At 45.1% G+C, this 60,948-nt stretch overlaps 2 protein-coding genes across 5 annotated transcripts in view; both read left to right on the top strand.

The window, feature by feature from the left end:
* Positions 1–232: 232 nt before the first annotated feature.
* Ttll4 (tubulin tyrosine ligase like 4) lies at positions 233–40,256 on the top strand. 4 transcript variants are annotated; one of them, XM_042679159.1, is made up of 21 exons: positions 233–384; positions 1,826–1,884; positions 7,276–7,350; positions 20,756–22,340; positions 23,154–23,260; positions 23,536–23,599; positions 26,712–26,836; positions 27,356–27,466; positions 27,853–27,929; positions 28,672–28,863; positions 28,950–29,032; positions 29,247–29,375; positions 29,748–29,870; positions 30,145–30,243; positions 30,947–31,081; positions 32,420–32,575; positions 33,766–33,868; positions 35,569–35,779; positions 35,906–35,976; positions 36,730–36,815; positions 37,530–40,256. In XM_042679159.1, exons 4-21 carry the CDS (start codon positions 20,857–20,859, stop codon positions 37,678–37,680), a joined length of 3,507 nt encoding a protein of 1,168 aa, XP_042535093.1. In that variant the 5' UTR covers positions 233–384; positions 1,826–1,884; positions 7,276–7,350; positions 20,756–20,856; the 3' UTR covers positions 37,681–40,256. The 4 variants fall into 4 exon arrangements, with proteins under 4 accessions (XP_042535093.1, XP_042535092.1, XP_042535095.1 ...); XM_042679158.1 differs by lacking the exon at positions 1,826–1,884; XM_042679161.1 differs by lacking the exon at positions 1,826–1,884 and having other exon boundaries at positions 36,730–36,829; positions 37,530–37,615.
* Positions 40,257–57,342: 17,086 nt separating this feature from the next.
* LOC122107505 (sterol 26-hydroxylase, mitochondrial) overlaps positions 57,343–60,948 on the top strand; it is a 35,483-nt gene continuing 31,877 nt past the window's right edge. The window contains exon 1 of the mRNA XM_042679273.1: positions 57,343–57,664. Coding sequence (XP_042535207.1) covers positions 57,389–57,664 — 276 coding nt within the window. The 5' untranslated portion in view covers positions 57,343–57,388. The remainder of the gene's footprint in view (positions 57,665–60,948) is intronic.

Below are 60,948 nucleotides of genomic sequence, written 5' to 3'. Positions count from 1 at the left end.
AGTAAAGGAGAGGCCAAAATTGTTAAAGACAGGGTACTTAACTTTAGGACTACAACTCCCAGAATTCCGCTCGCCGGGTCCCGTTCGCTCGGAAGCACTGCGCATGCGCAACTCGGACAGCTACCCATCCCGAAGTCCCAGAAGCCCTAGGATTTTTCGCGCCGCCTCCTTCTCACCGCAGTCCGCCCCTTCTCCGCCCTCGGTCCGTCCGCTGGGGGCGCGCGCAGTGCGTGGCAGGCGGCTGGCGGCGTCGGCGGCTGAGTGCGCGGCTCGCGTGGCCGTGCGTGGTTGCTAGGGGCGCCTGAGGTCGCCCGCTTGTCCAGCAGGCCCAGCGAGAGAGCAACGCAGAACCGGCGTCGAGCCAGGGCAAAGTGGGTCCCCTAGGTGAGTGTAGATGTGGGTGGACTGTCCTCCGGCCCTTCCCTCCGCCTCAGCTCCCTGCGCGCCGGACCCCAGCCCTCCTGCCGCTCCCACCCCGGCCCCGCTTCCGGCTCGCCACCTCTCCCTCCTCTCGTGGGCAGAGGTGCAGCGGCCTCTCTCTGCGAGCCCGGCTCGGCCGCCACGCCCGGGGTGGACTTTGATGGCCCCAGCTGTGGTGCCCGACCCCCGCAGCATCCGCTTCGTCCTGGCTCCCGTGCTTCCTCTTTCCCGCCGCGCTGCGGTTTAAATTCTCACCGGTGGGAGACCAGGCTCTTCTGGGGCATCAAGGCCGGGTTGGATACCTACTTTTACACGCCCCACTCTGCTTTCACTGAATTATACTGTTTGTCTAAATTACACTTTTACGGTGGGTAGAGAAGTTTTTATTTTTTGTACGGGTACTGGAGTTTGAACTCAGGGTCTGGGTGCTGTCCCTTAGCTTTTCACTCCAGGGTAACACTGCTACTTGAGCCATGGCACCTCCTCTGGTTCACTGGAGATGAAAGTCTCACGGACTTTCCTGCCGGGCTGGCTTCTCACTTGCAATCCTCAGATCTCAGCCTCCTGAGTAGCTAGGATTACAGGATTACAGGCGTGAACCACCAGATTACAGGCGTGAGCCACCAGATCCCAGGTTAGGGGAGATTTTTAATCCATTTTAACCCATTTACCATACTATGGGGTATATGCTGTGACACAGAAGCTTAAAGCAGACTGGCTTGGAAAGTATCTTCGTTCCCCCGGGGTTTATGGAATCATCTCAGATGTTTCAATTCTGCGTTTCAATTCCAGTACCTGTTGAATCAGTTTGTCAACAATAATCTGGAGGATTCAGTTTCATTCCATCTTCCTTGTGTTTTTTCCTTGAAAGGACACTGCCTAAAAGCTAGGGTACACTTATTGAGTAGACAAAAGGTAGATTTACAACGTTGCCAATTGTTTCTGGGAATTAAGAGTGTCTTTTGAAAAGATAACATAAGGCCTGAAAAAAGAACAGACCTGAAACATTTAGAACAGACTTGAGCTGGGTGTGTTGGGAGTCTTTCTGAGACAAATGAGAGAAATTAATAGGGGTTAGATCACAAAGAGCCTTAGGTGCTAACCCTTGGAGTAGTGATTTTTCTTTTTCAAGTTGAGTCCCTCAGGACCTAAGATTTAACACTAATACACCTGCTTGCATTGCTTTAAATTTCCAGACTTGTAGCTTCTAAATGAGCTCTTCTAAAACTGCTCAGAAAGGGAAAGGAGACATATCTTTCATATATCCCAAATTTTATCCTTTACATATATATCCTACCTCACATGCCAAACTAGGACTATTTTGGGGATAATGATTACAGGAAAGCCCTCTTTAGTGAATAAGTTAGCTTCCAAACCCAGACAGCTTTTTGTCCTTTCTTAATAGAGCTGTTCCAGGGGAGCTTGTTTCTCTTTGGAATGTTCTGAATTCAGAAGAATATAACAGTTAAGTAAATGTTTTATTTGTTTTATTTTGGGTCGGGTCATGGGCCTGAACTCTAAGCCTGGGTGCTGCCCCTCAGCTCTTCAGCTCAGGGCTAGCGCTCTACCACTTGAGCCACAGCGCCACTTCTGGCTTTTTTTGTTTGTTTGTTTGTTTATGGGTGCTGAGGAATCAAACCCAGGGCCTCAAGCATGCAAGGCAAGCGCTTTACCACTGAGCCACCTTCCCAGCCCCTTAAGTAAATGTTTTATGGGTGTGGATTTAAAAAGCTGTGTTGGATGACTTAGTTTAGGTTTAGCCTGTTTAAGACAATAGAAACCTATTTTTACCAAATCAAGTGATGAAATGTTTATTCCTTTTTTTTTTTTTTGGTAGGTTGTGGGGCTTGAACTCTGTCTCTGAGCTCTTCAGCTCAAGGCAACCGCCCTACCTACCACTTGAGCCACAGGGCCACTTCTGGTTTTCTGGTGGTTTATTGGAGATAAGAATCTCAGGGAGGGCTGGGAAGGTGGCTCAGTGGTAGAGTGCTTGTCTTGCATGCCTCAGGCCCTGGGTTCGATTCCTCAGCACCACATAAGCAAAAAGAAAAAAGCTGGAAGTGACACTATGGCTCAAGTGGTAGAGCGCTAGCCTTAAGCTGAAGAGCTGAGGGACAGTGCCCCGGCCCAGAGTTCAGGCCCCACGACCGGACCAATAAAAAAAAAAAAGAATCTCATGGAGACTAGGCTGGCTTTGATCCCTGATCCTAAGATCTCAGCCTCCTGAGTAGTTAGGATTACAGGCTTGAGCCACTGATGCTCAGCTGAAATGTTTATTCTAATTACAGTTTATTCCTAACATTTCTTTTCTTTTCTTTTTTTTTTTTTTCAGGTAAGGCGTAGGTTTATTCAGTAGACCTGCTGGGACCAGGCCAGGTTGGCACTCCACTGAGCTGGCAAAGAGTTTTCCTAACATTTCTTGTTAAGAAGTTTTAGTATTTTCTACCTCCTCTTAAGCAAAAAGTAAACTTCTTGTTAACTTGTATTGAGAAATTGTTAAACCTGGGGATATAACTTGGTGGTAGAGCTTGTGCATAAGTTGTATGTGTGGCTGTGTTCCATGCTGAACACTGCAAAAACATTTTTTTAAGATGTCAACTTTATATAATGAATATATGGATTTTAAACTTTTCTTTTGGGAGTATATGAGTGTGAAGAGTGTACTAAAGGAAAACTATGACGAGACAATTAGCAGATTTCTGTCTGAGGTTACAGTAGTTAGTGCCAGTGTGTGGGTTGATTGGGAAGGGGTTTAGAACTGATCCAGGGATCCATTGAGAAAACTATTGTAGTGATGCAGTCTACAGATTGTGATCTTATGGTTGTCACAGTTAGAATGGAGAAGGTTTAGAGAGATGTAAAATCTTGTGACACAGTAGATACAGAGAGGACAAGGAGAGGTGTGGAATGATTTAGGTTTCTGACTAACACATGAGTGATGGATTGAGAACAATGATTAGAACGAGTGGCAGCTTTGAGGGAGAAGATAATAGCTGAGCTGAGGTCCTTGTGGCACATTCAGGTAGAAAGACTAGGAAGCCTGGTGCTCAAGATGGAGGCCTGGGTAATGATAGGGACTTGAGAACATTTGAAGTCAAGAGATAGAAGATTCATGGCAGCTGCTACTGTCGTATATGTACTGTGTGCCAGGGAGAGTGAGGAACACTCATATTGGAAGGACGGCCAGAGAAAAGCAGGTAGGGAAGAGGGCAGAGAATGCATGAGAGAATTTAAAAAATGGATATTTGAATGGTTCTCACTGGTAGAAAAACTGTATCTAGATGAAGCCTTAGCTTCAGAGTCTATTTGATACTCACAAGCTGGAGTTGAATTTAGCATTCCCACCACATTTTTTCTGTGACCTTGGAGTTGTCTGCTCCTAGTCTCCCTGGATTTTAGCCTGGGATTAGGTGCCCTGGTCAGCCAGTGAAAGGCAGAGAAAAGGGTTTTGCTTTAATACCCTGAACTTCTCACCCTCTCTTCTGGCAGAGCTGGGAACGAATACTGACAGTGTGTATTTTCTCTTGGGCCCTGAAATACAAAGGACCTTGTCCTTCAGAGCTCTCATAGATGTCCTGGACAGGCCGTACTGCTTGGGACAGGCTGTTCTCACACGTACTTGACCCAAGACTCCCATTATGCACTTCAAAAGCTCTTCGAGATTTTTCTTCTTATTTATTATATTTTTCGGAGTCAGGATTGTTATTTTGCTCAGGCTGGCCTCAAATTTGAGATCTTTCTATCTCTACCTCCCAAGTGCTGGCATCGTAGGCATAAATCATCATGCCTAATGACTTTTTATGGAGTGGGCCAATACTGATGTTTGAATTCAAGGCCTTACCTTTGGCTGGGCAAGTTCTCTACCACTTGAACCATGCCTTCAGCCCTTTATTCACTTCAGGTTATTTATTTTTGTTTTGTTTTTGTCAGTTGTGGGGCTTGAACTCTGGATCTGGGCGCTGTCCCTCAGCTATTCAGCTCAAGGCTAGTACTCTACCACTTGAGCCACAGCACCACTTCCGGTTTTCTGGTGGTTTATTGGAGATAAGAGTTTCACAGACTTTCCTGCCCGGGCTGGCTTTGAACCGCGATTCTCAGATCTCAGCCTCCTCAGTAGCTAGGATTATAGGCATGAGCCACCAGCTCCTGGCTGTAAATTATGTTTTTAAGATAGAAAATACTGCTGGGCCCCGCTGCTTCACACCTGTAATCCTAGCCTATTTAGAAGGCTGAAATCTGAGTAGAATTTAGTTCAAAGCAGTCCAAGAAGGAAACTCCGGAAATCTTATCTCCAATTAACCACCAGAAAGCCCTAAATGGAGCTATGACTCAAGTGGTCGAGCCCTAGCCTTGAACGCCCAGTTCCTGAGTTCATGCTCCACAACTGGCACAAAACAAAAGAAAGAAAATGCTATTGTTAGCGGGCACTGGTGGCTGACACCTGTAATCCTAACTATTCAGGAGGCTGAGATCTGAGGATCCTGGTTTAAAGCCAGCCCGGGTAGGAAAGTCCATGAGACTCTTATCTCCAATAAACCACCAGAAAACTGGAAGTGGTGCCGTAGCTCAAGTGGTAGAGCGCTCGCCTTGAGCTGAAGAGCTGAGGGACAGTGCTCAGGCCTAGAGTTCAACCCCATGACTGGCAAAAAAAGAAAAAAAAGAAAAAAAAATGCTATTGTTTCAAGAAGATTATTGAGAAGAATGGAAGATTAATAGAAGATAACTGGATTTTCGTATTTATTTCTGTATTCAACCTATTGCAATATATTTTTTGGTTTAAATTATGAAGAAAATCCAGCCTCACATATTTGGAAAAGGGAGTATTTTAGTAGCTGTATCAGATTTGTTCTCTTATAAAACAGAGGTTGGTTTTATACTTATATGAGTTGGAATGTGAAATATGAAATATCAATGAATATTTTTCATGTTTTATCAAATTGGAATTCATTGGTCTGTCATTTTGGCTGGATTTTAGAGCCTTGTGTATGGCATGTAACATACTGGACATGCTGTAGCATCATTTGATAGGTAGTTGTATAATTCTAGTTGATTGAGTTATGCAGAGCTTCCACATGTTCCTATATTTAGTATACTGTTATAAAAAAATTGCATTTGAAGCTGGGCTTAGTGGTGCATACTTATGATTGTAGCACTTGGTAGGTTGAGGCAGGAAGTAGTTTGAGGCTAGCCTTAGGCTACAAAGTAAGACCTCATCTTGAAAAACAATCATATTTATATTATCACCATATTACCTCAGCAAAACAGTCAAATATTGGGAAGTAGTTAGGCTGCTAGTGGCAAATTGAATTTTGCCAAAGTTCAGACTTTATTTTGCGAGCCCAGTTTTATAATTGGCAACAAGTACATACTGTCAGCTGCTTTCCTCGAAGCGACAGGCTTGCTTATTTTCATTTTCCAGAACATGTCTGCCAAATCACAAAGTGAGAACACTGTCGCTTAATTCATCCATTCTCTCAGCTAAACATGGTGTTCCATAGAAAAATGTGGCAGTTCAAATAATCACAAGTGTTCAGAGATGGTCATTGTATGCAGCTTAATATGTATTGTTCCCCTGTCCCCCATCAAAGTCAAGGTCTCACACATGCTAGACAAAGGCCCTCCATCCTCAGCTCCTACTTCTCATTTGCCATGCAGAATAGTTTAAAAAAAAAAAAAGCATACTCACCAGCTGAGGCTTACTATTTAGTTTACTGTGACATAAAGTGAGGCTGGTATTTTTTCCCCTGTGTGCCAAATAAGTATGCCACAATGAAGAGCTTAGGTTGCTATTGTCCTGATGCATGCTAAAGTACAGCAGTTTTCTTTTATAATTTTTTTAATTTATTTGTTTTTATTTATTTATTTTTGGTCAGCCGTGGGGCTTGAACTCTGGGCCTGGGCGCTGTCCCTCAGCTCTTCAGCTCAAGGCGAGCGCTCTACCACTTGAGCTACAGCGCCACTTCCGGTTTTCTGGTGGTTTATTGGAGGTAGGAGTCTCAAGGTCTCTCCTGCCCGGGCTGGCTTTGAACCGCGATCCTCAGATCTCAGCCTCCTGAGTAGCTAGGATTACAGGCGTGAGCCACCAGCGCCCAGCCAGCAGTTTTCTTCACCTGGCTTTTGTTATGCCACAAAGGGAAAGGTCAGCACAGTAACCAAAAAATGCAAATGATAATCTTCATTCTGTTATGAAAATAATTTTGGCCTAGCAGAACCTCTGAGAGAGTTTCCATGTGTGTGCTTGCTTTGCTTGCTCGCTCGCTCGCTTGTGCATTCTCTCTCTCTCTCTCTCTCTCTCTCTCTCTCTCTCTCTTTCTTTTCCGTCATGGGGCTTGAACTCTGGGCCTGGGCACTGTCCCTCAGCTCTTCAGCTCAAGGCTAGTGCTCTACCATTTGAGCCACCGTGCCACTTCCAGTTTTCTAGTGGGTTATTGGAGATAAGGGTCTCATGGAGTTTCCTGCCCAAGCTGGCTTTAAACTGGGATCCTCAGATCTTAGTCTCTTGAGTAGCAAGGGTTACAGGCGTGAGCCACCAGCGCCTGGCTCTATGTGTTTCTAGTTCCTTTGAGAAGCTGATGAAGACCAAAGCTTCAGAGGAGCTGGTCACTTGGTTCTATAAAGCCTTCCAACTGCTTTTACTTGTCAGCAGTTTGTAGATTTAACTGCCTTAGTTCTACCTTCTGTAAACTATGTCTTTTCCTCAGTTTTTCTCACTTGGTTTTACATTAATGACCTGTGCTCTGTCAGAGCTACTTGTGACTTCTTTTTTTACTGTGATACTGACTTTTAGTTTGACTAAAGCAAAGTTTTCCTTTTTTTAATATGGCTTTAAGAAGTAAATTGACCTTCTTTCTTTAGGGAGATACAGCTTGGGATTTATCTCCTAAGAGAAAGTGGGTATGATTCCTATACTACTCTTCTATTTGGTACCAGGTAAGTCACTTACATCTTTTCATATAACTGTTAAGAGTTACTTCATCAGAGATCTTGTGGATTGTAGACTCTAAACCACTTTGTGTGCGTGCGTGCGTGTGTGTTCTGGGATTTGAACTCTGCCAAAGTTCTAGACAAGCACATTACCCTGGTGAGCCACACTTCTACCCTTTTCACTTAGTTTGTTTTTCAGCTAGTGTCTGGGGCTGGCCTCAGACCAGATCCTTCTACTCTGCCTCCTGCCTAGCTGGTATTACAGGCATGTACCATCACATCCAGCCCTCTGAACCATTTCTGATGTCCTGAGTTCTCTTGGTACTTGAGGGAAACACTTAGATGGAAGAGGAAAAGGAAACTACAAATCCCTAGTTCCACATACCCTTCTATCATCTAGGAGAGCAATTTAATCAGTGGCTAATGAATAATTGCTTTCTGTAGAAATAGATACTTGTCCAAGTTGATCTGGGCCTGGCCCCTAGAGATGTGATGGTTTGAGACAACAGCAGGGGATTTTTTGACATAGGTCACTTAATTGTTCATGCTCACTTGATGAAACTTGAGGGAAAAGTAATCCACAGATATTGAGCAGGCTAAGTAAGCAATTTCTTTATTCTGCACATGTTCAGATTCTTGGGACTAGATGCTTCAAAGGGGAAAGTCTCAGCCAAGAGCTTCAGTGGAAATGCTGCTGTAACAGCTCTTCAGGGGCTAGGGACTGCCCTGGCCATCCGTACAAGTAGATATTTCAGACCATTTTGTTGATGTATACAAAATTGCAGTTTTTTACCCTCCATCTTTTTGTTTTAGTCAGTGATAATAGCAATGTAGAGAAAGGAGTTTTATTGTGAGACTTAGGGCAGACACAGGAAGAAAACACTTCAGCCAGTCAGTCTTTCCCCAGCAGACACTGCCTTAGGTTTAAATAGCAGGAGGAACTGGGGGCAGGAGGTGAGAGACGAGCATAAACAGTCCCAGTTACGGGTATTGGTGGCAGGTAGCAGTTACAGGCGATCTGGTATCTCACTGTCTGTGGGATTGGTTAGGTAGACCTTGTTACAGTAAGAGTCATTGACACCTGGAAGGTGGTCTGGTCTACCAAGATGGCTGTATACTGACTGTTGAAGAGAATGACTCAGGTCAAAAGATACAAGGTGGAGGCTGGGATGCCTAGTTTTTATCCTGCTTTTAGTTAATTTGTGGGCCCAAGTAAGGACCCACAGATAAAAGTCGGCCCATCAGCAAAGGCAGATTTTAATCAACCTGCTGCAATACTAGCACCGTTTATATAACAGAGATCAACATGGGAGCAAATAGATACCAAGCCTTAAAAATACTTGAGGACAGACCGTTGAGCCTTTCAGGCCAAGCAAAGAAATATGTGGGTTTTTACTTACTGATGCATATGACAGTCACCTGGAATACTTGTAAAATGTCTATTCCTGGCTGGGTGCTGGTAGTTCACACCAATGTCCCTACTCAGAATGCTAAGATCTGAGGATCCAGGTTCAAAGCCAGTCTAGGCAGGAAACTCTTTATCTCCAATTAACTACCAAAAAGCTGGAAGTAGAGGTGTGGCCTTGAGCAAAGAAAGCTCAGGGACAGTGCCCATGCCCTGAGAGTTAAAGCCCAGTAATGATACCAAAACAAAAAAAGAAAATCCAATGGAACAAAATTTGAAGGGCTTCCAGATTGGTCAACATGGAACATGTGCATATGTGTGTGGAGGTTGGCCTGGAGAGAAATGAAAGCTCTAAGAACCTTCCTACTCACCTTGACCTGTGTGTCTCTATCGTCTGGCTGTTCATCTCTGTCCTTTGTAATAAATGGTTAAATGTAAGTTAACTTTCTTTAGGGTCTTAGAGATGGTCTAATAGATTAATCAAAACAGGATAGGCTGGGTACCCATGGATCATACCTCTAAACCTAGTTACTTGGGAGACTAATGGGGAAGATTGTGGTTCCAGGCCAGCCCCAGGCAGAAAAGGCCATAAGATTCCATCTCAACAGAAAGCAGCTGGGCACAGCAGTGTGTGCCTGACATCTAAGCAACTTGAGAAGGGGAAAACAGATCAAGGTCCAGGCCTAAGCATGCCTGAACGGCCACTATCTCAAATAACCAGTGCAAAAAAAAAAAAAGGATTAGAGATATGGCTCTGCACACAGGAAAAAGGATACACACACGCACGCACACACGCACGCACACACGCACGCACACACATACACGCACACGCACACACGCACGCACACACGCATTGGGTTTACAGTTGATAAGGTCTGAAGCACACAGTCTAGACTCAATTTTAACATCTGAAAAGGGGAGCATCATATCCAAGGGTCTGTAGAATCAGAGCTGTCTTCGGGTGTATGGTGTCAGAATTGAATTGAATTGCAGGACAACCCAGCTGGTATCCATGGGAAATGCCGTAATGTGGTTCCACATGCACATTTTGATGACTAGAGATGAAGTACTCTTTGCTAGGTTGTGAAACCTGTCAGAGTAAAAACGAGAAAGGTCATCTTTGGCTGGTCACATCTGTTGAAAAGATATATTTGTTTTTTCAGCAAACATTGAATTATCTTGATGATATTTCTAAAGCTGGCAATACATTGTAAGGTCCTTGTTCATTCTGGAAGAGAAGATAGGAAATAATAAAGGCATAAGAAAATGTAGGTTTTATTTTATAGTATAATAAATACAGTCGTTGGCTGGGAATGTGGCTTAGTGATAGAGTGCTTGCCTAGCATGCAAGAAGCCCTGGGTTTGATTCCTTAGTACTACATAAATAGAAAAAGCTGGAAGTGGTGCTGTGGCTTAAGTGGTAGAACACTAGCCTTGAGCAAAAGTACTTAAGGGACAGTACCCAGGCCCTGAGTTCAAGCCCCAGGACTAGCAAAAAATAAATAAAATAAGTAAATAGATACAGTTGTTGACTATATGATTTATTGACATAAGTCAGTGATTAAAATTGTAGAAAAAGTATATTTGGACAGTATCTCATCTATGTTTCCAATCCTATAAGCTTGTATTAAAAGTTGGTCGTGGGCTAGAAATGTGGCTTAGTAGTAGAGTGCTTGCTTAGCATGTATGAAGCTCTGGGTTCAGTTCCTCAGTACTACATAAACAGAAAAGCTGGAAGTGGCACTGTGGCTCAAGTGGTAGGGTGCTAGCTTTGAGCAAAAGAAGCCCAGGGACAATGCCCAGGCCCTAAGCTTAAGCGTCAGGACTGGCAAAAACTGAGAAATAAAAAATTAGTCCTGGGGCTGGGAAGGTGGCTCAGTGGTAGAGTGCTTACCTTGGATGCATGAGGCCCTGGGTTCGATTCCTCAGCACCTCATAAGCAGAAAAAAGCCAGAAGTGGCTCTGTGGCTCAAGTGGTAGAGCACAAGTCTTGAGCTGAAGAGCTGAGAGTCAGCGCCCAGGCCCAGAGTTCAAGACCCACGACCAACCCCCCCCCCCAAAAAAAAAAAAAATTAGTCCTTTGCTTATCTTTCCATTGTTCCTTTAAGGAAGTACTAATATGTAATAATTAGGTAGTAGAGGAATGAAAGGGAATAAAACCAGATGATATAATAGGGAATGATGTGGGTGGGGCCTCTAATTAAATACTAAGCCTCAAGTGGCGATTCAGAGTGTTTCAAAGGGCACAAAGGCCAGAGGTGGGAACTTGCCTAAAGTGGGGATAGTGGCTCTTGATCCTGTCAGGAAGATAGGAGTCAGATCATGTAGGCTTAGAAGCATCAGATGGCTTTAAGGTAAGCTTCAAAAAGAGTACTGAGAGCGGGTAGAGAGCGGTAGGTAACTCACTCCTGTAATTCTAGTTACTTAGGAAGCTGAGATCAGAGGATTGAGAGGATTGAGATTCTAAGCCAGCCTGAGCAGAAAAGCCCATGAGACTTTTACTCCAGTTAACCAGCAGAGAGCTGGATGTGGTTATGGTTCAAGTAATAGAGTAGCAGCTTTGAGCAAAAAAATTTAAGAAAATACCCTGACACTTAGTTCAAACCCTAGTACCAGCATATAAATAAATATATATACACATATATTTATACATAAAAAATAGAGAACTGTGGCCACAGTATTTGTAATAGAGATTATAAAGAGGGTAAAGAGTTCAAGCAGGGAAATCAGCAAGTGAGAGATGATGATGGCTTGACTGAGGTAGAAACCAGGAAGAATAAATTCAAGGGCAGAAATTTGAAGTTGAGTAGACTTGTGGATGGACCAACTGAAAGTAAAGATCTGCCAAGTAAGTGTGAAATCCTCATGACTCCCAGACATACTGGGAAGTTCTATTTCTTGGACACTAGGACTTGAGGCCCTGCCCTTCTGCCTGGATTTGTGTTTGGGTTTTTTTTGTTGTTGGTATTGGCAGTTGTCCAGGGCCTTGCTAGGCAGGACCATAATACTCCTGTCTACATTTCCTGTGTGGCACAATCAACTTTATGTTGGTTGAGATGTGGGGAGGAGTTTCATGAACTTTTAGTTGGGGCTGGTCTGGAACCCAGATATCTCCCTAATCTTGAGTTTCCCAAGACTGGATATGAGCCACCAAACGTGGCTCTCCCCGCCCCCCTCCCCCCCAAGTCTTTGTGCAGTTGTAGCTTATTTCCTGCCCTGCCTTTAAACAAATGGTCCAGGGAGGACCAGGATTGATTCATTGATTAATTCTTGTCCCAGTTCTACCACATTCCCTAGAATGACTTTACTAAAACCTGATGTTGCCTCTATATAGCAAGAAAATTAAAAGTTAACATGTTCCTTTCTTGAATAACAGTGGTCAGAGAAACCTTTGAGCTCCCCACACTGCTCCCTTGTTTGCTTCTCTTTAGTCCCTGGGGCTTTAATTCAGATTTCAGTTTCTCAGTTGGGTAATGACAACACTTGCTTTCTTTGTTGAAGGCAAGACAAGAACTTGTGTTTTGTTGGGCTATAAGATTTTGTAGAGAATCAGGTTTGAATAGCATTCCTCTCCTAAATATTGAAGACCTTCTTGTCTTCCATTGTGTGTTGATGGATCCTAGAGAGAGTTCTAGTAAACTTCACTACTAACCTCTGGTGTTTGCCTTTTCCCTTAAAATTTCCTTTAGCCAAAGTTGGCAAACTCCTTGGCAATTTAGGTAGTATGCTCTGGATCACTCATTTATATTGAAAAATGCCACTATGAACAGTGTTGTGTAAATCTTCGCATAGCCATATGTTTACATTTCTTCAGTAGGAATGTAGTAATGGAATTAATAGGTCATTATAATATGGAACTTTTTTTTTTTTTTTGATGGGTCGTGGGGCTTGAACTCTGAGCCTAGGTGCTGTCCCTCAACTCTTCAGCACAAGGCTACCACTCTACCACTTGAGCCACAGCGCCACTTCTGGTTTTTTGAGCAGTTTATTGGAGATAAGAGTCTCATGGTCTTTCCTGCCTGGGCTGGCTTTGAACCATGATCCTCAGATCTCAGCCTCCTGAGTAGCTAGGATTGCAGGTGTGAGCCAACAGCGCCCAGCTAATATGAAACTTTTACAGAAACTTCTGAACTGTTTTTAAAAAAAAATTACATTTTACATTTCAAAAACAATTTTACATTTCTACCAGTAACTTAGGAAAGTTTTAGTTTCTCCACATCATGGCCAAGACTTAATATTGTTTATCTAGTTGAGTACAGCCGTGTGTAGTGATGGTGTGTGTGTGTGTGGGGGGGGGGGGTATTGGGGATTAAAATCAGGGCCTCACATGCTAGGCAAGTGCTTTACTATTGAGCTATAGCCCCAGTCTATTAATACCCTCCTTTAATTTTGATTTCCTTAGTGACTGACATTAATTTTTTCATGTGTTTATCATCCATTGTATTTATTTTTGGCAAAATATTTATTCAAATGTGTTACCTAATTAAAGAATTTGATCTGTTGTATTACTGAATTATGCAAGTTCTTTGTTTGGGATATATATTCTTTATTTGTAGTTAGAACTGTTTCCTCCTAGTTTGTATATTTTTTTCATCCTCTCTGTTTTTCTCAGGGCCTCATGTACTTGCTTGGCTTTTTTGCTGCTAGCTGGTGCCATACCTCCGGTTCCTCCAACAAATCTTTGCCTAGGTCAGGAAATATATACACACACACACATATATATAGGTATATATATGTGTGTGTATATGTGTGTGTGTGTGTGTATGTATATATATATATATACACACACACACACACACACACACACACACACACACATGTATATTCATCCGCAGCCTACGGCATATATTTTTCTTCTGTTTTCTCATAGAAGTTTTAATCACTTTTGCCCTCACATTTAGCTCTCTGATCCATTTCGAGTTAATTTAGGGTATATAATGGGGGTTCCAACTTCCTTATTTGTAAATGAACATTCAGCTGATACAACATCATTTGTTGCGAAGATAATCCTTTGCTCCATGAAATTGCTTAGGTAACTTTTTAATTAAAAATTAATGGAGGGGGGGCGCTGGGAAGGTAGCTCAGTAGTAGAGCGCTTGCCTTGCATGCCTGAGGCCCTGGGTTCGATTCCTCAGCACCACATAAGCAAAAAGAAAAAAGCTGGAAGTGGCGCTGTGGCTCAAGTGGTAGAGTGCTAGCCTTGAGCTGAAGAGCTGAGGAATGGCGCCCAGGCCTAGAGTTCAGGCCCCATGACCGAAAAAAAAAAAAAAATTAATGGGGCTGGGAATGTGGAAGATTGTTTGCCTAGCATGCATGAAGCCCTGGGTTCAATTCCTCAGTACCACATAGATAGAAAAAGCTGGAAGTGGCACTGTGGCTCAAGTGATAAGAGAGCTAGTCTTGAGCAAAAGAAGCTCAGGGACAGTGCTAAGTTCAAGCCCCAGGACTGCCCCCTCCCCAAAAAAAACCAAAAATGATTTCTTAGGATCCTCAGTGTACAACTTCTTGTCAGTAAGTGTGAAATTAGCTATCCCTGTGGTCTTTTGATGTTTCTATCGGATTTGGAGTGCTTCATTACTTTTTAGCGCACATGTTTCAGGCCCATCTCCTGCTTTTCTCACCCTGGCTCTCGAATTGGCCATTTTCAGGGAGCTCTGGCTCCTTATAATAATAGATTGTGTTTAGAAATCAATCTGGACAGTAGTTGTCACTTTTTATTTCTTTTTGTTTTGTTGTTGGTTTGTTTTTTTTTGGCCAGTCCTAGGGCTTGAACTCAGGGCCTGGGCACTGTCCTTAAGCCTCTCTTTTTTTTTTTTTTTTTGGGGTCCGGTTGTGGGGCCTGAACTCTGGGCCTGGGCGCTGTCCCTCAGCTCTTCAGCTCAAGGCTAGCGCTCTACCACTTGAGCCACAGCGCCACTTCCGGCTTTTTTCTTTTTGCATATGTGGTGCTGAGGAATCGAACCCAGGGCCTCAGGCATGCAAGGCAAGTACTCTACCACTGAGCCATCTTCCCAGCCCCCTTAAGCCTCTCTTGTTCAAGGCCAGCACTATACCTCTTGAACAACAGAGCCACTTCTGACCTTTGTTGTGTATGTGATACTGAGGAATTGAACCCAGGGCTTCATGCATGTTAGTCAAGTACTCTACACTAAGCCACATTCTCAGCCACTTTTTTTTTTGTCGGTCATGGGGCCTGAACTCTGGGCCTAGGCACTGTTCCACAGCTCTTTAGCTCAAGGCTAGTGCCATAACACCACTTTGGCTTTTTCTGCTTATGTGGTGCTGAGGAATCGAACCCAGGGCCTCATGCATGCAAGGCAAGCATTCTACCATGGAGCCATCTTCCCAGCCATCTCAGCCACTTTTTAATTCTTTTTATCCAGTGTTTTTGGAAGTACCAAACATGTAATTATAAATACTATAGGAGAGTAGAAAAAAAGTTCTACTTACCACTTTTTTCCCCCCAGTCCTGTAGCTTGAACTCAGGGCCTGGGCACTTTCTCTGAGCTTCTTTTTGTTGAAGGCTAGCACTCTACCACATGAGCCACAGCACCACTTCTGCCTTTTTCTGTTTATATGGTACTGAGGAATCGACCTCAGGGCTTCATGCATGCTAGGTAAGCATTCTACCACTAAGCCACATTCCCAGCCCTACCACGTCTTTCTTCTCCTGGTATGTCCCAAAACACTTTTTCAGTTGCCCTTGTGTCTGTCAAGTCACACCGAAAGCTAGAGAATTTGATTACTGGTAGTATAATAAGTTTCACAAAATCTCCCTGATAACAAGACAGTTCGGTCTCTTGTGGAAGAACATTGCTTGTATTGGTCAAAATTGTGCTTGCATAATTATGGCCTGCTTCTTAGTTTTTTCTCCATTCTTTGCAGCTTGTTGTGAAGGGTTCTGAGGGGAGAAGATGATGTATTGGGTACCTATAAAAATCAGAGTGGTTAGACATTATGCTAGAACTGTTCATTGTGGACCAGGTATTTGAGTGTGTGTGTGTGCGTGCGTGCGTGTGTTTTAAGACAAGATCACCCTATGTAGCCCAAGCTGATCTGGGACTTGGCTATAGTCTAAGTTGGCCTCAAACTCAAGGATGTCCAACTTCATTTGATACTTTGTTTTTATATGCTTTTTGTGAATTTTCTAATTTAGTCTCTCACAACAGCTCCTTTCTTCTCTTCTGTCTCTTCGGGAACATGACAACTGTGTGAGTTTCCTGTGATTCACTGCTGTCCAATGCTCTGCTTAGCTGGTGTTATCAGCAAGTGGTGGTTGCCAAAGCAGTTTGACTGGGAGAAAGAAGAGTGCCCTATAGTATAGACTCTTAAAAAACTCTTACAAACAAAACGTGTTTTTGTTGTAAAGATCAAACAGTGCAGACGTCAGTGCAGTGAACTATCAGGTATCCACTTTGCCTTTTCTTACCCAGTCCATCTCATCCCTCTCCCCAGGATGACCATTAGTAGTGGAGTTATATTTTTCCAGATTCTTCAGTTTTGCATAAACACACTCATAAGTCTCTTGAGAGCTATCCAGTGGGAATTTTCTTTCCAAGAATTTCCCCCTGAGCTGCTTTGCTCTCAGCTAGCCTTTACCTGCCTTTAAACTGGGCAGTTTCCCATTTGGGCTATGCTGAAGAACTTAGCCTCAGAAACAGACTTGTTTTCTTCTAAACTTGAACCTTGCAGGCTGTAGTTAAGTATTTGTACCCAGGTTGCCTTTAAATCCTCTTGTTTTCCAGGATCTTGTGTAAGAACAAGAAGGTCTTTGGCTCTGTGAAATGTTAGATTCTTCAAAATACTGTTTTTCATGTGAGGTCAGTTTATTGACTCCAAAAAATGTTTTTTTTTTTTGAAGCTCTTGATCAGAGGGTGAGCTGATATTTGATTGTTTGTATTTAGGCAGAGATAGTAAGTACAGATGCCTTCAACTATCTTTCTACACTGTATATGTGGCTATACAATGTATGTCAAGTAAGTGAAACAAATAGAATTTTAGCTAGAACTTTTAATGTACATGATCGCTAATTACTCTTCATGAGTTTAGATTTAACATGGATTTTGTTTTTTAAACTCAGAGCTTCTCACTTGCCAGGCAGGCATTCTTACCTCTGAGTCACAAACTCTGCCCTTTCTTGCTTTGTTTTTTGAATAAGGTCTTACATAATCCTCCTACCTATGACCCTCCCTGTTTACTTATATAACTGGGATTATAGGCTTGTGTACTATATACCCAGTTTTTGGTGGACATGAGGTCTTGCTAACATTTTGCCTAGACTAGCTTTGAAACATGACCCTTTGGATCTCCACTTCCTAAGAAGCTGTGTGTCACCAGGCCTGGCCTTTGTACTTAGGAATTTAAGGGATCTTGGGAAAAGTCTCTTACATGTTACATGTCTCAGAAATCAGTACTATCCCACAGAGTATGGGCTTGATGGCTATGCTGAAACTGCCTGTGAGTGTGTACTGTCTTTGTATGTCTGCCTGTATGCACTTTAACTTTCTGGCAGAACTTGCTGTTCGTAGCTTTTGAAACTATTTTATTTCTCAACTTCTTAGATTTTGGGACATACAGGAAAGTTGACCCATGGCAGTGGTCAGGGTCTGGGGCACAGGCTGCCTGGATGTTCTAGTTCATTCCCACTTGCATCCCAAGGGGTTTTGATTCCATTAGGAATTTCTGTCAGGAGGAAGAAGAAAGTTGCTTTTAGCAACTAGCATTTTCTTCTCTAAGCCAGACACTGCTTATGAACCATACATAGCTTGGAGCTTTCTTAGCTGCTTGGCCTTGCGTGTGTGTGTGTGTGTGTGTGTGTGTGTGTGTGTGTGTGTGTGTGTGTGTGTGTGTGTGTGTGTGTGTGTGTGTAAAACTGTCTAGACACTGAGACACTGCTTATGAACCATACTTAGGTTGGAGCTTTCTTAGCTGCTTGGCCTTGCATATAGGGGCGTGTGTGTGTGTGTGTGTGTGTGTGTGTGTGTGTGTGTGTAACTGTCTTGGAGCTTGAACTCAGGACCTAGGTGCTGTCCCCAAGCTTTTATGCTCAAGGCTAGTGCTCTACCACTTAAGCCACAGCTCCATTTCTATTTTTTTTTTTTTGTGGTTAATTGAAGATAAAAGTCTCATGGACTTTTGTGCCTGGGCTAGCATTGAATTGCAATCCTCATATCTCAGCCTCCTCAGTAGCTAGGATTACAGGCAAGAGCCACCAACACGTGGCATCAGACATCTTTCTTTCTTTTTAAAAATTTTATTTTTTTGCTGGTCCTGGGGCTTGAACTCAGGTCTTGGGTGCTGTTCTTGAGCCTCTGTGTGCTCAAGGCTAGCGCTCTACCACTTGAACCACAGCACCACTTTTGGCTTTTTTTTTAAATTGGAGATAAGAGTCTCACAGGGACTTTTCTGCCTGGGCTGGCTTTGAACTATGATCCTTAGATCTCAGCCTCTTGTAGCTAGGATTACAGGTGTGAGCCACCAAGCACCCTGCTTAGGTGTCTTTAGGAAGACCAGTGGCCCTCCTCCAGATTGCCATCATGGGGCCTGTGAGAAGAGACAAGGAGTGGAAACAAACTGTTGGGATCTGAGCTCTGAATCGCATGAGAGAGAAAAGAATCCACTCTACTCTGGTGCTTAACCAGCTGGCAGGCTTAACACTGTCTGGTAGCAGACCATCTGTGTCTTCTGAGGAAGGTAGGAGGCAGTCCTTCGCTTCTCTTCTTCCTCATTTGTATTAGAAGGTGAGGCAGCTGGATGTCAGGTTGCTTTTGAGAGGCAAAATAGATCAGCGTAGAAGAGTGTTTTCTTCACTAAGAGCTGAGGTTTATATGGTGGTGCTGGTGACTGAAGGAAGGTAGGGCATGTGATGTTAATGAGAAGTCAGTGGGATGCCCTTCACTTCACCTGTGAGACCTCGGCCTGCATTTAGAAGGCATGTGGGTCTGAGACAGCAGGATGCTGGAGAGCCACTGGTGGCATTGTTTTCTGGGGGTCACCACCCTGATTTTCATTTCCTTAGGTCTTTTCTCCATCACTTTGGTTTGTCCATTGTTTTACATTGATTGGGAAAGGGTATTGAGTCAAGATTGTGAGCCTGTTGAATATACATAACACACCATATACCATTGCATATACCGTGGTCTTGTCAGTCATTGGCAGGGTTTGGCACTTTGTGTGCCCTGTTGTTATGTGCAGAGAGTAATTGTACCCTGCTTATTATTTCCAAGGCTTGGACTTGAATGGAGGTCTGTTATATGCCATCTCATTTTGAGGTTACTGGCCTCAAAATCTAGTTTTCACATTTATGCTATTTCTAGATCACAATCATTTTGAATATTGGCTATGATTCATTTGCCTTTTTGAATTCTCCTTGAGAAAGAATCCATGTAGGTCAGCCTGTTCAGAAAATGAGGGCAACATCACGTGGCTTCTGCTAGCTCTTTGTTAGTATGGTCCCTTTTAGCAGTTGCAGACAGATACTGGATTTTCCTTGGTCTTCACTTTCTGATAAAAATACTGAATCCGCTTGAATTTTTGTTGTAAAATGAACTTAAGCAAAAACCCAGCTACTCTTGATGATGAGGAGCACTGGTGGCTCACACCTGTAGTTCTAGCTACTCAGGAGGCTGAGATCTGAGGATTACGGTTTGAAGCCAGCTGGGACAGAAAAGTCCCTGTGAGATTCTTCTTTCTAATTTACCATTCAAAAACCAGAAGTGGAGCTGTGGCTTCAAGTGGTAGAGCACTAGCCTTGAGCACAAAGAGGCTCAGGGACAGCACCTAGGCCCTGAGTTCAAGCCCTACAACTGACCTCCTTCCCCACATTTCCCTTCAGTTGTAAAAACAGGAGAGTGTTTTATGAATTTGATTTTGAGAGTGACCATACTAAGTAGGTTTGTTGTTTGAGACCCACAACTACAAGTCTGGTTCAAAGACTCTTCATTAAAATAAAATAAATACTGAATGAGATAGCATACAGAGCGTTATAGAGAGGAAGCTAGCTCTTAGTCATCCCTGAGAGCAGCCCAAATGGAATTCCTAGGCTCTGGGTAAAGGAAGCTTCTCTCTTCTTTTCTTCTCTCCTTGGCTCTCTAAAGTCTCTGTCCTAATGTGGCTGCTGGGGATAAAGTCACTGAAGTAAAATGATGTTGGTGCTCAATTCCATTCTCTTCCCTCTTTTTTTCTTAAACTTGGGTGTGTGTGTGTGTGTGTGGAATTTAAGTTTGTGTAGTTGGCAAGATTCTTGAAGAGGAGATGATGCTATCTCACCTTCAGAATAAAGACTAGGATTAGCGGGACAGGACATTCTCTGTTCCTGACTGAACTCCTGCTTCACTATGAGAAGCAGACCAAACCAAAGGCAGCTAAGAATGGAGCAGGGAGCAATAGATGTTGAGCACCTTGTTAGAGAGGAAGATAGTACCTGACTGGTGTCACTTCCAGATTTGCCTTATTCATAGCCACACTGGTTTTTCTTGAGGGAAGGTGGCCACCCACCTTGGTGGCCATGGTGGCTACCCCGTGGATGGTATGACAGATAAAGAACAAACTTCCTGGGAGAATAAGGGCCGAAAGCAGCCTGTGAGGGCCACAGGAAGACTTGGGAATTCCCTAAGAACTAGTGCTCTTCTCTCAGGGCCCCAAATGACAACCAAGAGTTGTTGCCTAAGAATTGCTGAAGCAGTGGGGGCTGGTAGCTCACGCCTATAATCCTGGCTACTCATGCTGAGACCTGAGGATCGCTGTTCAAGCCAGTCCTGGCAGGAAAGTTGTTGAGACTCTTACTTTCAATTAGCCACCAGAAAACCAGAAGTGGCACTGACCTTGAGCAAAAGAGCTCAAGGACAGTGCCCAGGCCCCGAGTTCAAGCCTCCCCCACCCTCCAACAGCAACAACAGAAAAGAAATGCAAAGCAGAGAGCCTTATTGCTTAACTTGAGGTCCACTGTAGCATGGTATCTGTCCTCCCTAGACTGCAGTATTCCTAATCACTTCTCTCCCCTGCAGATTGACAGACTTCAAAGATGCAGCTGGTGCTCCGGGAGTTGCGTGGTGGCAGCTTACCTGGGTCAGGCCATGAGGCCATGTGGCTGTGATGTGGGCCCCTCATGGCCTCAGCAGGAACAGAGAGCTACAATATTGGCTTCCGCCGGGGAGCCAACTTCAAGCAGAGCAGTTCCTCAGGCACAGTGCCTGCCCTATCACCTGAGAAACCCTCGGAGGGCAAAATCTGGTCTCAGACCCATCAGCAGGTGAAGCCAATCTGGAAGCTGGAGAGGAAGCACGCGAGCACACTGTCAGCAGGGCTGGGCTCAGGCCTCTCAGCAGTGCCACCACAGCGAGCCTATTACTTTTGTCCCAGCACTTTATGTAGCTGTGGGACCACAGCTGTCATTGCAGGCCACAGCAACCCGTGTTACGTGCACTCTCTTCCGGACTTGTTCAGTAGTACCCTGCTGTGCCGTCACTCTAACGACAGGCACAAAGCCTACCAGCAACTGGAGTCTTTTTGCTTTCGTCCAAACTCCTTAGAAAAAAAATCTTGTTCACTCCCTCCAAAGGGCCTTCCTATTAGTCTCACTGCCAGTAAAGCTGCTTCCATGGTCTTCCCCATGGCCCAGCCCTTGGCATCCCCACCGACAGATCCGTACCTTTCACTGGCAGCCGCTGGGGAAAACCCTTCAAGGAAGAGCTTGGCCTGTGCTATCTCAGGGAAGATGCCATCTCCACCATCATCTTACAAGCCTGTGCTGAACAACAACTCCTTCCTGCGGCCAAGCAGCACTAAAGTGCCTTTATCACCAACCACAGAGAACCTGAAGCCAGTATCCTCACCCAAGATCCATCCTGCTTCCTGGCATCATTCAGGGGGTACTGGAGACTGTGTACTCCAGCCTGGTGACCATAAGATGTCCCAAAACATTGGTACTGTCCTAGATGATGCTACTCCCCGTATCACCCCACTTGCCCCCTGTGCCCTCAGCATATCCAACACCAGTATTGCCTCTTCCCAGTACAACCGTAACACTAATCTTATCACCAGGGCAGAGCCACATCTCTCTAGCCTGAATGACAACTTGGATTCCCAGACTCAGACTAAAGAGGTTCGGTTCACGGAAGCTGTGAGGAAGTTGACTACAAAAGGCTATGAGAAGATGCCACAGCAAGGCTGCCAGATTGAACAGACTTGCATTGTGAACCCTAGTTTCCAATGGAGCCTCCTCAACAGGAGCAGGCGGTGGAATCCAATGGGGGACCAGCAGTTTCCTCAGGAGGATGCTGAATCTGAGAGTAGGACTCTCCCTGGTGCCTTGGACACCTTGGGGTTGGACAGTACAGTTTTCTGTACTAAAAGGATTAGCATTCACCTCCTTGCCTCACACACCAATGGTCTCAACCCCAGCCCTGCCTGTGAGTCTGCACCTGACCCCCCACCACTTGAAGAAGACAGAGCTCTCCCCATCCCGCCTTCTCCTCGTCTGCCCCTTGATGTAGCTGAAGTGACCACCCGCCTCTGTTCCTTCCATCTGGGCCAGCTTGGGAAGGAGCCTGAGGAAGATCAGGAGCCAGATCCACCTGGTGGGGATACCAGGTAAGTTGGAGTATGTTTTTGATTCATTTAGAGCAGTAAAATGGATATACCAGCCACTAATTCTAGCTACTTAGGAGACTGAGATCTGAAGATTGCGGTTCAAAGCCAGCTGGGACAGGAAAAGCCTCAGGCTCTTAATATCGCCAATTAACCACCAAAAAGCTGGAAGTAGCGATGCAGCTCAAGAGGTAGAGTGCTAGCCTTGAGCAGAAAAGCTTAGGGACAGTGCTCAGGCTGTCAGTTCAAGCCCTAGGACCAGCACCAAAAAAAGGGTACATCATAATCAGTAACATTGACCTTGGACTGGTAATCGTAGATATAGGAGGTTCTGAGGCCAGACGGAGCAAAGTTAATATGAGACCCTATCTGAGAAAGCAAACGAACTGGGAATGTAGCTCAAGTTGGCAGAATGCTTATCAAGCCCTGGGCTCAAGTCCCAGTTTGCCTCTCAATTTCCAATTGATGAAAAGGTAAAGACAAATACACAGCAATGAAGAAGGAAGGAAGATCTAACTGTAAATTCTCTTATGGAGTTTGTTGGACTAGGGCACAATTCTTTTTTTCTTTTTTGTTGGTTGTGGGGCTTGAACTCTGGGTGCTGACCCTCAGCTCTTCAGCTCAAGGCAAAGACTCTTATCACTTGAGTCACAGCGCCTCTTCTGGTTTTCTGGTGGTGAATTAGAGATAACGATTCTCATGGACTTTGCTTGCCCTGGCTGGCTTTGAACCTCGATCCTCAGATCTCAGCCTCCCAAGGCAGCTAGAATTACAGGTATGAGCCATCGGCGCGCAGCTCACGATTCTTTCTTTTAGTTCAGCTACTAACCTGCAGCTAGACCAGGTTGAGGTTGAAGAAATAGAAGAACAATTAGATGGTTTAGAAGACTGTGACAGCCATGATGGAAATGAAGAGGATGAGGGTAAGTAAAGAACCCTTTCATTTCCACCTGGAGTTTGGTTGGACCTGCTAGGGAAAGGGGCTAATTAACTATTTGCTCTGGAGTCTAAAGGGAGTTTTCTAGAAGACTTGGTCTTTAGTCTTCCTGTGCTAGCAGTCTTGTTGCTTCTCCTCTACTGCTGTTGAGTTCAAGAAAGGCTCCCCAAGAAGGGCTGAGCTCAGGATGTTCCAAGATGAGCTGCCTGGGCTTAATGTGTAGCCTCTTTCAGCCAGAACTTCCCTGCTCTTCCTCCCTAGGAGACTCGGAGTGCTCGTCATTAAGTACCATCTCCCGCAGTGAGTCAGTGGCAATGATCTCTCGGTGAGTGTTGCTTATGTAAAGTGTACTCATTTTTTTGATTCTTCAAACTATGAATGTATGATAATTCAAAACTTAAAGAAAAAAAAAAAAGACTGAAAAGATTGTCCATACTGGCTTTGAGAACCCTAACTTACTTTCACCAGATTTTGGTTTTTGCCACTTGAGTTTTTAAACAGGGACTGATGAGAAACCAAAAACATGTTTGTCAGTTGGGCTTAAAAACAGCACAGTGGACTTGAGCCACAGTGTCAATTCCAGCTTTTTCTGCTTATGTGGTGCTGAGGAATTGAACCCAGGACCTCATGCATCAAGGCAAAAACTCCACTACTAAGTCAACCTTCCCAGCCCTTCTTTTTTTGTTTCTTTTGTATATTCTTCCCCCTATGGTATAGCCCCTGTTGTCACTGTATTTGATTATGGTACCCTGAATCTTGTACATTTATCTAATTTGGAGAGGGGAAGGGAAATAACAAAATGCTGAAACAAGGACACAGGATGACCCATTGTAACAATGAGACTCACAAGACACTATGCTGGAAATGAACTTTACAACTTCCAATGGCGGGGGGAGTGGGAAAGGTGGGGGAGGGAAGGGATAGTAGGAAAAAAATAAGGGAGGGATTAACCGTGCTGGACAAGAAATGTAATTAATGTCTCACTCATCTAACTGTATCCTCTCTATACAGCATCTTTACAATAAAATGAAATTTTGAAAAAAAAACAGCACAGTGGGGGCTGGGAAGGTGGCTCAGTGGTAGAGCGCTTGCCTTGCATGCCTAAGGCCCTGGGTTCGATTCCTCAGCACCACATAAGCAAAAAGAAAAAAGCCGGAAGTGGCACTGTGGCTCAAGTGGTAGAGCGCTAGCTTTGAGCTGAAGAGCTGAGGGACAGCGCCCAGGCCCAGAGTTCAGGCCCCACAACCGGACCCCAAAAAACAAAAAAAAACAAACAAAAAAAACAAAAACAGCACAGTGTTTTTTAGATTGCAATTGGTCTTGAGGCTCCCAAGAAACTAATCAACTAAAAAGACAAATAATTCCGAAAAGTGCTTTTTAAAAAACTGCCTGACCAGCAACTCAGAAAGTTGAGCTCTGAGGATCACCATTTGAAGCCTGCTGGGCAAGAAAGTTTGTGAGACTCTTTACTCCTGTTAATCATCAAAAAAGTCAAGAAGAGGAGCTGTGGCTCAAGTGGTATGGTGCCAACCTTGACTAAAAAGCTAAGGGTAAGCACCCAGGTCCTCAGTTCAGGCCTCAGTACTGATAATAAATAATTAATTAGTAAAAGAGGTTAGCCTGGTATGTTGCTATGTGGGGATTGTCTGTTTTTAATCCTCAACACTGTAAAAACAAGCCAAACCAAACTCCGTAACCAATAGTGAAGAAATCTATTTGAGGTAAATTCTTAGGTTTTAGGCTTTGAACATGAGGATAATTGGTACCTTGTACTGTAAAATGTACCCTCTCAGAAATAGTTCTAAGATAGCTAAGAGTATTTCAGTTTTGTTGTTGTTGTTTTGTCTGTTGTGGGGCTTGAACTCGGCCTGGGCACTGATCCTGAGCTTCTTTTGGTCAAGGCTATCACTCTGCCACAGTGCCACTTTGGGCTTTTCTGTTTATGTGGTACTGAGGAATCGAACCCAGGGCTTTATGCATGTTAGACATGCACTCTACCCCTAAGCCACGTTCCTGGTTCCTCTACTTCTGGTTTTTGAGTGGTTAATTGGAGATAGTCTCATGGGGGGCTGGGAATGTAGCTTACTGATAGAGTGCTTGCCTAGCACACATGAAACCCTGGGTTTGATTCCTCAGTGCCACAAAAACAGAAAAAGCCAGAAGTGGCACTGTAGCTCAATTAGTAGAGTGCTGGCCTTGAGCACAGAAAGGCTCAGAGATAGTGCCTAGGCCCTGAGTTCAAGCCCTAGGACTGGCCAAAAAAAAAAAAGTCTCATAGGGACTTTTCTATCCAATCTTGATCCTCAGATCTCAGCCTTCTGAATAGCTAGGATTATAGATGTGAGCCACCAGCACCTGGTACTTGTTTTTATCTTGCCAGTCCTGAGGCTTAAACTCCTGGGTACTGATCCTGAGCTTCTTTTTTTTTTTTGGGGTCCGGTCGTGGGGCCTGAACTCTGGGCCTGGGCGCTGTTCCTCAGCTCTTCAGCTCAAGGCTAGCGCTCTACCACTTGAGCCACAGCGCCACTTCTGGCTTTTTTCTTATGTGGTGCTGAGGAATCGAACCCAGGGCCTCGAGCATGCAAGGCAAGCACGCTACCACTGAGCCACCTTCCCAGCCCCTGATCCTGAGCTTCTTGTTGCTCAAGACTAACGCTCTACTACTTGTGCTACACAGCACCACTAAAAGCTCTGTGTGTGTGTGTGTGTGTGTGTGTGTGTGTGTGTGTGTGTGTGTGTGTGTGTTAAGTTATTGGAGATAGTCTCATGTAATTTTTACCCAGGCTGGCTTTGAACCATAAACCTCAGCTCTCAGCCTCATATGTAGCTAGGATTATAGGCATGAGCCACAAGTGCCTTTTTGACTCTATTTCTCATCTATTTCTTTGTGTTAGTGTAGCCATCGTCTACTAGCCTCCATCCTCTTTCAGAATCACTCTTTTGAAGCTGGGTGCTGGTGGCTCACACCTGTAATCCTAGCTACTCAGGAGGCTGAGATCTGAGGATCATGGTTCAGAGCCAGCCCAGGCAGGAAAGTCCATGAGACTCTTATCTCCAATAAACCACTAGAAGACCAGAAGTGGCTCTGTGGCTTAAGTGGTAGAGTGTTCACCTTGAGCTGAAGAACACAGGAGCAGCGCCCAAGCCCAGAGTTCAAGCCCCACAACTGACAAAAACAAAAACAACCAAAAAAACCCCACTCTTTTGGGGATTCCCCCAACCCTTGTCTTGTCACAGGAAATATTAATGATACATTATCACCTGAAGTATTAGGAAACCTCGACTCTAGGTATGACTGTATGTAGGTTTGCTCCAACACTTTATGGATTTATATTGGCAAGATAATTGTAGAATACTCATCTTTAGAGAAGTTCTGTATATAATCTGCCTCAGGCTATTGCTTACCATTTCTCTGCCATATGTTATTTTCATCTTAGGAACTGTGTGGAGGTTCTGACCAAATCCCTACCCAATCATGAGAAAGTTGTCCGACCAGCCCTCATCTACAGTCTCTTCCCCAATGTGACCCCTACCATCTATTTTGGCACTCGAGATGAGAGAGGTAAATGTGGCTGAGTAACAAGTGTAAAAGAGCCTTCAAGAGAAAAGTGCTAGTTAACTTGGGAGGTGGGGGGCAATAGGGTAGGAGAGGGCTGCCAGATAGTAGGTCCAATATAGGGACCCTTTCTTGTCTCTATATATGAACATATGTATGTATGTATTCTTTAGTTTTTGAGACACGCTCTTACTATGTGGCCTAGGCTGCTCTCAAACTCATAATCCTTCCATTTTAGCCTCCTGAGTTCTGGGATTATAGTTGTGTGCCACCAGCCCTGGCACTTATGTGACCTTTAGCTTGTCCTTCTTAGCCTCATAATCTTCTGGCTTAGCTCATAGTGTCTAACTTTGTTTCCCCCTTCTAACCTCCCTTTGCTCCTCTTTTCCTCTAAAGTGTGTTTATCTGAAACTCTGAACAGAACAATTTGTAGTGACTTGCCTGCCCAAGAAATGATAGGCACCAGTGCCATCTTTTTCATTGTCTTATGACTCTTCTTTCTTCTCTACTTCCACCTTTCCCCAGTGGAGAAGCTTCCCTGGGAACAGAGAAAGCTGCTCCGGTGGAAGATGAGCACAGTGACCCCAAACATTGTGAAACAGACCATTGGACGGTCTCACTTCAAAACCAGCAAGAGTAAGTAATTCGCTGTACTGTGAGCCTATCCTACTCTGAACCTATCCTCTTTTCCCTACAAGATGGTTTTTGGTAGGTGGGAAGAGAGTCTTAGGTACTTCTGCTCTGTGGGCACAGTTTTGGACCCTCTCTTGAAGCTTCCAACCTCATAGGAAGGCAGAGCTCTGAAAACGGTCTGGGCTGAGCCCGTTGCTCAGAATCAAGACACAGAGATCTATTGTTTTGTCCCTGGCCCCAGGGCCTGCTGTAGGACAGTTCCATGGCAACTCATTGAAAGAAGTCTGGGAGCTGTGCCCAGTCCCGGTGGTATTTCTGGGGCCTCTGAGCCTCTCTCTGTCCCAGGGCTTGAGCTGTTAGGAGGACTGACTCCCTGATTGCCTCTCCAGGAAACGATGACTGGCTAGGCTGCTGGGGTCACCATATGAAGTCTCCCAGTTTCCGGTCCATTCGAGAGTATCAGAAGGTAGGTGTCATTTCTAGGAGCTATGCTGCTAGCCTTTGGTCGAGGTCAGGGTATGGTTGGGGTGGTAGGAGGGACCACAGAAAATTAGGGAAGGTTTAAGAGAAGAGGGTCCACCCATCTGTGGTTCTCTTGCGCTGTCTTAGATCAGTTGCATTCAGGGAATGTGGTGCTAGGTGCTGGGCCTGCTAAGTCTTGGCAGCTGCTGCCTGTCAGTGGCAGTTTTTCTGTCAGGTATTGTGAGAGGCATTGTCTGCCATTGATTACACTTCCCCTGTATCCACTGCTCGTTGTCTCCATTCCCCCCAAGCTCTTTATAAGTGTGTGTAGAGAAGATTTCAAGTCTCCTTTTGGAACAAATAAATCTCTTCCTCCTGTTCTCCTCTCCCCTCCCCTCCCCTTCCTTCCCCTTCCCTCCCCTCCTCTCTTTTTTTTTTGCCAGTCCTGGAGCTTGAACTCAGGGCCTGGGTACTCACTGTTCTTGAGTGCAGACTTCTTTTCCTAGAAAAAGACTTAACAGCTTTTTCTTTGCACTGAGGGTGAATATCATGTCAATCTTAATCACTATTGATGTGATTGAATCATCTTTTGGTGAGGCTCAGAAGTTGGGAGATGGGACCCTTAGGCAATGGCAGTATGGTAGAAGAGAAGCTTGGAAGCTAAGGGAGTTGGGATGCTGTAGTGATGCATGACATCTTCCTCACCTCAGCCCTCTCTCTGCCCTTCCTCTTTATCCCTTCTGCAGCTAAACCACTTCCCAGGCTCCTTCCAGATTGGGAGAAAGGACCGGCTGTGGCGGAACTTGTCTCGCATGCAGAGCCGATTTGGCAAGAAGGAGTTCAGTTTCTTCCCCCAGTCTTTTATCCTGCCCCAGGATTCCAAGCTCCTGCGTAAAGTCTGGGAGAGTAGCAGCCGCCAAAAGTGGATTGTGAAGCCAGTGAGTGGGTCACAGTGGGCAGTAGATAATGGTTTGGGAATATTGGACCTGGAGCAAATCTACTTTGCTTTGTTCGTGTCTTCTAGCCAGCATCAGCTCGAGGCATTGGCATCCAGGTTATTCACAAGTGGAGTCAGCTCCCCAAACGCAGGCCTCTCCTGGTACAGAGGTGTGTCCCTCTCTAGCTCACAATATTCTCTATCTTCACACCTGTTGGCCTCCAGTTTCCCTGTTTAAAATGTTGTCTGCCCCAAGACTTCCCTGCCAAAGATTTATTTTCTTGACAACTTGTTTAGGTTCTTTTTACCTTTGTCATGGCTCAGTTACCTACTGACCCTCATCTCATCTGGCTGCATGTGAAGCTGGCTTTTAATTCTACACAGGTACCTGCACAAACCCTACCTCATCAGTGGCAGCAAGTTTGATCTTCGGATCTATGTTTACGTCACTTCCTACGATCCTCTGAGGATTTACCTCTTTTCGGATGGACTTGTCCGCTTTGCCAGTTGCAAGTATGTGATAGTAGGGAGGTGCCACTGACAGTTTGTGGGACTTATTTTCCCCAGAAGGAGGGAAACTAGAGGACACCAGACAGAAAAACAAGAAATATTTTGGGGGTTTTGTTAACCAGGGGGAGGCGAGAGGGAATTGAAGAACAATTTTGCCAGATTTGAGGAGGGTCTTTGTGAGGGCCTGAGTTGAGATAAAGAATGTAGCTGTGGTTTCTAGAACTTTGCCCACAGCTGCACTTGTTAGGCATTTGGGGAGCTGAAAAGATGTGTGCACCTATTCTTTACCTCCTTAGGATTAAGGGAAATAATTTGCCTTATTCTTCATTTGCTTCTTACTACCTCATGTCTTACCTCTGTCATTCTCACTTGCAGGTATTCCCCTTCCATGAAGAGCCTGGGCAACAAGTTTATGCACCTGACCAACTATAGTGTCAATAAAAAGAATGCTGAGTACCAGGCCAACGCTGATGAAACGGCCTGCCAGGGCCACAAATGGTACTGAGGGCAGAATGTCTCAGTCAAGTACAGGGCTCTAGAGGCTGGGGGGTTCGGGTTCAGGGTGTTGGTAGCAGAGGGCTAAAGTAACACCTGGAGATTATATAAACACTAATCAGTCCAGAATTGGTCTTGTTTGCATCCAAGATCATCTCTTTATTCCTAATGTCAAAGCAAAGATACCTTTAGGTCTCTTATTCCTTGTCCTTTCCTTTTGGTTACTAACATTGGTCTAAAACATAACCCCAAATACTTTCTCGACCTTCCCCTGCAGGGCATTGAAGGCTTTGTGGAACTACCTAAACCAGAAAGGAGTCAATAGCGATGCCATCTGGGAGAAGATAAAAGATGTTGTTATCAAAACCATTATCTCGTGAGTCTCACAACACTGCCACACTGGGTGTGAGGCTCCCTCTGGATCCCCTCTTTTCTCAACCTCGTACTGCTGTACTATAGGCCTTGAAGCCCATTTTTTGTTTTGTTTTGTTTTAGTTTTGAGGCAGAGGAGTTTAGTTTTTATTCCTACATTCATTCATTGGTGGTACTTGGGGTTAAACTCAGGGCTTTATGCTCGCTATGCAGACTCTATGCCTTGAACTATGCCACCAGCATTTTTGCTTTAGTTATTTTAAGGATAGGATCTTGTGTATATGTTTGGTCCAGCCTGGACAGCAATACCCGTTTATGCTTCCTTCATACTTGGGGTGATAGGTGCTTGTCACTGTACCCAGGTTTTTGTTTAGATGAGGGTCTTGCCTGCATTTTGCCTGGGTGGGCCTCAAGCTGTGATCCTCCAGATTTCCACTTCCTCTTAGTAGCTGGGATTACAGACAAGAGCCACCATGCCTTGCTGAAGTTCAGTTTTGAGGATAAGGAGTAAGAAAGAATAGGTAAGAGTTAAATTTACCAAACTTCACCCCAGAGATTGGTCTGCATCAGACACATTTCGTAATAGCCTGATTCAAGAGAAGACTGCTTCTGCCTGTCTAACTGGAAGCCAGTCCATTGGCAGGGTAGCTCTGGTTGGAGACCTCTGAGAGGAGCTGGGATGAATATTCTCTCTTCTTCTTGGTCAGGTCAGAGCCCTATGTAACTAACCTGCTCAAGATGTACGTGCGGCGGCCCTATAGCTGCCATGAGCTCTTTGGTTTTGACATAATGCTTGACGAGAACCTTAAGCCCTGGGTCTTGGAAGTCAACATTTCTCCAAGGTAGGTGGGGTTTTGGTATGCTCATAGTAAATCCTTTCTGTATTCTTGGACTCCATTCCTGCCGATTTAGGGAACATCTTTTCCTTCAAAAGAATTTGTGTCCAAGAAGCATTGTACTCATAACCTGATTTAACTCCTTTGTACAACTACTTAATAAAATAAGAAAAAAATGTTTTTTTTTTTTTGTTGTTGTTTTGTTTTGTCTTGTCGGTCATGAGGCTAGAACTCTGGGCTTGGTCACTATCCCTCAGCTCTTCAGTTCAAGGCTAGTGCTCTACCACTTGAGCCACAGCACCACTTCCAGTTTTTTAATTGGAGATAAGAGTCTCACAGGCTTTCCTGCCCAGGCTTGGCTTTGAACCATGATCCTCAGATTTCAGCCTCCTGAGTAGCTAGGATTACAGTTGTGAGCCATTAGCGCCTACCAAAAGTTTTTAGTGCCATCACCAAAATGGTACAAATAAAAAGAATTTGTGGCCGGGCACCCTGGGCTCACACCTATAATCCTAGCTACTCAGGGGGCTGAGATCTGAGGATTACGGTTCAAAGCCAGTCTGGGCAGGAAAATCCTTGAGACTCTTACCTCCAATAAACGACTCAGAAAACTGGAAATGGCTCTAGGCTCTATGGCTCAAGTGGTAGAGCACTAGCCTTGAGCTGAAGAGCTAAGGGACAGCACCAAGGCCCAGAGTTCAGGCCTCACAACAGACAAAAAAGAAAGGGAAGGAAGGAAGGAACAAGGAAGGAAGGAAGGAAGGAAGGAAGGAAGGAAGGATTTGTGGCCAGGTGCTGGTGGCTCACACCTGTAATCCTAGCTACTCAGGAGGCTGAGATCTGAGGATCACGGTCAAAGCCAGCCCAGGAAGGAAAGTCCCTGAGACTCTTAACTCCAATTAACCAGCAAAAAAACAGAAGTGGCACTGTGGCTCAAGTGGTAGAGCGCTGGCCTTGAGCTGAAGAGCTCAGGGACAATGCCTCGACCCATGGTTTTAAGCCCCATGACCAACAACAACAAAAAATTCGGTCTTTCCTTCATCATGTATATTTGCTGATTAACACATTCTTTGTGCCATTATCTTAAAGTTGTTTGAGAACAGAGAAAGGTTGTTAAAAGTTACTTATTTCACGTTGATTGCCAACGCTTGCTTTCCCCTGGCAATCCAAGGTCACAGGCAAATTTGCTAGTCCGAATGAAGTTATTCATTGTCTTCAGGATACCAACTGTCATGATATTCGGGTAGCAGAGCCCGGGAGTAATGGGGCTAGCCATGATTTGGATGTAGACCAGAAATCATCGAGAGTGTTGCTTTGACCCTGCTTTGCATCCTTTCCCTACAGCCTCCACTCCAATTCTCCACTGGACATCAGCATCAAGGGCCAGATGATTCGTGACCTTCTGAACTTGGCAGGCTTTGTTTTACCCAATGCAGAGGATGTCATTTCCAGCTCCGTCAGCTCTGGCAGCTTCTGCAGCTCCAGCAGCTCCAGTACCAGGTCAGCTTCCAGGCTTCCCTGAGGTTTGGCTGACAACATTGAGCAGCCTATTGGGATTCTGGGAGGGAGTGGGTTCTGGACCATCTCTCCTGCTTTTTTCTTCCTTGCTGCTCAGGGTGCCTCTACTGTCCGTCAACTTACCATGCCATGTCAGTAGCCCTGAAAGTAAGTTTGATTATTTTTGCTTCTCTATTTAGGACTCTCCACAGGGCCTTAAAGTTAGATTTCCCTATCTGGACATTGAAAGCTCAACCTTCTTTTCCTGGGTTCATCTCTCCCTATTCCTCTTCTGGGCCCTAGCAGATCCTTCAGGACCAGTTAATTTAGTCTCTTCATTGCTTCCTGATGTTCCCTCATAGTATCCTGTTCTCTACTCATGGGTATCTTTGTTTTCAAAATGCCCCTCACCCACACCCCTTATCCATCAACACCTAGTGTTGACAATTCAGTGTGGGCTTTTTCTTCCATATCTCCAAAGCACTTGAAATAACTGTTGAAGGGAGGAATATAGTAATTAGGAAGTACCTGTGGTGGGTAAAAATATAACTATAATTTATCTTCCCAACAACCTTATAGAGTTAATTAGTATTGAAGTTTGCAGTTGAGGAAACTGAAGGTTCCAAGGATAGAGTAATGCATTATGGTCATTTGGCAATAGTGATAGGAGGACAGAATTGAACATCCGAATTTATCTGGTAACCAAACTTGCTTTCTCTTCTACATCTTTTATACTCTATTTTCCTCTATCTTGCAGTTATTGGTCATTTGACTTATTTCACTTGCCACACCATCAGTTTCTTGGAGGCAAGGGCTGCAAATCTCTCAACAGTGACCTTGTAATAATTGTAGTAACATGATGCCAGAGGTTAAGTCCAAGATCACACAGCCAGTAGGGCAGAGCTGGGGCATATAGTAAATGTTCTCTAAATTAAGCTAAATGGAAGTACCCACTGATGAGTCTTATTCCACAGTCATCTTCTGTCAACTTCAGCAGAGAGTGTCTTGCACTCTTTCAGCTCTTCCATGGTACTCAATTGGAATGTATTTTAGTGTGATCTATTCAAGTGACAAATCTCCCACACACCTTTATCTTCCCAGAAGGATCTTCCTGGGCTGGACCCTCTTCATATTTCCTCAAGATTTAAACCTGCTAACCCTACTCTTTGTTCTTTGTCTACCTCTTGCCTTAGTCTGCCAGGCTCTACCAGGGACAAATGTCGAATGACTTCAGAGCATTTCATGGCACAGAAGTTGAAGAGAGCCTACTACCTGACCCAGAAAATTCCTGACCAGGTAGGATGATTCCCTGTACCTCCCTTTGCCGGCGCCCCTACCTCTCCCCCGCAGACCAACAAAGCTTGGTTGGTCAGAGATCCCCTGAGCAACCTGCTTTACTGCTCTTCCAGCACAAGATTTCTTAGCCGAGGTTTGGGTGCTTATTATGAACAGATAGTGGTTAGCATGTGATCATCTTTATCACACCACCAAGAGCCACTACATCTAGCACAGTACTCTACTGCTCCCATCTTTGTTTCTTTTTTGGTGGTATTGGCTTTTGAACTTAATGGCCTTGTGCTTACTAGACAAGCACTCTACTGCTAGAGCCACACTCTCAGTCTTTTTTTGCTTTAATTCTTTTTTATTTTTGGTCAGTCATGGGGTTGAACTCAGGGCCTGGGCTCTGTCCTTGAGCTCTTTTGCTCCAGGCTCTATCACTTTGAGCCACAGCTTCACTTCTTGTTTTTAATTGGAGATAAGAGTCTCATGAGCTGGCTTTGAACGCAGATCCTCAGATCTCAGCCTCCTGAGTAGCTAGGGTCATTGGGGTGAATCACCAGCTCTTGGCTCAGTTTGTGTTTTTGAGACAGGGTCTCAGTAACTTTTTTAGCCCAGGCTAATCACATCTTCTCATCTCTACCTCCCATACAGCTAGGATTATAGGGATATATCATCTCATCTAGTTCCTGTACTGGCCCATTTATTTTTTACATTGAAAACTTCTAGGCCCACCCATTTATAGTCTACCACTGCTGTGCATACCTATAATTCATATACCTATTAATTTTTTTTTTTTTTTGCCAATCCTCTGGCTTGAACTCAGGCCCTGGACATTGTCCTGAGATAGCACTCGACCACTTGAGCCACCACACCGCTTCCAGTTTTTTTTAATGTGGTACCGAGGAATTGAACCCAGGGCTTCATGCACGCTAGGCAAGTACTCTACCACTAAGCTACATTCCCAGACCACCATTAATTTCTTTTATGCACTTTTTTTTTTTTGGTCAGTCATGGGGCTTGAACTATGGGCCTGGGGGCTGTCCCTCAGCTCTTCAGCTCAAGGCAAGTGCTCTACCACTTGAGCCATAGATCCACTTCTGGTTTTTTGGTGGTTTATTGGAGATAAGAGTTGGGCACTTTCCTGCCCAGGCTGACTTTGAACCGCGATCCTCAAACTTCAGCCTCCTGAATAGCTAGATTATAGGTGGGAGCCACCGATACCTGGTACATGTATCCTTATTAATATTCATCTTTTCTTATAAATGTCAAATCACTGTTTTTGGATTCAACTTTGATGCAATGCTTATTTAAAAAAAAAAGTTTTTGACAGCATGGAAAACTGGCCCATTCTTGACAGAGAGTTTCCAACCTTTACCCTAAGGTTTCTTTCCATGAAAGTTACAGTAAGATCCTCAAGAGGCTTGACCATCCCAGAAAAGATAGGGGAGCTGGCTGTGGGAGTGGCAGTTGCTAGACCCTGACCTCCACTCAATTTAAAAGTCCACTTGTCTTAGAGCTCCTGCCAAGGTGTCTTTGTCCAACAGCTAAGTTCAGTGGACTTAGAAAAAGATAAAACAGAGAACTGACCCACTGGGTAGTGTTGTGTTCTACAAGGATCCTGGAGACTCTAGGTTCTCAGGACTGGGCTCTCTAACCCCAGGCTTCCTCTAGCTTACTTTTTTGCACATTTTCTTTTCTCATTCCTTGGACCATAGGATTTCTATGCATCTGTGCTGGATATCCTGACACCAGATGATGTTCGGATTTTGGTTGAGATGGAAGATGAGTATTCTCGCCGTGGTCAATTTGAAAGAATTTTTCCTACTCGAATCTCCTCTCGCTATCTCCGCTTTTTTGAGCAGCCACGTTATTTCAACATTCTCACCACGCAGTGGGAACAGAAGTACCATGGCAACAAACTCAAAGGTGATATGCTCTCCCTGCCCACAGGAGGCCAGGTCTAGTGACCTGTTATGCCAAGAGTGGGCCTCTCTGGAAGGGAAAATGGGCTAATTGATTCTTCCTTATTAACCCCTGTTCACCTTGTCCTAGGAGTAGATCTGCTTCGGAATTGGTGCTACAAAGGGTTCCACAATGGGATAGTATCTGATTCTATTCCACTGGTGAGTGATGCCAGTACAAGGAGCAACACCTCCTTGTCAGTCTTCTTTTGCCTTAAAAATACATTGTGGTTAGGTTGTAGGTACCCAGCTTCATGACCTGTGATTCATTACTTCTTTTTTTTTTTTTGCCAGTTGTGGGGGCTGAACTCTGGGCCTGAGCACTGCCCCTCAGCTCTTCGGCTCAAGGCTAGCGCCCTACCGCTTGAGCCACAGCACCACTTCTGGCTTTTTTCTGCTTATGTGATGCTGAGCCACCTTCCCAGCCCCCTTTGTTTTGTTTTATTTGTTTGTTTTTTGTCAGTTGTGGGGCCTTGTCTCTGGGCCTGGGTGCTGTTCCTCAGCTCTTCAGCTCAAGGCTACTAACACCCTACCTCTTGAGCTACAGTGCCACTTCTGACTTTTTCTACTGATATGTGGTGCTGAGGAATCAAACCCAGGGCCTCATGTTGAGGAATCGAACCCAGGGCTTTGTGCATGCTAGGCAGGCACTTTACTGCTAAGCCACATTTCTAGCCTCTTCTTCTTTTTCTTCTTCTTTTTTTAAAAGATCAGAAAGTACAGTGCAGTGCAGTCCTTTTTGTCTGATTCAGGAGAGAACCAAGTCTTTTTTTTTTCCTCATGTTTTATGAACAGGGCAGGGAAGAAACTCTGATCACTTAGGGGTACAACTAGAAATTGAGACCCAAGAGCACGAACACTTCTGCCTGACCTCTGCCTGCTTTTTGCCTCATTGCTTGCTTCTTTTGTTTTCAGTGGTCTCTGCCAACATCACTTGTGACTATCCCAGATAGTGACAGGATGCTCAATGCCTTCAGCAAATCAGAACCTGGCCAGCCGGAGTAAGCGTGCTTCTGTAAGGGCTTTGGGGTTTGGGGAGTTTTTTTCCTTCATGTTTTCCCAAAAGAGGAATAATCACACTCACGCACACACACACACACACACACACGCACACACACTTCCTTGAAGGGAGCTATCACACACACACACACACACACACACACACACGCACACACACTTCCTTGAAGGGAGCTATCACACACACACACACACACACACACACACACACACACACACTCTCTCTCTCTCTCTCTCTCTCTCTTCTTTGAAGGGAGCCACTTTCAAAAGCCTTGAGACTTATTAGATGAGCAGGAGAGGTCATGACCTGCTGACCAGTTCTGCAGTCACGTTGTTCTTCCTGTAGCTCTTGGGATATGCAGCTGAGCTGAGCTGGAAAGGCCACTTACATCCATTCCCACTTGCTATAGGAAGTCACTAAGCCTCCTATTCTCACAACAATCACACTTGCACTTGAGCTCTCACATAAGTAAAACATTTAAGGTTTTTAATATTCTCATACACTTGTGATCTATTGCACTATAATGTGCCTACCTAGCTCAGCCTCTAAAGGCAAATTAAAGGTTAGACTCAGCTGCCCAGAGTGTTGGGCATTTCTTACCCTACAGAAAGCGTAGCTCTTCCAAGGGAAACCTGTAGTCCTCCTCAGGGACCCACTTGCAAGCCAGGACTGAAGTTGGCCTTTCCCCTTCCCACAGGGAGCCCACTTCCTCAAAGGACAGTGAGGACACCAGCAAAGAGTCCAGCCTTTCCACCCAGATCAAGTACTCTGGGCGGACCTCAAGACTTTCTGATTCCTTCACTTGCCAGTCAACCATGGACTTCCTCATGACTGCGAGCCCATCATGACTGGCCACCTCTACATGCCCCTGCCCAGGAGCACAGCGTCAGCTACCTCAGGGGATCTGGCCTGCTGACCAGCCTGAGCCCCACCCCTCCACTTTGCCCTTCATCAGAGTATATTTTGAGTCGTTCTATTGTAGAAGTTGGGTATCTGGAGGGCTGCGGGAGTGGTGGTGATGGGGAGAAGGTGAGGAACATTCACCCTCTGTCACCTGTCTGCCTGCCTGGCACCTCATAGCTCAGTAGAGAAGCTAGTGACAGCCAGGCAGCCTTATAAAACAGGGTTTGGTTTCTACTTTCAGAGAGCCATGTGTGATTTTGTTTTAGGCCTTGGGGCACTGGTTGTAGCTCAAGAAGAGAACACATGCTGAATATATTTGTCTCTTGTTCTGTAATTGAGAGAATTTCTCTGAAGTTTCTCATTTCCTCAGGTCCTGAGTCATAGCCTTCAGTGCTCAGGGGCCACCTTCAGAAACCTTCATGCTTCCTAGCAAGCTCCATCTGGTGGCTTGGCAGCTGGATTTTAGGGCCATTAACTATTGTAGAATGGGCTTCTGGTAGTCAGATCTCTGACTAAACTCACTCAACTGAATCTACCTCCCTCCCCAGACTCAGTAAACAGCGAGTGCTGAGTATATGTTGACTGAGTGAATTGTGCGTAGAGAGATCTCCAAGGACAGCACCCAAACCAGAGGCTCTGCCTCTCTCCCCATGGGAATGTGGAGCTTAGGGAAGACCAGGGTGGGAGAGTTTAGATCACAAAGGTTGTTTTCATTTGAACTATGGTCCTCCTTCTCCAGCACTCCTGGGTGCTCTCCTCCAGTCCCTGCAGATCCCTTACTTAGTTTTTCTGGCAGCAGGGCAATATAAGAAACCTTTGGTCCATGTCTTTTATATGCAACATTTTCCCTTTGCATAACTGGCCAATAGATTTACTTAATAAGTGTCATGCTTGTCTTTAGCTGTCTTCATTCCTCTTCTGTGACTCCTGTAATCACAGATACTGGGAATGGGGAGGAGTCCTGGAATGATCACTAGAGACATGCCTAGGTTCAAGGCTACAGAATAGGTGCATGGTAGCCAGTGCTAAGGCCAGGTTGATGATTGTAAAGAAGGCTTATTGGCCAAGCCCTGGGTACCGCCCAATGCTCAGAAATTCAGACTTCAAAGTCAAGCCGCAGTAGGGGAGGTCATTGGCAGCCCTGGAAAAATTTGATATCTTTAAGCTAACTTCTTTTCCTTTCTGAATGCAATATTCTAGTGCAGATGTGACAAGAGAAATAAACAGTCTTTCTAAGAGAAAACTAGCCCCTGCGTAGCTGGGTTTCTGGGACAAGTCTTAGATGTGGGGTCCAGTGGAGCTGGTTTACTCTTTTAGTTCTTTGGCCTGCCCTCAATAAGTCTTCATACATTCAGCACAGCCAATCTTTTCCCATTCCCAGTACTAGAGAGCTCCTGACATGGCAACATGACGACGGGAGTAGATGAGGAGGGAGGAACTTAGGGAATGAGAAAAGAAAACAAGCTTTTAAAGTAGTTTAAAACAAGTTTATACATGTACTATGTTTTGTTTGTTTTATTTTTTGAGACAGGGTCTTCCTATGAAGCCATTGGCCCTCCTGCCTCCAGTACTAGGGTTACAGGCATTGCCTCCACACCCAGATAGACTGTATTTTAAGTTTTCATCACATTTGAAATAGCTGACAAGTTTGAGGGCATTGTTGGTGGGAGAAGGAGTGGGGCTTAAGTACCACATTTAGCTTTCACTCAAGAGAAAATGAAATCTTGCACACTAAGCATTTAGTGCACACACTTTGGCAGTGACTAACCACAATATATGACATTTGGTTCAGTAAGGAATTTTTGGAAAGTAATGACATTCTTTCTTCAAAGTTCAAATTTGGGAGTGTAGTTGAATAAATATTTGTCAGAATGTGTAATTTGTTTTCACAAGTTTATAATTTACCCAGTCCCTGTTTGAAGGAAGGATGGTAAGTACTCCTGAAATAAGGGATGAGGTACAGAGTAAGGTTTTGGGAAGAGGAACAAAGCAGTGGTCTCTGTACTTCAGGTCCAGTTGGGATTGATTAGAAACCAAGTTCTTTAGAGGGAATACCAACAAAAAGTATGGCAATGTGTTGGAAAAAAATACTATAGGCTTCAGCCTCATCTTGGAAATGCTAGATCTGCCACTTACTTTGTGACAGTGGATGTTACCTAACATTTATAGTTTCTGTTTCTGTTTCACATACCTACATTCTGCAGGGTTGTGTACATCTAAGCTAAACCTAAAACTACTCAGGACATGGTCCTTCTCATTTTCCTAGCAGTAAGTACCCTGTTCTGTCAGAACTGTCCTTGAAGAAAGCAGAGCAATTACAGAGATACTTCAGAAGCAAAGTAGGCAGAACAGGGTTTAAATGCCTCTTTACTCCCCACACGCTGGCGCACATAGACACATGACCTTCATTTTCCTTTTTAATATATTACATTATTACTCTTGTGGGGAGTTATGTCTTTGATTAAATACAGAATGCACATTTTTCTGGGGAGGGAAGCACATTAAAGGTTGGAAATGTGAATGTGAATTGATGATTTAAATATCCGAAGGGAAGCTTTGGTTGGAAAGGATGACAGAAGAACAGCAGGTGCCTGGTGTCTGGAGGGGTGAAGCAAGGTGCAGAAGACCATGCCTGGAGCAGGAGCCGGAGGATGATGCTCTTGTACCAAGGACAGTTCCTATTACAAGTACTTCTCCTGGTATCAGATTATTTTGCTGAGACCCGAGATGAGTGGTAGGTTCTTGGTCTTGCTGAAGAAAGAATTTAAGAGCAGACATGAAGTTTTCACAGAGCAAGGTTTACTGAAACAAACATGAAAATGAAATTCACAGAAACAAGCAAAGTATGTCCTCAAAGAAATTGGTGGGGGGAGGGGCTGGGGATGTGGCCTAGTGGTAGAGCGCTTGCTTGCCTGGCATGCCTGAAGCCCTGGGTTGGATTCCTCAATATCACGTCAGAAAAAGCTGAAAGTGGTGCTGTGGCTCAACTGATAGAGTACTATCCTTGAACAAAAGAAGCTCAGGGATAGTGCCCAGACCCTGAGTTCAAGCCCTAGGACTGGCAAAAAACTAAAAACAGAGCAGAGGCCATCTGAACAATTGAGTGGCCAGAACTCCCAGGCCTTTGCATTTTTATGGACGGGATTTAATGATTGTGGTAAGGATAGGCACATCATTATGGAGTGTTTCTGAGAAGTAAGAGATAATTCCAAGAGCTGGGAGATGGGGAGTGGTTCACCTAGTAAGGCACCCTCAACGTGAGGGTGGGGATCTGAGGGGAGGTATATACAAGAAACCACAACTATAAAGAGACATAGATGAGACCTCTGACTAACTTTTAGGATCAGAGAAGTCATTGTTGGCTACTGTACCAAGAAGTATCCTCAATCGTAATTCCAGGGCAACGGTGGAGCAGGATATTTGGCAAAATATGCATAATATGGTATTCTTTGGCTCCTTTTGGTAAAAGGCTCCCTTCTGCTTGAAGGACATAACCTCATGGCCTCGGGGGCTGTCCCACACTGGCCAGGGCCGGTGGTCTGGGCCCACAAGACCCCTCCACTTCCCTCAGTGAAGCATTACCAGATGAAGATTCCCTGTCTGGATCTTGGCTTCTAGTCCTATGTCCCAAACAAAGAGTTGAGCAAGACCAAAACAAACAGCAGTGAAGTTTATTGAAAAAATACACTCCACAGTAGTGCAAGAGCTCTGGCTGTGTGGAAGCAAGGGTAACATCCCTTCTGCCTTTATGGGGGGTGGTCAAGGAGGATGGATGGGAAATGGGGTATAACCAAGGCAGCCATTTGACATGGATTTTTTTGGGGGGTGGGGTCTGGTCGTGGGGCCTGAACTCTGGGCCTGGGCGCTGTCCCTCAGCTCTTCAGCTCAAGGCTAGCGCTCTACCACTTGAGCCACAGCGCCACTTCCAGCTTTTTTCTTTTTGCTTATGTGGTGCTGAGGAATCGAACCCAGGGCCTCATGCATGCAAGGCAAGCACTCTACCACTGAGCCACCTTCCCAGCCCTTGACATGGATTTTGATAGATGAGGTTGACCTTAGAACAAATTGGTGTTTACACGTAGCTAGATTTGTTGGCGCTGACTGGGATGGATGCGAGCATGCTCTAAATGGAGGCTGGGCAGTCTGGCCTCATGGGCCAAAGTTCATTGTAACATCTTTGTCCCCTGTGCATGAGCATGGGGTAAGGGTTCTGCTTTGTTGAACAGGCTGGCCACAAGGAACTATATCAGCAACCATTGATGGTCTTGGAGAGGTTCTTCGTGGGGGTCTTGGCATTCTTCAGGCAAAGGCAGATCTACAAGGGGATCTTGGGAGTGGCCCTAGCACCCATGGACTTTGTACTGTCTGCCGATCTCAGAATTAATTGCAAAGATAGTGACCCAAGACAGCTTAGGGGATTCCCCCTTCTGGCTACATTCCCTCCTCCCGATTTGTCCTTTTAGGTCTCACTGCTATTCCAAAACCCAACCCCCTCCCTTACCTCCTGCTTTGGACCTTAGAAACTGGTGGTTTTCAGTGATGTAAAGACAGTATGTCTTTCCACTTGGGATTTTGATCTAGCCTTTCGCACAAGCCTTGGTTTTAGAGATTTTACTGTAGCAGACTTTACACATTTATACAATATCCAGGACCTTTGACTTGCCCTTTACCCAACTTCAGGTTAGTGAAAGATGCAAGCGGTCTTCTGTTGGTCTTTTTTTTTTTTTTCTGGGGCTTGAACTCCGGGTCCTGGGCATTGTCACTGAGCATCTTTGTGCTCAAGAGCCACAGCAGCATTTTCTGAGTAGTTTATTGGAGATGAGAGTCCCACAGACTTTCCTGCCCTGGCTGGCTTCGAACTGTGATCCTCCGATCTCAGCCTCCTGAGTAGCTAGGATTACAGGTATGAGCCACTGGTGCCTAGCTTCTGCAGTTGGTCTTAACAGATTTCTTATATTTCTTACACATAGGTGAAAGGACACCAGGAGTATCAAAGGAGGGTGATGGTTTTCCTAATACCCATTGTGCCTTAGCTATTAGAATGGGCTGAGACATGTGAGGTGCCAGGGCCTGTGCCTGGAAGGGTGACAAAAATTTGAAGTTATCTTAAGTTTCAATAGTAAACTACCTCTAGTTATAGACATAAAACTGGAGTTAGGGGTGGTTTATTGGGTGGAAGGCTCACTAAGAAAGTACCTCACTTGGTACAGACTTAAACTTTCTTTTTTTTTTTTTTTCGGTCGGTCGTGGGGCTTGAACTCTGGGCCTGGGCACTGTCTCTGCACTCTTAGGCTCAAGGCGAGCGCTCTACCACTTGAGCCACAGCACCACTTCCAGTTTTCTAATGGTTTATTGGAGATAAGAGTCTCATGGACTTTCCTGCCCGGGTTGGCTTTAACCTTGATCCTTAGATTTCAGCCTCCTGAGTAGCTAGGATTACAGGCATGAGCCATCAGTGCCTGGCTTACTTAAAAACTGCCACCAAGGGCTGGGAAGGTGGCTCAGTGGTAGAGCGCTTGCCTTGCATGCTCGAGGCCCTGGGTTCGATTCCTCAGCACCACATAAGCAAAAAGAAAAAAGCCGGAAGTGGCACTGTGGCTCAAGTGGTAGAGCGCTAGCCTTGAGCTGAAGAGCTGAGGGACAGCGCCCAGGCCCAGAGTTCAGGCCCCACTACCAGACCCAAAAAAAAAAAAAAAAAAAAAAAACTGCCACCAAAACTTTGACCCTTGACATGATAGTAACATAGCATGTGATACCATTACAAAACTGCTACTACAGCCTGTTTCTATTTGAAAAGTATGCTAAAATAAGCAATGGGCTTCTATGGGTTTCTTGTCAATTCAGCTGTGGATGGAGGGTATATAGTATAGTTTATAGATAGCAAACACCAATCCATTTTACATAATGTGAACATCTGTAGATTTTGGTATCTGGGAGGTCCTGGAGCCAATCCCATCGATTCTGTGGGATTAATGTATTTGGTTCTGAGCATGAGAGCTTGAAGTCGAGAAGATAATCAGGTTAGAACCGTAATCAGCAGAGAGGTGTAATTAAGGCTACAGTGGATACCACGTACATACTAAAATGGTCCAAAATAAGGCTGAAAATAGTGAAAATGTAGTGAGGAACTGTGATACATAGGAAACTGCTATTTTCTTTTTAAATTTTTTTTTGGGGGTTCCGGTCGTGGGGCCTGAACTCTGGGCCTGGGCACTGTCCCTCAGCTCTTCAGCTCAAGGCTAGCACTCTACCACTTGAGCCACAATGCCACTTCCGGCTTTTTGCTTTTGCTTATGTGGTGCTGAGGAATTGAACCCAGGGCCTCATGCATGCAAGGCAAGTGCTCTACCACTGAGCCACCTTCTCAGCCCCAGAAACTGCTATTTTCTTATAACCTAACAATTCCATAGTTATAAGCAGATGTTCATAGCAGCTTTATTCAGAGTAATGGAAATTTGCCACATGTCCAGAATAAACTTATTGTGATAATAGCTCTTCAGTGGGATACTACTTAGAATAAACAGATTCATGCAATAATGTGGATGACCCCAAAGAGTGCTATGCTAAGTCAAGATTCCATAGAAAAGGCACTCTGTATTCACAGAAGGCAGATCAGGGATTCCTAGGGATTGTGGATGAGGAAGGTGGTACATTGAAAATTTTCTGTCTTGCTTATGGTTGTAGTTACACAACTGTTTGCAGTTGAAATTCACTGAATTGTCCACAAAACTAGTGAATCTTCTTTTCTTCATCACTGGGGCTCTAATCCAGGACCTGTGTATGATCAGAGAGTGCTCTCTCATTGAACTATACTCCCCACTCCAAAATGGACTTTGAAAAAAAACAACAAAAAACACAAGCTAGGCGTTGGTGACTCATGCCTGTAAGGCTAGCTACTCAGGAGGCTGAGGTCTTATTGGAACAAGATGTAGTGGAAAGAGCATGGGTTTTATTTAAATGTTGATATTTCATTAAGAAACAAAAGTAGCTGGGTGCTGGTGGCTCACACCTTTAATCCTAGCTATTCAGGAGGATGAGATCTGAGGATTGTGGTTCAAAGCAGCCTGGGCAGATAACTCAGTGAGACGCTTATCTCCAATAACCACTCAGAAAACCAGAAGTGGCACTGTGGCTTAAGTGGTAGAATGCTTGCCTTGAGCTGAAGAGCTGAGGGACAGCACCCAGGCCCAGAGTTCAAGCCCCACTACCAACAAAAAAAAATTTTTTTAAGGGAAAAACACAAGAAGATGCCATTTCATGAAATTAAAGCCATAAGATGATGCTTAACTAAGATGTAAAAGGCAGCCAAGCTGGCTCCAATGACTTCCTTCCGTATACTTAATTGCTTGGGAGGCTGAAATAGTCACAGTTCCAAGACCAGTCCAAACAAAAGAATTTTCAAGACCCCATCTCAACAAATAGCTGGATGTGGTGGCATAGATCTGCTATCCTAACTTTGTGGAAAGAATAAATTGAGTAGATCACAGTCATGCACCCAGGCAGAAAGCAAGACCCTATCTCAAAAGTAATAACCAGTTTGGGTACCGATGGCTCATACCTGTAATCCTACCTGTAATCCTAGCTATTCAGGAGGCTCAGATCTGAGGTTTGTGGTACAAAGCCAGCCCTAGCAGGAAAGTCTGTGAGACTCATCTTCAGTTAACCAACAGAAAACCAGAAGTGGCACTGTGGCTCAAATGGTAGAGCACCTTGAGCTGAAGAGCTGAAGGACAGTGCCCAGGCCCAGAGTTCAAGCCCCACAACCAACATAATAACTGGTAAGTGTGCCAGGTACAGGTGGCTCACTGTACTCAGGTGGCTCACTACTCAGAAGGCTGAGATCTGAGGATCATGGTTTGAAGCCAGCCAGGGCAGGAAAGTGCATGAGACTTTATCTCCAGTTAGCCACCAACAAAGCCAGAAATGGCATTGCGGCTCAAGTGGTAGAGCGATGGCCTTGAGCGAAAGAAGCTCAGTGATGGTGCCCAGGCCCTGAGATCAAGCCCCAGGACTGGCAAAAAGAAAAGAAAAATGGTGGAATAAATGGCCAGATGCACGGCTTAGTGGCAGAGTACCCACCTACTAAGTGTGAATTTTTAGTGCAAACCTCAGTGCTATTAGACAAAATGTAGATTATGTGCAGCAATAGAGCTTGCATACGCAACTGTTGTGAATGTAAAATGCCATCACCACTGAACACACTAGCAGGGATTTTTTGTTTTTGTCAATTATGGAGCTTGAACTCGGCCTAGGCACTGTCTTTGAGCTTCTTTGCGCTCAAGGCTAGCACTCTACCACTTGAGCTATATAGCACCACTTCTGGTTTTTGAGTGGTTAATTGGAGATAAGTCTCACGGGGACTTTCTGCTAGGGCTTCCTTTGAATTGAGTTCCTCAGATCTCAGCCTCCTCAGTAACTAGGATTACAGGTGTGAGTCACCAGCACCCAACACACTAGCAGTTTTATTTGTTTTTTGTTTTGTTTTGTCCGTCATGGGGCTTGAACTCTGGGCCTGAGCACTCTCCCTTCAGCTCTTCTGCTCAAGACGAGCGCTCTACCACTTGAGCTACAACGCCACTTCGGTTTTTCTGGTGGTTTATTGGAGATAAGAGTTTCACAGACTTTCCTGCCCAGGCTGGCTTTGAACCTTGATCCTCAGATCTCAGCCTCCTGAGTACACTAGCATTTTTTATAAAATTAATATCCTATTACTGTAGTTCATACTTTATCCTTTTTTTTTTTTTTGGCCAGTTGTGGGGCCTGAACTCGGGGCCTGGGCACTGTCCCTCAGCTCTTCAGCTCAAGGCTAGTGCTCTACCACTTGAGCCACAGTGCCACTTCCAGCTTTTTCTGCTATGTGGTGCTGAGGAATCGAACCCAGGACCTCATGCATGCAAGGCAAGCACTTTACCACTGAGCCACCTTCCCAGCCCAGTTCATACTTTATCTCCTCCAAATAGGTAAAAGGTGAAATCACATGTCCACCAAAATGTTTATTGTAGTTTCTATTGTAGTTTGCTCATAATAACTAAAAACTAGTAACATTGGCAAGCCTTGGCAGATCAAGCAAACAAATATGGAGTTAACAATCAAATTACATACAGCACAATCTCAAAAGCATTAGTTGGGAAGGAGCCAAAAACCAAGAGAGTACATACTATACAGTTGCATGAAGTTTAGAACAGGAGAGGCTGATCTAGCCACCATGGGCTTGCATATATAATCCTTGCCACTCTGGAGTCCGGGATCTGAGGATTAAAGTTCAAAGCCATCCTGAGCAGACAGACTCTAGAGACTTATTTTTAATTAATCAGTGAAAAATCAGAAATGGAGCTGTGGCTTAAGTAGTAGAGTAGCAGCCTGAGTAAAAAAGCTAAGCAAGAACAAAGACCCTGCCTGAGTTCAAGTCCCAGTACTAGCACCTAAAAAAAAAGAAGTCTGACTTGTGGGGGTTGAAACAGTGTAGTAGAGAAAGGAGCCTTGTGGAGCAATGACTGTGTCCATTCCCTGCTAGGGTGTTAGTGACAGGGATGATATGCTTATTAAAACTCATTATATTTAACACCTGTACTTTTTGAAGACAGTTTTGTTTTTTTTTTTGGTCCAGTCATGGAGCCTGAACTCTGGGCCTGGGCGCTGTCCCTCAGCTCTTCAGCTCAAGGCTAGCCCTCTACCACTTGAGCCATAGCGCCACTTCCAGCTTTTTTCTTTTTGCTTATGTGGTGCTGAGGAATCGAACCCAGGGCCTCATGCATGCAAGGCAAGCACTCTACCACTGAGCCACCCTCCCAGCCCCGAAGACAGTATTTTTTTAAGTTGCCAGGAAATTGGCATTGAATTAGTCATCTTAAAGTGAAACATTTAGCAGTCTTCATTATATTCAAAATATTGTAAGCCTGGTGCTGGCAGTTAATGTCTCATCCTAGCTATTTTGGTGGCTGAGATCTGAGGATTACAGTTAGAAAGCCATGACTGGACAGTAAAGTCCATGAGACTCTTATCTTCAATTAACACCGTTCACCTCCCTGCCCCCCAAAAAATGGAGTTGTGGCTGAAGTAGTAGAGCTTTAGCCTTGAACAAAAAAGCTAGCTCAGGGACAACACTTAGGACTTGAGGTCAAGCCCCAGAACTGGCACAATTATTGTACACTGGTGCTGGGAATGTGGCTTAGTGGTACAGTGCTTGCCTAGCATGCATGAGGCCCTGGGTTTGATTCCTCAGTACCACATAAACAGAAAAAGCCAGAAGTGGCACTGTGGCTCAAGTGGTAGAGTGCTAGCTTTGAGTAAAAGAAGCTTAGCAACGGTGCCCAGACTCTGAGTTGAAGCCTCAGAACTGGCAAAAAAAAAAAAAAATACTGTAACTACCATGTCTACTTCTAGAACAACTTTTCAAACTGAAGTATTATGCTAATTAAGCATTTCCTCCCCATTTCCTTCTCCCTGTCTCAGTGAACCACCAATTATGCATAGACTGATCCACGCTAGATACTTCATATAAATGGAATCATAATATGGTATGTGTCTGGCTCTTAGCAGGACTTTAAGATTCATTCATTTTGTAGCATGTATCAGTACTTCATTTTTGTTGTTGGCAGGTAGATGAGACAGGTTTTTGCTATGTAGCCCAAGCTGGCCTAACATTCACAATTCTGCCTTAGTCTCCTGAGTGCTGGGATCATAGCATATACCACCATGCCTGGCATTAAGAATCTCATGATCTATTTCAGAAAAAGGGTCATCACTGCAAGACAGTTTATACATGTTAATGCAAATGCAATTATCCTGGCTTAGTGGGAAAACAGTATTTGTCCTGTAGGAGTTTCCACTAAGATTCAGGCACTGTCTTCAGTGAAGACACAATTCTTTAAAAAAAATCCCTCAATATTGGTATTATTTGTTATCTTTATTTTTCAGATGAGAAAAATTAAGCTCAGTGTTAGATAATTTGAAGGCACAGCTCAGTTGGTAGAAAATTAGCCAATGACCAAAAGTACCGAGTTTGAGTCCTGGTTTTGTATCTAAAAGAAAAGAGATTAGATAACTTGCTGCTGAATGTATATACCACTGTTTTCCTACACTGTATAAATTGCCAGTTCAGCAAAGCACAGGTGGCTCAGACTATAACCCTAGCTATGCAGGGAGGCCAAGATCTGAGGATCAAGGTTTGAAGTCAGCCTAGAAAGACAAATCTAAGAGACTCTTCTTTATTTAATCAGCAAAATCCAGGTGTGGAGCATCATTCAAATGGTAGAGCACCATCCATGAGCAAAAAAACCAAGAACTCAAGGCCTTGAATTCAAGCCCTAGTACTAGCAAAAAAAAAATAAATAAAGAAAAGAGGACAACATGCAAGAAAGTATAAAGCAGAAAATAAGTCACATTTATTAATTTTGAAGTATCCTTCCAATTCCTGAAAATCAGTGTTTTTATAACCTTCCTTCCTTCCTTCTTCGCTCCCTCTCCCCCCCCTCTTTTTGTTTTTTTTTTTTGGTCCGGTTATGGGGCCTGAACTCTGGGCTTGGGCGCTGTCCCTCAGCTCTTCAGCTCAAGGCTAGTGCTCTACCACTTGAGCCACAGCGCCACTTCCGGCTTTTTTCTTTTTGCTTATGGGGTGCTGAGGAATCAAACCCAGGGCCTCATGCATGCAAGGCAAGCTCTACCACTGAGCCACCTTCCCAGCCCTCCCTCTTTCTTTCTCTCCTTTCTTTCTTTCTTTCTTTCTTTCTTTCTTTCTTTCTTTCTTTCTTTCTTTCTTCCTTCCTTCCTTCCTTCCTTCCTTCCTTCCTTCCTTCCTTCCTTTCTTTCTTTCTTTCTTTCTTCTTTGTGTCAGCTGTAGGACTTGAACTCTGGACCTGGGCACTGTCCCTGAGCTTTTCAGCTCAAGGTGAGCACTCTACTACTTGAGCCACAGCACCACTTCCAATTTTCTGGTGAATTAATTGGAGATAAGAGTCTTATGGACTTTCCTGCCCGGGCTGGCTTTGAACCACAATCCTCAGATCTCAGCCTCCTGAACAGTTAGGATTACAGGCATGAGCCACCAGCACCCAGCTACTTTTGTTTCTTAATGAAACATCAACATTTAAATAAAAACTCATGCTCTCTCCCTGATAAGTGGATGCTAAATCCAAAATGTTAGGTGATACGACAAAACTAACAGGACTTAAGAAACAAAGAACTCCCGCTCATCTGGTTGAACCACTACTAAATATCCCCATGCTGCTGATCACAAATATGGTATATAACGTGTGAACACTGTTATATATTACAGACTGTGATAGACAATTTGCTCCAGGAAAGTTAGAATGAACTTGTGACTTTGAAATTATGTAATCAATTAATCACAATAAAAAAAAAAGAAGAACCTCGGGGAAGGGAGGGAGGGAGGGGATGGTAGGGGGAAAACAATGGAGGGGGTAACAATGTTCAAGAGGAAGTGTACTCATTACCTCACTCATGTAACTGTAACCCTCTGTATAGTATCTTTACAATAAAAAAAAAAAAAAGAATGCAAAAAAAAAAAAAAAAACTCTTTAAAAAAAAAAAAAAACCCATGCTCTTTCCACTACATCTTGTTCCAATAAACAATCAAAAGTTGCTGCGCTTCAAGATTGGGAGCCCCATGCAAGTGTTCCTGACTACGGCAGACCCCACTCCACAAAGGACACTGGTTAGGATCTCATGTTACTCCTTACAGAGAAATGATGACATAGCACAGAACAAAACTAACCAAACATCGGCTTTGTGAAAGTTGAAATTCAGACAGATTATGAAATAAGAAAAGAAAAAAGATTGGATGATTGAGAGCCAGTTTTGCCTGCTCTGAAGAGTCATAACCTGTGCTCACTTGTCATCCTAGCTACTGGGGAGGCAGAGACTGGGAGGATCACGATTCAAGGCCAAGCCTGGCAGAAAAGTTTGCAAAACAGCTGGATGCTGTGATGTATCCCATTATCCTAGCTATGCTGAGAAGTCTAATAGGTGGATCCTGGGTGCTTATACAAGAAGCAAGACTCCAGTTCAAAAAGAAGGGCTGCAAACGTGATTCAGTATGGCCTATGTCTTAATACACTTTGAATCTCCTTTTAAAAATCTAGAGTGTATGGTCTTCACATGAGTTAGAGTGAGGAAGAGAAAGACCCTTTCAAAAGGAGCATGCTGGGGGCTCATGCCTGTAATCCTGCTACTCAAGAGGCTGAGACCTGAGGATTGTGGTTAAAAACCAGCCCAGGCAAGAAAGTTCATGAGACTCTTACCTCCAATTAACCACAGAAAACTGGAAGGGGCTCAAAGTAGTAGAGCACTAGCCTTGAGAAAAAGAGCTCAGGGACAGTGCCCAGGCCCAGAGTTCAAGCCCACGACCGACTAAAAAAAAAAAACCACATACGCATATTCCAAATGAATTGAATTGTGAAACAATATGGGTATATTGAACATAAAGTAATATAAGGGGTTCTTTCCCCTTAATAATCTTTGGCATAGTGTGTGGTTCATACCTGTAATCCTAGTTACTGTGATCAGGAGGATCACAGTTCAAGGCCAGCCTGGGGAAAAAGCAAGACCACATAGATTGATTGCAGTCTAAGGATGGATTAGTCATAAACATGAGGTCTTATTTGAAAAATAACTAAAAAAGAATGGGGACATGGCTCAAGTGGTAGAGTACCTAGAAAATATAAGGCCCTGAGTTCAAAGCCTAGTGCTATCAAAATAATAATGTTTAGAGAGGTATAATTGGTTTATGAAGTCTAGAAACTATAAAAGAAAAAAAATACTAGATCAGACAACACACAAAAAAATTAACCAAATGCTTTCAATACAGTTGAGACACTGGGCAAAATCACGAGAAGGAAATACTTGTGACAGAGTCACACATAAGGATGAATCTCTCTAAACACAAAAGGAACAGTACAAAACAATTTGAAACATAGTATGAATAAAGAAATCTTAGAAGACATAAATAATCATAAGCTTTTTTTGTCCCCAGTAATAGAGATTCAACCCAGGGCCTTGCTTGTGCTAGGCAAGTACGGGGCAACTCAGGCTACATCCCTAGCAATAAGAATATGTGTGTATATATATACATGCATATTATTATATATATATTTAAATAAGCCTTTGTAATATTTAAAGGAGTTTATATTTGAGTGTCTATATGACTGTTTTTCACCTCCAAATGTATGTTTATATAAACATAGAACAATATCTGGAAGAATATGCATGAAATTATGCACAGGGTTCATTTTGAGGGATGTAAATAAATCAGAGCAGGAGTCTTTTCATGTTATATTTTGCAAGTGATAGGAATAGATTTAGATATAGATAGTACATCAGAGGTATTTTTCTGTATGATTTCATTCTTTGTTCCTATGAGGTTGTTTGCAAACATCAGCACACCCAATTTCATGAATAACAACTGGAAGCAAAAGTACTCAGGCTGCTGGGCACCGGTGGCTCACGCCTGTAATCCTAGCTACTCAGGAGGCTGAGATCTGAGGATGACAGTTCAAAGCCAGCAGGTAGGAAAGTCTGTATGTGACACTCTGACCTCCAATTAACCACCAGAAAACTGGAAGTGGTGCTGTGGCTCAAGTGGTAGAGCACTAGCCTGGAGCTGAAGAACTCAGGGACAGCACCCAGGCCCAAGTTCAAGCCCCATGACCAACTGCCCTCCCCTCCCCGCCCAGTCCTAAGGCTTGAACTCAGGGTCTGGGCGCTGTCCCTGAGTTTTTGTACTCAAGACTAGTACTCTACCACTTGAGCCGCAGCTCCACTTATGGCTTTTTGATGGTTAATTGGAGATAAAAGTCACTGGCTGGCTTCCAACCAACTTTAATCCTCAGATCTCAGCCTCCTAAGAAGATGGGATTATAGGCATAGAACTGGAGCTGGGCTCACTGCTACTTTTTTCCTTTTTTCTTTTTGTTGGTCATGGGGTTTGAACTAAGGGCCTAGGTACTGTCCCTGAACTCCTTTGTTCAATACTAGTGCTCTACTTTGAGCCATAGCTCCTCTTCTAGTTTTCTGGTGGTTAATTGGAGACCAGAGTCTCACAGACTTTTCTGCCTAGGGTAGCTTTGAACCAGAATCCTCAGATCTCAGCCTCTTAAGTAGTTAGGATTATAGGCATGAACCCCAGTGCTCTTCATTTTACCAGCTCAACTAAAACTAGGCCAAACTGTAGAGACCTATGTTGACCAAAGTAATGCTATCTTGACCTAGAGCTCACTTTACTTCCTTCTTCCTTCTGTGAGGTTGCTGGTTATTGTGTAAGGAAAAGATATTCTGTTAAACCACAGTCTGATTGGGGTAAGGGCCATGTCCTGTTTGGCCAGAAATACTCAGATTCTGTCTGTATCTGGATCCTGTTTTTGTACAAGTACGCCTTGATCCTGTTTTCTGTATTGCTTGCCTTGCAAGACAACTTTTTGCTTTAAAAGCCCTGCCTTCTGGCAGGAGGGGGTCACAGTCACAGCTCCTGAGTCTGCGCTGCTTCCCTGGCCAGTCAGTTGAGCTACTCTATTTTAAAGCTTAATTTTAATCTTTGAACTTTAAGTAGTGGACTCTTTACTCTAGACTCCACAACAAGACCATTCAAAAGAAGGTAGGTCTTGCCAAGTACCTGTACCACAGCCTCTAATCTTAGCTACTCAGGAGGCTGAGATCTGTCTGAGTATTATGGTTGGAAGCTAGGCAGGAAAAGTCTTAGGCTCTTTTTTTTTTGGGGGGGGGGGTGTGGTCATGGGGCTTGAACTCTGGGCCTGGGTGCTGTCCCTGAGTTCTTCAGCTCCAGGCTAGCGCTCTACCACATGAGCCACAGCACCACTTCCAGTTTTCTGGTGGTTAATTGGAGGTAAGAGTGTCACACACAGACTTTCCTACCTGCTGGCTTTGAACTGTCATCCTCAGATCTCAGCCTCCTAAGTAGCTAGGATTATAGGTTTGAGCCACTGGCACCTGGCTAGTTTTAAGACTCTTATCTCCAATTTAGCACCAAAACTCGAAAGTGGAGTTATGGTGCTAGTCTTGAGCAAAAGAATCTGAGGGGTGGGGTCCATACCCTGAGTTTACACACATACACACGCAAAGATTTTCATTGGGAGCTGATATTACAACCCAAATCCAGAAAGAGGCAGCTCTAGGGTGTGTGTGGGGGGGGGGGGGGAGGGGTCTGCTAGCTATTCACAAAGTGAGTTAAACAGCCATAAAGGTAGGAAGTTGGACCATAAGAAGTCCCTCCTGCAAATAAAGAATTATGTTTGTACCAATCATGGCACAGTACCTGTGACCAATCAGAGCTCTTCTTCTGGAACACCATGGGAAGGAGTTGCTCTCCCTCTATCCTGAGTGGGGATGGCTGCTGGGGTGGTAGGAGGCTGATGCAAGCTGGATACCAGCTTGAGGACTGTCTATAGAGTTTGTGCTTTGCCTGCTGGCATGACAGTCTGGCTGCCTGGCAGGTAGTTCTTTGTTGCAAGCAGCTGGACCTTTGTCAGTTTAGGAATTAAGCTGCCAATTAGGGAAGTAAGTCTCAGTAGCAAAAACACCTCAGCACATTAAAAGGAAAAATAAACATTCAGAAGGAAGCTTATAACAAAAGCTTATAAGTAACAGTGCTTTAACTGTTTTTGAACACTGCTCTGGGGAGCCATGCATCCCTACCACCTATTTTAGAAGAAGAAAAAGAATATGGAGAAGCAGTGTTCCGATGGGTAATTGCCAAAACTCCCAAATTTATGGAAGATTTGGATTCAAGAAACTGCTATCAGCTGGGCCCTGGTGGCTCACGCCTGTAATTCTGAGGATCACAATTCAAAGCCAGCCTGGGCACGAAAGTCCATGAGACTCTTATCCCCAATAAACCACTAGAAAACCAGAAGTGGTGCTGTGGCTCAAGTGGTAGGGTGCTTGCTTTGAGCTGAAGAGCACAGGGACAGCGCCCAAGCCCAGAGTTCAAGCCCCATGACCAACAAGAAAGAAAAGAAAGAAAGAAAGAAAGAAAGGAAGGAAGGAAGGAGTGAGGGAGGAAGGAAGGAAGGAAGGAAGGAGCTGCTATCTAGTAAGCTGGTACTTTTTTTTCTTTGTACCAGTACTGGGACTTGAACTCAGAGTCTCCATCTCTCTACTTAAGCCTTACCTCCATTTCTGACTTTTTTTTTTTTTTTTTGTCGGTCGTGGGGCTTGAACTCTGGGCCTGGGCGCTGTCCCTCAGCTCTTCAGCTCAAGGCGAGCACTCTACCACTTGAGCCACAGCGCCACTTCCGGTTTTCTGGTGGTTTATTGGAGATAGGAGTCTCACGGTCTCTCCTGCCCGGGCTGGCTTTGAACCGAGATCCTCAGATCTCAGCCTCCTGAATAGCTAGGATTATAGGCGTGAGCCACCAGCGCCCGGCCACTTCTGACTTTTTGCTGGTTAACTAGGGATGAGTCTCATGGACTTTCCTGCCTGGGATGGCTTTAAATCACAATCTTCAGATCTTATTCTCCTGAGTAGCTAGGATTACAGATGCAAGTCACCAATGCCAGGCTAGAAGGATTCTCTCTCTTCTTTTGTTTTTTTGGGTCCGGTCATGGGGCCTGAACTCTGGGCCTGGGCGCTGTCTCTCGGCTCTTCAGCTCAAGGCTAGTGCTCTACCACTTGAGCCACAGCGCCACTTCCGGCTTTTTTCTTTTTGCTTATGTGGTGCTGAGGAATCGAACCCAGGGCCTCAGGCATGCAAGGCAAGCACTCTACCACTGAGCCACCTTCCCAGCCCCTCTCTCTTCTTTTCTTTCTTTCTTCCCTCCCTTCCTGCCGGAGCCTGCCGGCAACGAAAAGGAATCCTGAATTAGGGGGCGAGGATGTGGAAAAATAAAGACATAAGACAAAGGATGGGGTCCGGAGGTCTGCAGCTCAAGACTGCAGCACCATTTATTTTTAACTTTCCCTAATATATACTATTAGAAGTCAAGAGGTAACATAAGGTTACAATAGTCCAGAAAAACAAGGAAAATTTCAGTAAAAACAGAGTGCAGTAAAGACAAGACAAGGTCAACTGGTAGAAAGTAAAACAAACTCTGCAGACATAGCAAAGCAATCCTGGGCACCTGGTGTTTTTAAGTAAGCCAGTTCCTTGAATATGCCTTCAAGTGAGCACTGGGGTCAAGATGACCTTTAAACTTTACTGTCAGCTCCCAACTGTCCGATTCCTTCCTTCCTTCCTTCCTGCCAGTCCTGGGGCTTGAACTCAGGGCCTGGGCACTGTCCCTGAGCTCTTCAGCTCAAGGCTAGTGCTCTACCACTTAAGCCACAGCAACACTTCTGGCTTTTTCTGTTTATATGGTACTGAGGAATTGAACCAGGGCCACATGCATGCGAGGCAAGCACTCTACCACTGAGCCACCTTCCCAGCCCACGCATTTTTGAACTTAATTTGCCCTTTTTTTCTGCGGCTGGCTATAAATAATCAATTCTTCAAATGCTTTTGGAACTAGTTTTGCCCTCATGCTGGCTTCTTCATTCATGGGTTAAATAATCTTTGACCCTGTATTTGTTTTATGAATGTATAAATCATGATTTAATTTTTTGAAAAGCTTACTTTTTCTTCTTCCAGCGTGTTTTCAGTACTTCATTCTTTTCACTTCATTAACAATATTTCCGAAGCCAGGCATGGTGTCATGCTCTGTAGTCCCAGTTACTGAGGAGATTGAGATAAGATGACTAGTTCCAGAGGAGCCTGGGCTCCAAAGTGAAACTCATGCTCAAAAACATCATCATCTATCATCACCCACAACAACAACAAGAATCCGGCCACCAAAAACCAAACCAAAACAAAAAAACTTACTAAATCTGGTCAGTTTAAGACACCCTGCTGATACAGAAATGGAGGGACAAAGGGTGAACAGACACAGCCGAGGCACTCACTAGCCACTAGGTTGAAAAGGAACTAGACCACTTGTGGGTGGGGACGGGAGGGAAACCTGGGGGAAAGCGAGGAAAGGGGGGACATTGTCAAGAAGAAATGGACTCTTTACCTGATGGATGTAACTATGTCTGCTCTGTATCTGTACATCACCTTTATAATAACAATTAAAAAACAAAAGCCACCCTGCGTCGGCGGCGTTGGGGTGGGAAGGTGTCTGTGGGGAGAATTCACCGGCCTTGGGGGTGGGGTCAGAGGACCCGGGTAGCCAGGGCATCCCTCGGGGAGACCCTGGGGGAGGCCAGCGGGCAGGGTGGCCTCAGTAGTCGGTCCCAGGCCCTTCGCGGGCCTGGCGCGGTCAAGTCTTCCGAGAGGGGTCCCCGGGAAGGCGGTGGCTCCCCCCGACCCCCGCGTCCCTGGATCAGAGCTCTGGGAAAGTTCTTGGGCGTCAGTGCGGGGCGGCGACCCGGGATCCCCCAATCCACCGTGTCCTCCTCGGCTTCCCGCGGCGGGGCGCGCGGGGGCGGGGGACCCCAGCTGCAGACGCTCCCTAGGTCCTGCTTTGGAGGGGCGAGGACTAGGCGGGAAAGTGACGAAAAGTGAGGGGGGGGCTGGGCTGACCTTTTCTCTGCCCGCCCCCACCTCACCCCTGCCTGTGAACCCGCCCCTCCAGTCCTGCCTCCCGGGCCGGTCCCAGGGCTCCCCAGCCGGGGACTCAAAGGTGCCCGAGCCTCAGCCCGATCCGCGCATGGCTGCGCTGGGCCGCGCGAGTCTGCGGTGGGCGCTGCTAGGCCCCCGGGGGGCCACCCGTGGCCTCTGCCCGCATGGGGCCAGAACCAAGGCCGCGATGCCGGCCGCCCTCCCTCACGCGGCCCAGGCAGCCGCGGGCCCCGGAGCCCGGGCTGGCGACCCCGGGCGGCGGCGGCGGCTGCGCAGCCTGGAGGAGCTCCCCAGGCTGGGGAAGCTGCACACTTTCTTCCAGCTGTTCGTGCAAGGCTATGTTCTGCGAATACACGAGCTCCAGGTAATAATCGTGGGGCGGTGGGGGGGGGGCTGGTGGGATCTGGATCTGGGATCTGGGAGGGGAGAAGGGAGAGCGCTGGGACAGACACGCTGGAGATGAAGGAGATGTGGGAGAAGACGTGAACGATTCGGGATCTTCACTGGGCACGGGCTGAAGTGATGGTGATAAACTGGAAATGTGTAGGCAGAGCCCTCCTCCCCCCATGGAGACAAACAGTGACCGGAAGCAGGAGGGTAGGAGTCTGGGTGGCTTAGGGGTAACTTAAGGTGGACAAGGAAAAGGAATCTGTTTCAAAAGAGAACTGCCCGTGCTAGCGTATACATTGGAAGCAGATGTGTGTCCACTATCCAGTTCTTTACTGGTATTGGCTACCAGACTTCTTGATTCCAGAAAGTAAATTCAGGAAGATTACAGAGACTTCTCAGCAGTCTGCAAGATAAATTTCCCCGCTGGGACGGGGACATGTTCCCTAGGAAGTGAAAGCAAAACTAGGCAAAGGAGCTCCTGACTGTGGCCGCATTCAGGATGGAGCAGCAGGTGGAAGTTACACTCTCAGAAAGCCAAAGGGGGAGTTGAGGGAGGGGAAGAGGACTTAAGGATTGAAGGTCCAAAGGGCCAGCAGCCAGGGCTACCACTTTTGCCCCTGGGAGTTGGCAGCTGTCACTTCTGCTGTCCCTGTTGGGCTCACATTCCTAAGACTTGGGGGGCAGGGGGCAGGTGATAGTTACTGAGAGTTAAGCCAAGAAATGAGGGTCCCATGACCCTCTCCTACCCCATCCAGTCTCTAGAACTGTGAGTCAGGTGATTGCTGGGGATTGAGGGCTTCTCAGGGCTTTGCTCAGGATTAGCTGTATCACAGCAACTCCCCAGGAAATTCTAGATAGTCCTAGGAGGAGAAACAGGAAACAGGAGAAAGCCAAGAATGGGGTGGTGATGATTCCCAACCCCCACTCCCTCATTCCTGGGGCTTGAACACAGACTCTGGGCTCTGACACTGAGCTTCTCTTGCTTAAGGTTTGTGCTCTACCACTTCTGCCTTTCCTAAGTAGTTTATTGGAGATAAAGCCTGGGCTGTCTTTGAACTGCAATCCTCAGATCTCAGCCCCTCAGTACTGTAGGATTCCAAGAATGAGCCACTGGTGTCCAGCTGTGTGTGTATTTCTTAAAGCTTTTTTTCCAATCAGTCTCACTCTGTAGGACTTTTTTGAGCACTGCCCCTCAACTCTTCAGCTCAAGGCTAGTGCTCTACCACTTGAGCTACAGCGCCACTTCTGGTTTTCTGGTGGTTTATTGGAGATTACAGTTTCATGGACTTTCCTGCCGGGGCTGGCTTTGAACCTCGATCCTCAGATCTCAGCCTCCTGAGTAGTTAGGATTACAGGCGTGAGACACTGGCGGCCCGGCTGTAGGAATTTTTTTTTTTAAATAGGGTCTTGCTATGTAGTCTAGGATGGCCTCAAATTTACTGTTCTCCCGCCAGGTGTAAGCCATCTCAGCCCAGATGAGCAGACTCCAGGTATACCCTGAAACCATCCTGTTCTGTAAAGACTCTGTGATGAGAGAAACAATCTGGAAGATGTTTGGAATATTCTGGGGGCTCTCTTCCAGCACGCTAATACACATCACTGGTTTTTCCTTCCCACCTGAGACCTTCCTGTGCACATTTCTATTAGCAATCTCATCAGCACCCCTTAACCAATCTCTCATATCTAGGTCTTTCCCTGTCTCCTGGTCTTCTGAGCCTTCATCCAGAATTGCCCACCATGCTTTGTTTAGAGAAACAGAGCCTTTGCCTAGCCTTTTCGCTCAGACTTTTCCAGTCTTTGTTCATTACCTAGTTCCAAAGTCACTTCCACATTTTCAGGTGTCATTATTCCAACATTCTTTTGTAGTCCATTTTGGGTTGCTATAACAAAATGCTTAAGACCTGAGTGACTTACAAAGAAAAGCAGTCTATTTGGTTCATGATTCTAAAGGGTTGAAAAGCCAAACAACATAGTGCTTGTGTCTGGAAGGGTTCCCTGGGCTGTGTCACAATAGTGGAAAAATACAAGCAGAAGCATATGTGTGCAAAGAGGGAGCTCACAGCCTGGTCAGGAGACCAGGGAGGGACCAGGCATGTTCTTTTATAATAGTCCCTCGCCCCCTTGTTTTTTTTTTTGCCAGTCCTGGGTCTTGAATCAGGACCTGGGCACTGTCCTTGAGCTTCTTTGGTTCAAGGCTAGCACTCTGCCACTTAAGCACAGTGCCACTAATGTTTTTTTCTGTATATGTGGTAATGAAGAATTAAACCCAGGGCTTCATGCATGCTAGGCAAGCACTCTACCACTAAGCCACATACGCAGCCCCTGATAGTCCCTTTCATAGGAATTACCCGCTCTTATAAGATCTTTATTAGTCCATGATGATGGTTGCAACCCATTCACTTTCCTTTGGGTTTCATCTCTTTTTAAAAAAAATTTTATTTACTTATTTTTCCATCCTGGGTCTTGGACTCTGGGCCTGGGCACTGTCCCTGAGCTCTTCAACTCAAGGTGAGCGCACTACCACTTGAGCCACAGCACCACTTCCTGTTTTCTGGTGGTTAATTGGAGATGAGTGTTACAGACTTTCCTGCCTGGGCTGGCTTTGAACTGTGATCCTCAGATTTCAGCCTCCTGAGTAACTAGGATTATAGGCATGAGCCACCAGTGCCTGGCAGGTTTTATCTCTTAAAGGAACCGCCACATTCCAACATTGGGGTCCAGACTTCCAGTGTATGAACTTTAGGGGAAACAAAAGCAAGGTTCATGAAGTCATCAAAGCTACAGTTTCATTTTTCTGCAGTTCTTTTGGCTCTGCTGTCTTGCAGAATCTGGTTGCCTGGTTTGGCCTGGGTTAATTGCCCATCCCTGAACCCCTTATAAAGGCTAAGTAATGTGGCATAAGGGCTAAGTAATGTGGCCCCTTGCAGGTTCACCCTAAAGCCGGGAGTGAGGTCCTTTTTAGTGAAATCAGGTGTCTGCTGCTCACTCAAGAGGGAGGGATGGAACGGGTGTGGGCAGCCAACTACAATGACCTCTACTTCCTCCCTTGTCAAAAGACAGCACTAGCTGTTACTCAGTGGTACAGAACTCACCTTGCAATGCATGAGGCTCGATTCAATCTCCAGGGCCACAGAGCATGAGTAAATAAATTAAAAATACCTGCATTATCACACATGAAAATAATGAAATGAGCCAAGTGCTGGTGGCTTACACCTGTAATCCTAGCTGCTTAGGAGGCTGAGGTCTGAGGATCACAGT

Source organism: Dipodomys spectabilis, unplaced genomic scaffold, assembly GCF_019054845.1.
Source record: "Dipodomys spectabilis isolate Male_0828 unplaced genomic scaffold, ASM1905484v1 ptg000051l, whole genome shotgun sequence".
Lineage (NCBI taxonomy): Eukaryota > Metazoa > Chordata > Mammalia > Rodentia > Heteromyidae > Dipodomys > Dipodomys spectabilis.
This window is presented reverse-complemented; position numbering and strand designations above follow the sequence as displayed.

Bases quoted from the DNA above. Each gene is read 5' to 3' on its own strand.
- Ttll4 (XM_042679160.1), top strand. From the start codon at position 20,857: ATGGCCTCAGCAGGAACAGAGAGCTACAATATTGGCTTCCGCCGGGGA. The intron at 28,864-28,949 runs GTGAGTGGGTCA...CGTGTCTTCTAG, and splicing joins AAAAGTGGATTGTGAAGCCA to CCAGCATCAGCTCGAGGCAT. The intron at 29,033-29,246 runs GTGTGTCCCTCT...AATTCTACACAG, and splicing joins AGGCCTCTCCTGGTACAGAG to GTACCTGCACAAACCCTACC.